Below are 72089 nucleotides of genomic sequence, written 5' to 3' on the forward strand. Positions count from 1 at the left end.
TAACCTGCCAAGTTTTATAAAAAAATTTTTAATATCAAAATATCTCTATTTCAAATCTTAATTTGTTTATTACATTTTGCCCACTAATATCTTTCGAAGAGTTAATATGACAAAATAAAACGAGAAAATTGTTTAGAAACGGAAACGGGTCGAATTTGTTAGAAGAGGAATCGAAGTTTATATCCTCTGATGAGGATATAAACTTCGATAGTGACCCAGATCTAGTAGGCATGGAACAAATCACTGATGTAGTTAAAGAACTACGAGTCTTTTCAGGCGAGGCTGGAGAATACGGCTCTTGGAAAAAGAGCGTAGAGGGTGTTCTCAGCATTTACGAGAATTTAAAAAGGAAACCAAAATTTTATGGCATCATTAACGCCATACGAAACAAAATCACGGGAAGCGCGGACGTAGCGCTCGAGCCGTAAGTTACATATTCAGTTATACAACCGAATAAAGTTGTAATTCTACCCGTTACTTCCACTTAATTTAAACAAACAATTTTTTTTCCTTTTAAAATATTTTTTTTTATTCTTTCTACTAAATTAAATTCAAATTCTAAAATAAATAATCACATCAGCATTTTTACCTGTTATACTTTTGCGCGTGTAAAAATCATGCTATGTAAAAATGCTTAATTAACAAATTTCATTTAAACTACCTTACTATGTGATGTTTCTTATAATTATTAAGCTTTAATCAGTCGTTAGCCGTAAAAGTAAAAACATCAGTTATTTTATATATTATAGTAATTGTCATATATTACCTGTAAAAGAAAGAAAAGCTATCTTTGTAAGAAAATTAAATCGAATTAAATTGCCATATAAATTTTAAATTAAAAATAATAAATCATAAGAAAATCAAATTGAATAAAATTGTCATATAAGAAAATTGTGAATTATAAATAACAAATAATAAATTTAAATTGTTAAAATTAAAAATAATAAATCATAAGAAAATCAAATTGAATAAAATTGTCATATAAGAAAATTGTGAATTATAAATAATAAATAATAAATTTAAATTGTGAGAATTTAATTGTGAGAATTTTAAATAAAAAAAGATAAGAATAAAAATTCAAATAAATAAAATAAAGTTGTTTTAAATTCATAAACAAAATATAACTCTTTATTTATATTTCCTTTAAAAAAAGAAAAGAAAATATAAAACACAAAACTGGCGCAGTCGGTAGGATTGCCCAGCTAGTGCAAATTAATATTAATTATTAAAATAAAAAGAAAAATAACTAGTTTCAAGACTGTAACAGTTATCAAGGAATTTTAGTGCAAATTAGTGCTTAACACAAATTTCAAAACAGTGACAGTTATCAAGAAAACATTTTTCTGAAACATTAGCTTTCTTTTTAAAGAATTAATGGGTGAACCTAGAATAAAATAAATAAAAAAAAAAAAAAATTTTTTTTTATATATATAATAAAGGAAAAATATATTTTGTGCGAATAACAAAATAACAAAAATTTTAACAACAAATTTCAATTTTATTTTTAACAATATCACATAAAATCCTTAACAATAAATTATAAGTAAAATAAAAACAAAAAACAAAAAAAAAAGAAAGGTAATTATGGCAAATACAATTACTATTCGCGATCTCATAACCGAAGCTAGATCGTTACCCAACTTCAAAGGTAACAGGGACTACGATCTCAGCTCATTTATAAGAGATGCAGAAACGTTTATAAACCTAGCACCGGATCAAGGATCAAAAGAATACATCATATCAATCATCACCAACAAGTTACAAGGACCGGCGGCTGATTCAATCAGAAAAATTAATACCACCACGGATTGGGATAGCATAAAACGGCAACTAAAAAGGACGTTTGGAGTCCAGGAAAGTTATTTAAAGCTTAAAGAAATGGCAGATTTAATCAAATATAACAATGTAAGTCAATTTTATATAGATCTAAATGAAATATTAAATAAACTAAATTTTAAATATAACCTTGATGATGATAAACCAATAGAATTTAGCCCGAGTAACAATGAGGCTAGTATTTTAGAAAAATTTTTAAATAAGTTACCACGTTCAGATAGTATGTTTTTGCGAGCGAAAAACGTCACCACTTTAGATGACGCTTTTCATGAAATTTTACAAACTTTAGGTCCCAATCATTCCGGCTATTACAGCCAAAATAACAATAACTCTAAAAGACAAAATAATCCTTCGAATAATAATCGTAACAATAACTATAACAACAATAACAACAACAGATCACATAATTTTAATAATAACAACAACTCGCGTAATTTTAATAATAATAACAACCCGCGTAATTTTAACAATAATAATAACAATCCGCGTAATTTTTATAATAATAATAATAATAATAACAGAAATTTTTCAAATTTTAACAGAAATAGTGGAAATTTTAGAAATTATAATGATAATTATAGTGCAAGGAATAGAAATTATAATAACAATAATACATCAAATAATCGTCCTTCCGAACCAATGGAAGTTGACGTAAACCACAACGAGGATAACCAAGAAAATTTTCGGTTAGGGCCTCGCAATCAAATAATTTACCAATAGTAGAATTTACTATTGATAACACTAAAATTAATTGCTTAATAGATACGGGATCTACTACCTCTATAATTAATAAAAATATATTGCCTCATATTAAACCTAATAAATTAGAAAAACCAATTAAAATTAACACCTTATTTGGGAACAATAATATTTTGTTTGAAAAACTCACAAATGTTCCAATGGAATTTAACCATAGTGCGAAAATTCTTTGGAAAATTGTAAACATTAATAATAGGAACTTCGACGCTATCTTAGGGCAAAACATATTAAATGCAGTTGGTGCAAAAATAGACTTAGAGAATCAGGAAATAGAGATTAGGGGCAAAGTTACAAAATTTAAAAATGCTTGCCCATTTAGAGAAGCACACGAACTATATTCAACAAATTTGAGTCCGAGTGAAATCTATAATCATATCAAGGACAAAAATTTGAATATAGAAGAGTGTAAAAACTTAAAAAATATTATATATGAAAATAGGGATTTGTTTTATCAGGAAGGTCAACAATTAACCTGTGTTGACTCTGTGAAGCATTCAATAATAACTAAACACTCCCGGCCGATATATTCCAAAATATATCGATTTCCAAAAATTCATGAATTTGAAGTAGAAAAGCAAATAGCAGAAATGTTAGACCAAAATATTATAAAACATAGTAATTCACCTTATAACTCCCCAATTTGGGTAGTTCCCAAAAAAATTGATAGTTCAGGTAAAAGAAAATGGCGAATAGTCGTGGATTATAGAAAACTTAACGAAATCACTATCGACGATAAGTTCCCAATCCCTAACATCGATTCTCTTTTTGATAAACTTGGTCGAGCCCAATATTTTAGCACAATAGATCTTGCAAAGGGATTTCATCAAATACTCGTTGATGAAAATGACCAAGCAAAAACCGCGTTTTCGACCCCACAAGGTCACTACGAATTCATCAGGATGCCATTCGGGTTAAAGAATGCTCCTGCAACTTTTCAACGCATGATGAATCATGTGTTACGCGAATTCATTAATATATGTTGTGTCGTATATCTAGACGACATATTAATCTTTAGCACGTCCTTGCAGGAACATGTTGAAGCTATTTCAAAAATTTTCAATAAATTACGGGAACATAATTTAAAAATTCAAATCGATAAGTGTAAATTTTTTTCAAAAGAATCAGAATATCTTGGCCATTTGCTAACCGATAAAGGCATTAAACCGAATCCTTCCAAAATTAATGTAATAAAAAATTTGAAACTTCCAACCACGCGAAAAGCAATAAAAAGTTTCCTGGGAATTACGGGATATTACCGTAAATTCATTAAAGACTATGCCAAAATAGCACAACCGTTAACCCATTGCCTTAAGAAAAATAATAAAATAGATACCAATAATTTAAAATATATAGAAGCGTTTAACAAACTTAAGGACATAATTAGTAAGGACCCAATTTTAAAATATCCAAATTTCAACCAAAAATTTGTACTAACTACTGACGCGAGCCAATATGCAATTGGAGCTGTTTTATCACAAAATGGCCACCCAATTTCTTATGCCAGTAGAACGCTCAACGAACATGAGATAAGATATAGTACAATTGAAAAGGAATTGTTGGCAATAATTTGGTCAACTAAATATTTTCGACCATATCTTTATGGCATAAAATTTACTATTAGAACAGACCACAAACCTTTGGTCTGGTTACACTCTTTACAAGAGCCTAATTCCAAACTTCAGCGTTGGAAAATTAAACTCAACGAATTCAATTTTGACATCGAATATGTTAAAGGTAGAGATAATAAGGTAGCAGATTTTTTAAGTAGATTAGATAATGAAAAAAATGAAATAAATGCTATGGAAATCGATAATAATAAAAATTTGGATAGAGAAAGTGAAATGGCTACAATTCATAGTGGCATCGAAAATTTGGATGACCACATTCCGATTGTAGACAACATTATTAATAAATATCTAACACAAATACATTTAGTAAAAAATAAAACAAAAGAAATTGAGATTAAATATAATAGATATAGGAGGATTTTCATAAGTGAAAAAGATTTATCAGATCAAAATTATTTAAATAATGTATTAAGGCGTTATATCAAAACAGGCGTTACAGCCATATTTTCGGAATTAGAAGAAAGTAAATATGCAAAATTGCAAGAAAAATTGATAGAATTATTTAGTAACTGTAGAAAAATTAAATTTGTTAAATGCACCAAATTTGCCAAGGAAATTGATAGCGAAGAAGAAATCATTGAAATTATTAAGCAGGGCCACGAAGATACAAACCATCGTGGCATATTAGAAAATTTTAACGAATTAAAAGATAAATACTATATTCCGAAACTTAAAGATTTTATATACAAATATATAAATAACTGTGATGCTTGCAATTTAGCCAAGTATGACAGAAATCCAATTCAGTATAAATTCGAAATATCCGAAAGTCCGTCTGAACCTAACGAGATCGTCCATGTTGATACCTTTTATATAAAAAAGGAAGTATTTCTAACAGCTATAGACAAAATGTCAAAACACCTTTCTATGATAAAGTTACCTGATCGAAACAGCGTAACAATAGTTCAAACACTAAAATTACGGAACTCACTATTCGGTAAACCCAAGAAATTCGTATTTGATAACGAATTTAACAGTATCAATTTAAAAGATTTCTGTAGAGTTGAAAATATCGCAATTCACTTCACTTCTCCAAGAAGTCATACCGGGAACTCAGATATCGAACGGGCTCACGGTACCATAACCGAACATATTAGAATTCTAAATTTAACGGAACCTGATCTCGACACAGAAAGTAAAGTTCTTAAAGCCGTAGAAGCTTATAATAAAACAATCCATTCTGCAACTCAAAGAAAACCCATCGATTTTGTTAACGGGAAAGTAACCGATTTCGAAAAAATAAAAAATAAGATTCAAAATAATAAAGAAAAAATAATTAATATAGTAAACAAAAAGCAAACCATTTTAAAATAATTCCAATACCTAACTCAAAGTTTGAAAAAGTTTCAATAGATATAACTGACGTCATAGTCTTTCGTAATAAAACATATTATCTGAATGAGGAAAAATACATTAATAAATTAAAACCAACATCAAATTGTTTAGCAAATCTTATTCATAATTCATATAAAAATTGTTTTAAAATTCAGGAAAGTAAACTAAAAATAATAGAAATTGAAGTTGGTATGGTACTAGTTACTAATGCAAATAATATAAAGTTGACTCATGATTGTAATAAAATAAATTATTTTCTAAATAAAAATCATATTATATTTTTTAATAATTGTACTATCGAAATTAATAATTCAAAATTTTCAAATAAAATCAGTGAATATAACCAAAACATTATAATACCCAATTATTCAATATTAAATAATTTAAATTTTTCCATTAATTTAGAAGCTATTCACTTGAAACAAATAGAAAACATAGAAAAAATTGAACAAATTTCCTATGAAAAAAATAAAAACAAAGTAATAGTTTATTTCAATACAACTTTTATTTCAATCTTTTTAATAATTACGATAAGCATATTTTTGTATATCAAGAAAGATCACATAGAATGTTTTAAAAAGAGTAAAGATAAATATGTTGTCCAGGAGAACAACAATCTTAAGGAGGGGGAAGTTACATATTCAGTTATACAACCGAATAAAGTTGTAATTCTACCCGTTACTTCCACTTAATTTAAACAAACAATTTTTTTTCCTTTTAAAATATTTTTTTTTATTCTTTCTACTAAATTAAATTCAAATTCTAAAATAAATAATCACATCAGCATTTTTACCTGTTATACTTTTGCGCGTGTAAAAATCATGCTATGTAAAAATGCTTAATTAACAAATTTCATTTAAACTACCTTACTATGTGATGTTTCTTATAATTATTAAGCTTTAATCAGTCGTTAGCCGTAAAAGTAAAAACATCAGTTATTTTATATATTATAGTAATTGTCATATATTACCTGTAAAAGAAAGAAAAGCTATCTTTGTAAGAAAATTAAATCGAATTAAATTGCCATATAAATTTTAAATTAAAAATAATAAATCATAAGAAAATCAAATTGAATAAAATTGTCATATAAGAAAATTGTGAATTATAAATAACAAATAATAAATTTAAATTGTTAAAATTAAAAATAATAAATCATAAGAAAATCAAATTGAATAAAATTGTCATATAAGAAAATTGTGAATTATAAATAATAAATAATAAATTTAAATTGTGAGAATTTAATTGTGAGAATTTTAAATAAAAAAAGATAAGAATAAAAATTCAAATAAATAAAATAAAGTTGTTTTAAATTCATAAACAAAATATAACTCTTTATTTATATTTCCTTTAAAAAAAGAAAAGAAAATATAAAACACAAAACTCGTACAGTACTCCACTCAATTGGGTGAGCATAGTGAAGTGTCTCGCCTTGCACTATGCGGATAAAAGGGACATCGGCACGCTGGAACAGCAGATGTCCACAAAATTACAAAGAAGCTCTTCGGTGGAAGATTTCTATAAATCTACCGCCACTTATCCCTAATTTTGAAAGAACTTTCCGCCATGGATCTCACACCTGATTCTCGATTAACTATGACTCAATTTTACAGAGAAAAAGCACTTGATGCTTTCATCAGGGGCCTAAATGGGGATCTTCCACGCTTCCTAAGCATGAGGGAGCCGAAAGATCTTCCACAGGCTCTCCACTTATGTCAAAAATTTGAGAGTGTGAATCAACCCAAGTCAAGAGGAAATACGGGTTTTCTCCTCATTTTTCACAAAAGAATAATCAGGGAAGAACCAGCCATACATTTTACAATAACAACACTTTCCGTAATAATTTACGCAACACTTTCCGTTCGCAATCACATTCAAGACCTCACCTTAACGGGAGCAATTTCCAAAATAAAGGATGGCGGCCACGCAATCCTAACTTTCAAAATAATACCTATAATAATCACTTCCAACGCCCTAAATTAGCAATAACCCACACAAATAGATATCAAAAATCAGAACCAGCGGGCTCGTCATTTTCAAACAACAACCATTACAAAAGAAATAATACTTACCAGTCCTTTCAACGCAATAAATTGCAAAAAATCAATCACACTAACACACAAGTAAAGGGAAAGTCGAACGAAGAAACCAATAAAACAACCTGTCCAAATTGTTCTTCTTGCTTATCCAACACAGAAAATCCTTTTTTAGACTAGAGGACTCTTCTATTTCATACATTGAACATGTGATGGGAAACGGAGAGACTCTAAAATTTATCATCGATACCGGCAGTAATAAAAATTATATCAACCCTAAATTTATAAGAAACCCCAAAATCAATAATCGAAAATTTCAAGCAAATTCTATTGGTGGTGAAGTTACTGTAACCCATCATGCAGAAATTGACTTATTTAAAAATAAACTCCCAAAACTTAAATTCTTCTTATTACCAAATTTAAATTCTTTCGAAGGTATTATAGGAAACGATACGTTAAAAGAACTAAGGGCAAAAATTGATATGGAAAAAAACAGAGTAATCTTTAACGATTGCCTGGAAATACCTATTAGACAATATGTTACCGAATCCGTTAACAAAAAAGAAATTAGAACTGATCACCTAAACGAAACCCAAGAAAGAAAACTTAAATCCCTACTTAAACAACATTCTAATCCAAACGAACGCTTAATGTATTCCACAGTGGTAAAGGCCGAAATAAGAACAGCCACTGAGAAACCAGTCTTTTTCAAATCATATCCTTATCCAATAGCCCTGAAAGCAGAAATTGATAAACAAATAAGTCAACTACTGGACGATGGTATTATCCGACCCTCCAGGTCGCCATACAATTCTCCGGTATGGACAGTACCAAAGAAAGAAGACGCGTCCGGTGAAGAAAAGTTTCGAATGGTGATCGATTATAGGAAAATCAATAAAATCACGATTCCCGACAAATACCCTATACCTGAGATTAGCGAAGTTTTGGCAAATCTCGGTCAAAATAAATTTTTTTCTATAGTCGATCTGAAAAGCGGATTTCAATACGGGAAATTTCAAATACGGGAAAGGGATATTGAAAAAACTGCTTTTTCAGTTAACAACGGGAACTACGAATTCACGCGCCTCCCGTTTCGACTGAAAAATGCACCTTCCATATTTCAGAGGGCTTTGGATGATATTTTACGGGACCATATAGGGGTGCGCTGCTACGTTTATATTGGCGATATAATCATATTCGGGAAAACGGAGTTGGAACACTTCAAAAATCTAAGAAACATTTTCCATACTCTTGAAATGGCTAATATGAAAATTCAGCTCGATAAGAGCGAGTTTCTTAAAGATCAAATCGAATTTCTAGGATTCTTAGTGAGTTCGAATGGTATTAAAACCAACCCTAAAAAGGTTCAGGACATTTGCGACCTGCCTATCCCAAAAACATTAAAGGACCTGAGATCATTTCTCGGGATGTCAGGGTATTACAGACGGTTCATCCGCGACTATGCCAAAATCGCTAAACCCTTGACATCCCTTCTCAGGGGGGAAGGAGGACGCGTCTCAAAGAATCAATCAAGAAAAACTAATATAATTCTAGACAGAAACGCCATAGAAGCTTTTAATACCTTGAAATATTCACTAATGTCAAAAGAGATTTTACTTGTTCATCCTGACTTTCATAAAGACTTTGAATTAGCAACCGATGCGTCGAATTATGCAATCGGAGCAGTACTCTCCCAAGACCACAGACCGGTAACGTTCCTCTCAAGAACGTTAACAAAGACGGAGGAAAACTATGCAACCAACGAAAAAGAACTTTTAGCCATTGTATGGGCATTAACTTCACTACGAAACTTCCTTTACGGATCAAGACGCGTCATTATTTTCACCGAACATCAGTCTCTTACTTATGCTCTAAGTAATAAAAATAGCAATAGTAAGATGAAAAGATGGAAGGCTATAATTGAGGAATATAATTATGAACTCAAATACCAACCAGGTACAAGTAATGTGGTTGCAGACGCTTTATCTCGGCTTGTCCCGACTTCGTTAAACACACTAACCGTAACACCAAAAAGTTCCTCTCACAATAATATCCTTCTGGTCAACGCTCCCCTCAATGTCTTTAAAAATCAAATCATCCTGAAAATAGGTCAGGATGAACATTCCGAAAAGGAAACTATCTTTCCAAAATATAATTACAAAAGACATACAATTAGAAAAAAAGAATATCCTGAAAAGGACTTGGTAAAAATTTTACTTGAAATGCTAAATCCGAACGTAGTAAACGGAATTATGACAGAAGAGAAGATCATGCGTCAAATTCAAAGAATTTATCTTGACCATCTTAGGAAATACAAAATTAAATTTTCTAGCAGAATAATAACGAATATAACTAACGAACGCGAACAAAGGGAAATAATACTTGCTACACATAAAAGAGAACATAGGAACGCAAAAGAGAACCAGGCGCAAATCATCGAAAATTATTATTTCCCAGGTATGACAAGGGAAATATCAAATATAGTAGGGGCCTGTACAATATGCAAAGAGAGCAAATATGTTCCGGTAACTATTCAGGTTATGGCGGAATGTACCAAATGTAGAACTAAAATTAGAGGTGAGACAGGAATAAGATGTGCTGGTGTCTGTGGCAAAATTTACCATAGTGCTATCAAATGCTCAGATTTAGAACAAGCAGCGAGCAATCTTCTAGGTTCTAATAGGTGCATCAAATTCATTTGTGGTGAATGCGTTTTATACATTCAAAATGTGGATATAGTATTACAGAACATTGATTGTGCGGTCAAGAAGAACAATGATTATTTAAACGAATACAAACAAGAGTTCGAAAGTGCTATAAAAAAGAATGAACAGGAAGTAATTGAGTTGCTAAGAGCTATTGAAGACAGATATTTTGAACGTCTTGAAGGAATTAAGGAAGCACAGAAAAAAGAATTTGAAAAAGTATCAAAAATAACGGAGGTATTCAAAACTGATTCAGAAAAACTGAACAGTATAGTGAGTTCAAGTCTGTTAAAGACCGATGAACTTCGTAAAGAAATTAAAAATTTAATTCAAAGTTTTTCGTTTGTTGACATAGTAAAAAATGCTGAAGTAAGCAAAAAAATTCCGAAAACTAAAAAGCAACTGCCGCTAGTAATCAAGCCAGTTACTAAACAAAAGTACAATGTAACAAGAGCTGATTTAAGTAAGAAGGTCGACCCTAAGCTTTCAAAATTAAAAATATAGAAAACAGAAGAAATGGGGTTATTATTGTTGAAACTGATGACTGCCAAGAAAGAAAGAAAATTAAATCAGCGCTTGAAAACAATCTGGATGAAAAATATGAAGTAAAAATACCATCGGAGATAAAACCAAAAATTGAAGTTATCCATATTAGTGCAAAATATTCTGAAGCTGAGTTGATAAACAAGTTGAAAGCTCAAAACCTTCATCTTGAAAAAAGTGAGTTAAAAATTGTGAAGATGTATAAAGTTCAAAAACAGAGTGGGGATAAGTACAACGCTATAATTGAAATAGACAAGGAATCTTTTCCTAGAGTTCTACAAAATGAGAAGGTTTCAATTGGATGGGAACATTGTAAGGTGTTTGACGCTTTGCGTGTTCTTCGTTGTTACAAATGTAATGGGTTTAATCACAAAGCGGCTGAATGTAAAAACGAGGAAAATTGTTTGAACTGCCTAGGTAAACATAAAAGCAGAGATTGCAAAAAGGAAAAAGTTATTAAGTGCATTAATTGTTTAGTTGCTAATGATAAATTAAAACTTAACCTTGATGTTGGTCATGAAACTTTAAGTAAAGAATGTCCAGTTTACATAAACAAACAAAGCATGCTAAGGAAGAAAATTGGTTACTAGCAATTACAGTTTAACGAGAAAGATTTATCACAAAATAATATGCTCAAAACTTTGGAACCTACCTATATTTGTGAATTAAAAACTCAAATATCGAATGACACGTTAACAAATGAAAACAACGAAGTGACGAAACCTTTATCAAATTCTACCCCAAATAATGTGAAACCTGCAAAATTATTTTCGCCTGCTGGAAGTTCTTTCACAATTTTTAATAAAAAAGTGCTGAATAGATACTTTTCAAAAATAAAGCGTAAATGTATGAATACAAATAATAATAACAACAATGATAATAATAATGTTAACAACAATAAAAATATAAATAATAATAATAACAATAATAATACTGTTAAAAGTAATTATAATATTAATGTAAATAGTGATGATGCTAATGATGCTAGTACTGGAAATTTCAACGCTTTGAATGCTGACTCGATGAATAATACTGAAAAATCAAAAAAGTATTCCAACTGGGTACAAGGCGAAACACTTAACTCATGCAGTGATACAAAAGAAACAAGCTTTATTAGTCCAATGCTCCCACCAATTGTTAAATTAACTCAAAAATCTATCTATAAATTATATGTTCTTTCACGTCTATGAGATCATAGAATTTATAATAATGTAAGACTTTACCTAGCATACCTTTTTGATAATAATGATGTATGTGTCGATGGAATAACTCATGTTAATATTAAAGTTATGATAAATCAAAAAGGTCTTCCAACTGACTTGGTAAAACTACGAAATATCTATAGTAGTTAGGATAGGGGGATTCTGGATATATGAAAAATGATGTTTTTGTGGTTCCAATTGTGGTACCGTTTTTTGGTGGTACCGTTTTTTGGTGCTCGTAAAAAATTGTAATATGTGTGTGTTATAAGTGTGTGTATTAAAACGAAAGTTTTGAGATAAGAGATGTTGAAATTTTATTTATGTTTTTTCAATTCCTTCATTCTCTCATTAAATATGTATGTATATAGCTTTACTAAAAATTTGTATAATAATTTAAAAAAAGAAAAAAATTGCTGATAAGGTTGTTGAAGAAGTATGCTTAAAAATTTTAATACGTATGTTAGAAGTGTGGCTATCCCAAGCAGCATTTTTGTGGACTGGAACGTAAACTGTCACTAAGTTTGGAACGATAAAGTAATTGCGATATGTTATTGCTACTCAGCGGGTACTCAGCAGCTACGTGCCTGGTACCAAAATGGGGAACAAATATTGAGTGCCTTTCTGCTACAAAATAACGTGCCCGTACTCATAACATAAACGTTCCTGTTTAGTCTTTGTGTGGTTTTCGGCACTTTACACACACATGTAAATTTTTTCTGTAAAACTATAAGTATTGAAAGAGAAAGATATTTATTACACAAATTTATTTTAATTTTTTGAAAAAGCTACTCTTTTCTCTTATGATGTATAATTAAAAATATAAAGTGTCAGAAAAAGTTATGTCTACCTAATATTTTTTTTTGTAAAATAAATATTATAGGTTTTTAGAAATTAATTCTTCGGCTATTTTTCAATATTTTTGTACTGCGAACAAAATTTTATTGATAAATATGACCATAAAACTTCCAAAAAACAAGCGCCATCCGGAAATAATTATATTTAACAAAGAAATATTAAACATTTTTTTGATATAAAAGGTTGCCGTTCGCTCAGTATAAAAAAAAGTTTAATCTTATAATTGGTAGTATCAAAGTTTTTTATAAGCTAGAATTTTTACATAGTTTACTCGTATATTTATTAATAATATATGTACTGTTATTTATTTATAAATTTGCTTAAAAAATTTAGTTTTAAAAAATACAAATTTGTAGTTTTTTTATGAGTTTATTTTGTGTACAAATTTATACCTGCAAAGTATAAATTTCTTAAAAAAAATGTACACTCAAATAAATTTTTAAATTATATTTAAAATATTTAATTGTACATTTAAATATTGTAAATAAGTTTATAGAGCAAAGGAAATCATTTCAGTAATTTTTGAATAAATGAATATATATACATATGTATATTGAAATAATTAAATTACGTTTCAAAAATTTTTCAATAAAACGTTGTGTCTAATAATGAATTCATGTATGTATTCATAAACACTCCATTTCATTTTGATTTTGTTTTAATCAATTTTAGTTTACGCATAAGCTTTTTCGTATTACGTTAAGTTAGAACACAAACCAAAATTTAATTTTCTTATAATGATATACGTATTACAAAGTATAAACGCACACGGAAATTATTTTATTTATCTTATAAACCACAAATAATTTGATTCTAGCTACAAAAGTCCAGTGATTTTTGACGTTTGTAGCCTGTGTTCTTACCGTCCATTAGCTAAATTGATTTTCAGAAAAATATAAAGTTATACTTTTAGGTTTCAGCTTTTTCAATTACATTTTACACCTCAACATATAACCTTTATCATAATTTACCTTACATATATGTATGTATTTACGATTTCGTAAAATTTCTAATTCATATTAGCGTTTATAAGCTCGAGCTTAAAAAAGTCAGTTATTTAAGCCAACTTAAATTTGTTGGTGTTTATCCAAAGCTATAGATGTCAAAAAATTTAACTCAAGCTCAAGTAGCTGCAGATAAAACGTAATAATGATGCTAAAAAATGCTTTGAAAAATTGATATTTTTGTTTAATCTAATTATAATTATAATGAACGAATCTAAGTTTTTTTTAATTTAAATATTTTTGATTACTGTTTAAACATTCAATTATAATAAATTCATACAATATGCACATAAAATTTTGAAAAAAGTTTTTTGTCATTATTTTATTTCTGTAGCATAAATTTATAAAGTAATTTCATATGACTTCCTTATTAAAATGCTATTATGTTATTTATAAAATATTTCAGTTCTCTATAATAATTGCTAATAAAGTAAAATGGTAACCCTTGTGTATATTGAATTTTGTATATATAAAAAGTAAAATGTCTACTTCAACCTTTTGCAACTTTATGGTAACCAAAACCAGCTTTTGGTACCACAACGTGACAAAGTGGATAAAGAAAGTCCCTGCAACGTAACTTTGAGTCACAATGTGTGATATGTCACTAAAAAGTTTTTAGTACCACATAGACCCACTTCGCCACCTAAAGTTTAAAAAGGAAAACATACTTGGAGTGAGCGGGAGAACTCATATTGCCATATTGATAATTTTGATTGACACTTAAAAATTATTGTTTATGTTTTCATTTTGTAAAAGCTTAAAAGCGCATTAAATTCAATCTATATTATATTTTACAAGATTTTTCCAGTTCATGAACAGGTATACATACAATCTAATAAATAACAAAAACAAAAAAATGAAAATAGCAAAAGAGAATACTGGGTAGAAACATTACTCAATTGATTATACATACTGTAAAACAAAAACAAAAAATGAAAAGCGAAAAGCGAAAGAGAATAAAAAAAGAGTAGTAATATTTTTTTTGTTTTTTTGCTTTACTACCATAAACAAAAATAAAAAGCAAAAGGAAGCGAAATATTTTAAATGAGTTAAGTAAGAGTAAAATAATTTTTTGTTGTTGTATTTAACATGGAATGGAATTAAACAAAATAAAACTAAAAATTGTGAGAGATATAAGAACACGAATAACGTTACGTTACGTACTTATTTAGATAACGTTGTTCATAAGGAAATTTTTCGTTCTTAATTGTTAACTAATTCTTAATTTGAATTTTAATCATATCTATGTAATTAACAGTGACACATATTACATCTTAAAATTTATTAAATTAAAAATATTTCCATTACTTTTATTTATCATTAGTATTCAAACCAATATGATATTTATGCATATACAAGTATATACCTGCATATGTATGCCATAATATGTACAAATTTTTCTAAACTTAATTTAAAATTAATTGCCACAATCCTGTTTTTACAACAGATAATGCTGCTTATAAGCAAACCACAGGGGCCCCTAGTCTACTTTTATTTCTGTTGGTATAATGTCGGGAACATACAAAATAGTATCCACCAAGGAAAATGGTGATACTTATTTCACGGCAATTCCAAGCAAATGGGAAAGAAATGGAATTTTATATTGGCCAACGAATATTTCAGCACTTAAAAGAGAAAACCTGAGAAGTAAAGCTTTATCAGATTTTGATTCAAACTGGGATACTTATGAATGCGTAGTAAAATTTTGTAACATTTCATCATTCTCAGAAGCACTTAAAATTGAAGACAATCTTGCAAATTGTACGGATACGGAAAGTGAACAAGTGTAAGGACATATTGTTTTATTTTTTTTTTTGAAATCTCACTAAAGCTAAATTTCATTTTTAGATTATCCTCAAATTTCAAGGAAAAAAGGCATATAAAAAAAGTTTCTTTAAAAAATTGCTCTCTGACTGCACCAGATCGAAACAAAATGATCGAAGAAGTTTTGGAAAATGATCTTTCAACAATAAACTCTTTGATTCAATAAAAGTAACTACTAATAATATTATAGTTACAAGTCAAAATAATACGGGTGCACTTGAAGAAAATATACCGACTTTACAGGATTTAAGTGACATCATTTTGCAAAATTAAAAAGACAATTCGACTCTAAGCTTGTTCAGAACAAAAATTTTACTTTGTAATCCATAAATTCACAAAGAAATGTTAAGTTAACTTTTCAAAATTCTACACATGATGTGTATACGATCTTGGTATTTAAATATTCAGGTAACAAATAAAATAAAGCAATAATCAATAATTTTCTTTTCATATAAAAAAAGAAACCCTCTTTTTATAGAATAAATTATTCAATAAATTTTAATTTTTTTATTTTTAAACAGTAATAATTTCAAATTTTTTATTTAACAATTATATGATTTTTCTAATTTGATTATTCATGATTTTTATAAAATTTTATATTTTTTACAAATTACATTTATTTAAATTTTACAATATAAAAGATTGAATATAATATTTAATTGACGGTTTACTGATGAATGTTTATTTTCTTGCTAAACAAAAAAAATTGCTGATCAATTAGACATGGAAGAGTTAGTTAAAGATTTTGTCGAATTGAAAGCAAGGAAGATCCACTTTTAATTATGATTTGTATGAGTTGTGTATTATTTTTGGTATAAATTGAATTTTGTTATTTTTATTTTGGTTTTTCTATAATTTTTCTAATAACATAAATATATATATATATATATATATATTAGTTTTTAGTTTTTTTCTATTTTTCTTCAATTTAAATATACATAATTCCCTTTTTTTTTTTTGGGCGGCAAATTCACATCTCGCCTACACATATAAAAGCTCTAGAACCGGCACTGCATATTAGATATAATTGATAAATTTGCGTTTTTTTTCTTTTAAGTGTTCTTTGCGTATAGGCTTACAAATAGTATAAAAGGGATAGAAAATAAAAAATATTATTTAAAATTGTAAGAAGAATAGAGGAAAATGGACGCATTCATAAAATCATTTAATAATCGTTTCTGTCCTACTCAGATTATAAAATTAGAGCAGATGACGGTTAATAAGCAATACAATATTGTGTGGTCGAAGAAAGAGTTCAAACAATATGGAGAACGAGTGGTGTTGGGGCTGACGGGTCAGCGGGAGGTATTTTTACCTCCTAGATATTCATATCTGAGAGATGGAGATGTGGACGAACTCAACACAGGGTTCTATAGTATAATCAATTTGGGGAGAAACTCTAACAAGAGTTTCTGCCTCAAATTATTACATTTTATAGAGACAGAAGCGGCCTCCGACGAAGATTGGGATGAAGAGTTAGAGGTGGAAGCCGCAGATTATAGAAGAATTAATATATAAATAAAAAAAATTAAACCAAATAGATTGTATTTTTATTTTTATAGAACATTATTGTTTCAGAGTTTTTTGTGTTTTTATAGAGTCTTATTGCTTCAGAGTTTTTATAGGACCTTACTGTTTCAGAGTTTTTTTGCGTTTTTATAAGACTTTATTGTTTCAGGGTTTTTTCAAGTTATGGTTTTATGTTTTGAACTAACATTAAAATTATTGACTACAGTTGTATTATATGAATACACTATAGTATACACATGATCGGTTAGTTAAATATTAGCCATTGAGTGGAGAAGTCAATAAAATTTAACTTAACATCTGCTAGTGTCAAACAACAAAATCAACTCATTCCATATCAAGTCTTGTTGTATATTTGAAATATCTTCATTTTGTTTCAAATATTATTTTATGACTGAATCACATTGTATAGCACATTTTATACATTATATAGAAATTAAATACATTATAGTTGATATTCAAGGCTTTAGAGACAATGATAACAAATTTATCTTAAAAGAAATTGCTATACTTTCATCAAATGATGAATTTCACCATTTCATAATAAGACCTCCATATAGTTATCACTTTTTGATATCAAAAACCAAATATACAAATAACTGGCTCACAAGAAATTATCATGGTTTTGAATGGAGTGACGGTGAAAGGTCTTTTAATAATGTCATCAATTTTTTAAAAAAAATTCGTAAACAATAAAAAATGTAAACAAATATGTATATGAGCGAAAAAAAACAATGGATTTCTAATATCTTAAAATGTTACAATATACTAGATTTAGATGAACAAGATTCAACAAGTTTGAAAGTACTACGAAAGAATCAACAACATAAAATCAAATTTTCAAAAAGATGTTTGTTTAATCATATTGGAAGTTGTGCGCTTGAAAATACTTTTTTATTAAAAATGCTGATACAGCAAAATAGTTCTGTAAAAACTTTCGATATTGAAAATTTAAATTAATTAGTATATACGCTTTAAAGAATTCACATTGAATAAAAGAAATGGATAAACCGAAAGATGGATCCAAACCTATTTCAATATGGGGTAATATCAGAAGAGAAGTAAATAATACAATTTTCAAAATGCGATTAGAACACATTAAGAAGAACGATAATAAGAAGGAAAAATCATCATCAAAATAATGAAATTTGTAATAAATTTGTAACAAAAATTTTGTAATAAAATATAATAAATGCTAAATTAATTTGTTATTTTTCAATTGCTAAATAGTGTAGTAATACTGTATTTCTAGGTCACCCTTCATATGTTAATTATTTATGAGTAGGTACTTTTGCTTCAGAATTTTCAGCCATTTGATTTTTTAAATTTTAGCTCAAAACTTAATAATCTGGGATAAAGTTTTTCTGATAAATTTGTTAGTTAATTTCGCTGATAATTTCAAAATTTCGATAACATTTTTATGTCCGTCTATAAATATAAATTTTTCAAGATATGCAATCCAGAAAAATAATATTTCTCTTGAGACCTATTGTAGAAAAAAAAATTTCAAATATCCTGACTTTAAGAAAACCTTTGTTTTAGTTACCGACGCTTCGAATTATGCGATAGGGGCTGTGTTACAGCAAGAGGGCCATCCTATTTCTTACGCGAGTAGGACATTAAATGACCATGAAGTGAAATACTCCACTATTGAGAAAGAACTCCTTTCAACTCCTTGGCAACCAAATATTTTAGACCGTATTTGTATGAAGTGAAATTTACCATTCAAACGGGCCATCGTCCTTTAGTGTGGCTCAGCTCACTTAAACAGCCTAATTTACAACTTCAACGACGGAAAATTAAACTAAACGAATATGGCTTCGAGGTAAAATATCTCAAAGGAAAAGAAAATAGGGTCGCAGGCTTCGTAAGTCGTATTAACACCGAAACTTGCGAAATTAACCTTTTAGATAAAAATGATTCTGAGATAGCAACAATTCACAGTGGCATCGAAGATTTGGGTGGCCAATTTCCTACCACAGAAAGTATTATAAATAAATATATCAGTGAGATCCATTTAGTTAAAGAAAAAACACAAGACTTAATTATTAAATACAAAACTTTCCATCAAATTTATATATCAGAAAATGAATTAAATAACGATAAGCACCTCAATAATATTTTACGTAAATATGTGAGGAGAGGTACGACTGGGATTTATTCAGATATGATTTATTTTATATAACATACTGCAAAACAAATTAATCGAACTTTTTTCAAGTAACAAAAAACTTAAAGTTTTAAAATGCTCTAACAAAGCCATCGATCTCGAAAGCGAAAACGAAGCAATAAAAATAATCGAACAGACCCATATGAAAACTAACCATAGGGGTATAATAGAAAATTATGGCGAAATTAAAAATATCTATTTCTTCCCTAAACTTAAAGAGCTAATACAAAAATATATAAATAACTGTGATATTTGCAACATGGCTAAGTACGATAGAAAGCCAAACAAATATAAATTCGAAATTACAGACCTACGGAGCCAAACGACATTTTGCACGCAGATTTATTTTTCTCTTATAAGAAAGTTTTTCTCACCATAGTAGATAAATTTACAAAACATCTCTTGGCTCAGATATTAAACGATCGTAATACAATAACTATTATTCACGCGTTAAAGAATAGATTTGCAATATTCGGGAAACCAAGGAAAATGGATTTTGATAACGAATTTAACAGCCTAGACTTAAAAAATTTCATGAGGGAATCAAATATTGAAGTACACTTTACTTCTCCACGTTCCTATACTGGATAAATAATTATATCAAATAACTCACCAATTGAACGAGTTCATAGAACTCTGAACGAACATTTGCGTATATTAGACGCCCAAAAATCAAAATTAACTTCCCTCGAAAAAATTTTGTTCGCGACCGAGAAATACAACAGTAGCATTCAGTCGGTAACGCTGGTAAGACCAATTGACTTTTTAAAAAATAATGTCCCAAATTTATCTGTTATCAAAAAACGATTAGCAAATTGTAAATCAAAAATAGTTAATAAGGCAAATCAAAATCGAAAAGAATTTATACCTGAAGATTCTTCTGAAATTTTAATAGAAAATCCCGAAGCAGTTCGTTATACAAAAAAAAATATATTAAAAAAAATATAAAATTTTAATATATTACAAACACAAATATATTAAAATTAAAACTAAGCTCGAACAAAATAGATTAAAAGATCCTAGAAATAGAAACATTCATCCAATCCGAATTAAAAGAAATTTTAAATTTACAGGTAATAAAAATAATAAAAATAATTCTAACGTTAATACTAATAACAACCCCGGGCCGAGCAACAATAATAAATGTTAATAATTTAGAAACCGAAGCCGGATTCACCATAACACAACATGAAAACGTTGAAATTATCGAAAGCTATAACCAAATAATTCATATAATTAATTTAACTGAAATTCAAACATTAGTAAATATAATAGAAAGTCAAATAAATAATTTATCGTTCGTTAATAATAATTTAAATAAAAACTTTTATAATATACTAAAAAATAAAATAAATAAAACTAACCATTCATTTAAAACTATTTTACCTCTAAGATCTAAAAGAGCTTTAATTAATATTGGAGGATCCTTTCTTAAATGGATCTTCGGAACAATGGACCAAGAAGACAAAAATGAGCTAGAAAATCATTTAAGAGTTATGGAACAAAATAATAACAATGTAATTACAAATACTAATAACCAAATTAAAATTAATTCGATATTTCAGGAAAATATCAACTCACTTAAAGAGAATATAAAACAAAATCAAATAATAATAGAAAGAATTTCAAATTATATTTCAACCGACCACAGAAATATCGTTAATCAATTACAATACCTTCAAATTTTAACAAACATAAATCTTCTAAACAAAGAAATCGAAAAGATTCAGGAAAATATTATGTTTGCAAAATATCAAACTATAATAAGATCGCTATTAAGTCCTGAATCTAAGGACTTATCCTACAAATTCCTAAGTTTAGCAAAGATACAGCAAATCATTTCAAAATAATTCCAGTTCCTAATTCAAAATTCGAAAAAATTTCCATAGAAATAACTGACGTCATAGTCTTCCATAATAAAACCTACTATCTGAATGAGGAAAAATATGTAAATAAGCTAAAACCAGCATCGAATTGCTTACAAAATTTAATTAATAATTCACATGAAAATTGTTTTAAAATTCAAGAAAATAAATTAAAAATAACAGAAATTGAAGTTAGTATGGTTTTGGTCGGTAATGCAAATAATACAAAATTATAAATTAATAACTCAAAACTTTAATTACATTAATAACTCAAAATTTTCAAATAATTTTATTTGAAAATTTTACTGAAATTAACCCAAAAATTGTAATACCCAATTATGTATTCAGTATTAGAAAACTTAAATTTTACCATTAATCTAGAAACAATTCATGTAAAACAAATAGAAAATAATGAAAAAATTAAACAAATTTCCTTTGAAAAAAATAAAAACAATGTAATAATCTATTTCAATACAACATTTATTTTTATCTTTTCAATAATTACAATACATAATCATATTTTTATATCACAAGAAAGATCACATAGAATATTTTAAAAAAAATAAAGATAAGTATGTTTAGGAGAACAACAGTCTTAAGGAGGGGGAGGTCATATATTCGGTTATCCAACCTAATAAAATTGTAATCCAACCCGTCACTTTCACCTTAGCTTAAAATAAATAACTTAAATTTTTTTTTATTCTTTAAAGTCTTGCGAAACTTTTAAACAAAATTTTCAAATCAGCATTTTTACCTTTTTATAATTTTTCACGTGTAAAAATCATACGACGTAAAAATGCTCGATTAACAAATTTCAATGAGAAACCTTTACTATGTGATGTTTCTTTATAATTCTTTATAGTCAGTCTTGTTAGTTCCTTAAGAGTGAAATGAAGTAATAGTTAATATAAGTAAATAAACTCAGTTATTACCTTTTAGAGTAATAAGTTGTGATGTTAAACAAAGGTTTAAACTCTTTGAAATTTAAAACTAAAAGAGGAGCAAAGAAGATAAATAAATTTGAAATTAAAAGAACCTAAAAATAAAATATTAAAAGAATAAGAAAAACAAAATTTAAATGAATAAGAAAATTAAAAATTGAAAGAATAAATAAAAATTTCAAATTTAATAAATTATTGTGTTTTGATTTTTATTTTTTTTTCATTTTTTTTCGGTAGTTGAAAAACATATAAACACTAGGGGCCCCTGTGGTTTGCTTATAAGCAGCAAGTAATGGAAATATTTTTAATTTAATAAATTTTAAGATGTAATATGTGTCACTGTTAATTACATAGATATGATTAAAATTCAATTTAAGAATTAGTTAACATTTAAGAACGAAAAATTTCCTTATAAACAACGTTATCTGTTAAAATATTTCCATCATTTGTTTGTTATCCATTTTTTAAAAAGAAAAGAATCCGCAATTGGAAATAGTACCTTTCACGTTAAACTTTAAAACCAAAGTGAATGTGAATTAATAAAAAATCAATGCCTCTTTTCTTTATACAGACCTGGCTTGGCTACTTACTCAATTGAAATTTCGCAAGCACACGAAGAATAATTGCCTTAGTACGTAACGTAACGTTATTCGTGTTCATATATCTCTCACAATTTTTAGTTTTATTTTTTTTAATTCCATTCCATGTTAAATACAACAACAAAAAATTATTTTACTCTTACTTAACTCATTTAAAATATTTCGCTTCCTTTTGCTTTTTATTTTTGTTTATGGTAGTAAAGCAAAAAAACAAAAAAAATATTACTACTCTTTTTTTATTCTCTTTCGCTTTTCGCTTTTCATTTTTTGTTTTTGTTTTACAGTATGTATAATCAATTGAGTAATGTATCTACCCAGTATTCTCTTTTGCTATTTTCATTTTTTTGTTTTTGTTATTTATTAGATTATATGTATACCTGTTCATGAACTGGAAAAATCTTGTAAAATATAATATAGATAAAACTTGCATACCGTTACTAACACCAACAAAAGCGACACTACTAGTACGATACATTAACTACCAAAATGGATTTTCCATAATAAATATGGATAAAACAGACATAGCAACAGAGTCTACTATAATTTTACATATTATTGACCCGACCGAAATATTAAAAATAATAAGATACATGACAGGACGTATCTAAATGGTTATTCGGTACAATGAACGACGAAGACAGAATTACATTAGAAAAATATTTAAGAACTCTAGACTTAAATAATAGGGAACTGATATCAAGTTCGAATGAACAAATTATTATAAACGATAATTTTAATAGAACTCTTATCCAATTAAGGGATATCATTTTAAAAGACAGAGACTTGATTAATCAAAAAATAAACATAATAAGTAAACAAAGTTAAACAAAGTTAATATATACTTTTTGACCAATTTTTACATATACAATTAATAAAAGAAAAGGTGAATCGCATTCAAGATAATTTGGCATCGGCAAAACATGGTATATTGCACCCAAATATTCTGACAAACGAAAAAACAGAAAAATACGAAATAGCCTTCTATAAATTAAAATACATAAAATTAGGAGTTACTCATTTTAAAGAAAATTTAATCATATTCGCAGTTAAAATCCCAAAAGTATCAATAATAGACATTACAAATATAAAGAAACAGAAACAATTAATGAACTAGAAATTTCCAAACATTGTATCTATAAAAACAATTGTAAACTAATAAAAAATAATTCAATAGAAATACAATCGTTAGAAGAACAAACCATAATAATAAAAAATGCCAAAAATATAACTCTAAAACTAACTCTAATAATATAACTCTAATAATATTTTAATACATTTTAATAACTGTACTTTATATATTCTTAAACAAGTATTTTCAAATATATTAGAAAAAACAAAAAAAAAAGATTTTATTACCCTAGCAATATAATAAATAGCTTTACAGATAAAACAACCTTTGAAGATTTCTTTTTAAAATATAAAAATAATTTAGAAGAAATAACAGAAAAACAGGCTAAATCCTATGACAAAACAGAGTCAATAACAATAAATGTAATCTTGATAATATTAAGTAAATTCATAACAATATTTTTAACATTCATAGTAATAAGAATTTGCATAAAGAAAAAATGTACAAATTTCAAAAATTCAGAAGATACTTCTGATAACTTAAATAATACAATAAAATTAAAAGTACTCCCGCCTTCATTTAATAAACTCCTCTATTATGAACATCGGTATCGGCCGATATATTATCGGCAGTTCTTATCGGTTTTAGGTTTCTTCTGTATTATGAACCGATACCGATAAAAATATTTCAACCGATTAAAAGAAGCCTTTTCATACAAATTTTTTTTTGTAAATTGGAGAAAAAGTTTTTTTTTCTAATGACATTTGTTTTCTTTCAAAAGTTATTGTCAAAAAATTTTTAAAATTATTTTGAATTTGGTTTTGATGTGCTAAAAAGTTGTTGTAAGCAAATTATTTTCTGTTAAATTTGTAAAATAAAAATATACATATATCGGGAAAATGTCGCGTGAATTATATTTTGAAAGTGAAGAAACGATAGTAAGTGAAGAAACGCAAGCTATTCAAAGACGACATATAAGAGATTCAACTAATCCATTGGATTTAGACAACAAAATGTATGTTTATGTACCTATTTTATTTTATTATTTATATAATATGTACACATTTTTTAGGTTTATCCAGAATTTCAGATTATCGAAGGAAGCTTTTCGAGATTTATTGAATGAAATAGAAGACCAACTTAAAATAACAAAAACTGAACGCGCTGTACCTAATATCATAAAGCTGGCATGTGCTTTAAAATTTTGTGCACAAGGAAGCTATCAACTGAGCTTAGGCAACGATTTTAATTTAGGTTCAGCTCAACCTACTGTATCAGTTTGTTTAAAAGAGGTGTTCAACGCAGTTGAAAAGCGTTCATGTCCGAAGTGGATTAAATTTGAGTACAGTAAAGAGGAAGAACGACGTGCCAAAATTTATTTTTACGAAAAAACGGGCTTCCCAAATATTGTGGGTTGCATAGATGGAAGTTACATAAAAATAATAAGTCCAAAAGAAGAAGTAAAACATTTATACTACAACAGAAAAGGATTTTGTAGTTTAAATGCATTGATAGTAAGTTACTTTAATAATCACCTAAATTAAATTAATAATAAAAAATAATTTTAGGTATGTGACCACGTAATGAACATACGTTATGTGAATGCCAAATACAAAGGAAGTTATCACGATTCGCATATTTGGAACGTGTCAGCTTTAAAAGCTAAAATTGAGAGTGATTATCGTAGTGGACGAAATGATTTTAAATTTCTGAGTGAGTGATTAATATGTGTATACATATTCTGCAAAAATAAAAAAATAACAAATGAAATGTTTGATTGTAGGAGATTCAGAATATCCCTTGGCACCATATATGCTAACACCTTTCAGAAATACTGAGGAGGCGTCTTTGGAAGCTCGTTTCAACAAAAAGCATGCACAAGGGCGGAATATCATAGAGAGAACGATTGGTTTACTAAAAAGTAGATTTCGTTGCCTGCTAGGTGCAAGGGAGCTACATTATACGCCTCAGAAGGCAACGCAAATAGTCAATGTTTGTGTTGCACTCCACAACATTTGTTTGAAATATAACATTGCATTAGATGATGAAATGGACCATACAGTAATTGGTTATGAAGGAAGTAACGAAATTCCGGAAGAAGAATAAAATAGACTGAATGAAGGAAGACGAATGAGGGACAATATATTACGGTTACTGTAAAAAATTGGTGATCAATAAAAAATATTTTTTAAATAGTAGTTCCATAATTCATTAAATTTATTTCAATAAAGAAAATCAACGGAAATAAAAATATTTTTTGAAAAGTAATTCATCATTCAATATTCTTTATCTAAGAAAACAAAATAAGCAAAAATAATTTACACACGCATAGCACTACGGTTTTCTTTTTCTAATTCTAAAATTTGAGTTTTTAGTTGCAGTTTCAGTTTCCTATCTTTATCTTTACTTTCTTGATGCTTCTTAAACAACACAAATTTTTCTTTCTTAAGTTGTAATTTTTTTTCTTTTAGTTCTAGTAACTTTTTCGAATAACTCTCAATTTTTTCTATGCTTCTCCTTAATTTTTTCATTTCATCTAGTTGTTTTTCGAAAAAATTTGTTTGTGCATCAACTTCAGTTTGTAATAATTTGGTTTTTGTTAATTCTATATTTTCTTTTTTTTGTTTTTGTGGTGTTTTTCTGCTTTTTGATTTTTCTGTAGAATGGTCCAGATTACCTTCGATCATCAGATCAGTATCGTCCAGCGATTTTTCTTGAGCTTCTACTACAGGCCCTGACACATTTTCCATATCAAAATAAAATTCTTCTAAACCGAAAGCTGAACCGCTATAGTTTTCTGAAGGATCCAATTTTATTATTTTTAGAACAGCTTCTTCGACGTCAGTAAAATTATGCAATTTATTTGGTCCTCCTCCGGTTGCCAAAATTTCAGACTTATTTGCAACGACCTTTTTGCGAATTTTGTATTTTAGGTCACTCCAAACCTGCAGGTATAATTTATTTTTACTTAAAAATCATAGTTTTGAAAAAAAAAATGGTTTACTCGCTGCCATTTATCAAAATCACGATTTGGTCCTAAGCTGTTAAGTTCTAATGCTATAGCTTGCCACTTCGCCACACTTATAGCTTTAGAACAAACATTCCTTGCCAGATTTAAGTCCTCTTCCATTTTTTCTACTAACCGCGCAATTTGTTTTTTGTTGCTTACGATTTTACTCCTAAATAAAATATATGAATAACATTTTGAAAGAAAATAATTTAGAAAAAATGCTTACATTTTAAAAAAGTAATCAATTACACCAGTTTCCTTGATAAAATGAAGATTTTACAAAAAAAAAAATCTGTCGTCTAAAAATTTGTACCAGCTTTTAAATCGGGGAAAACCCGACAATTTATCGTTTTCATAATACCAGCTAATACGTTTTCTATACAGGGAAAAAAAGCTTTCCCGACTCCGATAAAATTTACCGATAAACAATGTTGGTAATACAAACACAAAATTTTGCCGATAAATTATCGTTTATCGGCCGATACCGATATACATAATAGAGGGGAAAGTTAAATATTAAACAAAAATTCAGGAGAATTTTAATTATAGGGAGGGAGAAGTTATATAAAATAATAACAAAGAGAACAAAGAAAAATGTAAAATCTACCTCTCTAACATAAAACAAGAATCGACATGTTTGCATAAAAGATAACTGTGAAAGAAACATGTCTATTCTCTGTTATTTACAATTAGATAAAGATTAATATTTTGTACAGTCTTTGTCTAATTACATTTTAATGATTAAGAATAAATATTTGTAAAAAGATAAATAAAAATAAAGATTAGTATAAAGAAAGAAAAGTATAAAAATGTGAGTTTAGAATAAGCATTAGCTTAGTTCAGTTATAATATGCAAAAGACGCGGAATCGCTGTTCAATAAATGTCAATAGTGTTAAGGTTGAATCAATAAGGTTGGAATATTGTAATAATAATTTTAAATTAATAATAAAGAAAAAAAATAATAAATAATTTTTTTTATATTAAATTGGGAACTATACATAAAAGTCGCTCATCAATTAATTCAAATATAAAATACAAATTGTCAAGCTTAGCAAAAATTCATTATAAATAATTTAGAATTTATATTGCAAAATTAGTTTTAAGTAAAACCTATGTGAGATTAAATTGTGAAATAAAATTATTTTTTTACACTTATGTAAAACGTTTACGTTAATTTCAATAACAATACGAACAATAATAACAACAATAATTACAGTAATAATAATAGTGATATTGCATGCAATATGGTTGTGAATGGTAGTAGCATTGGAAATTTCAATGTTTCAAATTCTGATCTAATAACTAATACTATAAGTACGTCACCTAATAATAATTTGGAAAAGCATTCCAATTGGATACAAGGTGAAACACTTAATCCATGCATTCAAACTAAACCAAGTGTTACTACAAATGATAATAAAAAATTCAGCTATATCAGTCCATTATTCACACCAATTGCAAAATTAATCCAAAAAGCGCTTGAGCAAGATGATAGCATGTACATATGTGCTTTAGCGTCTGAGAGATCATAGAATATATAATAATGTAAGACTTTATTTAGCATAACTATTTGATCAAAATGATGTATGTGTCGATGGTATAACTCAAATGAATATTAAATTTTTAATCAACCAAGAAGGTTTACCAACAGACTTAGCAAAGCTACATCATAAGCAAGTACAGAGAGCATCTGCAAAGGACAAGACTGGCTTTACATAATTATATGAAATCTCTAGGTAAATGATAATTCAACAAAATAACTTAGATTTAGATTTTGATAATAGTTATAGTAGTAATTGTGACTTAAATTGTAGTAGTGTTTTTGAATTTTCCTCTAACACTAATTTGTTTTTTTATAATACATCAAAACATAAGAAGCCTAAGACAAAACTTTGATTTGTTGCTAGTACATTTAGAAACATTTATTAAGAAGCCGGACTTTATTTTTGTCTCTGAAATTTGGGTTTTTGAGAACGAATTAGTGAAGTACAATATTCAAAATTATACATTTTTTGCTAATACTAACTATACTAACGATACATTTTTTGCTAATACTAATAAATGACTAATAATAGTCATTTAGATGAAAACATGAAGCAAAATTTAACTAAATTAATTGAAAAATATGGAAATCTGTTTGGTCCCCTAGACAACAAGGATACAGTTAATACAACGGTTCGAGCTGAAATTAAAACAACTACCGAAGACCCAGTATACACCAAATCGTACCCACACCCGGAAAATATGCGATCCGAAGTTGAAAATCAAATAAAAAAGCTTTTAGAAGATTGCATCATCAGACCATCGAAGAGCCCCTACAATTCACCGGTGTGGATTGTGGAAAAGAAAATGGACGCATCAGGAGTAAAAAAGTACCGTATGGTGATTGATTTTAAGAAATTAAAGGAAATAACAACGTCAGATACATATCCAATACCGGATATCTCAAACACAATAGCCAGTCTCGGAGGTTCTAAATATTCCACTATCATAGACTTGACGTCCGGATTTCACCAAATTAGAATAAAAGCAGCCGACATCCCCAAAACGGCGTTTTCAACAATGAACGGAAAATATGAATTCAACAGGCTCCCGTTTGGACTCAAAAACGCACCGGCCATCTTTCAAAGGATGATTGACGATGTTCTAGGGTGATATAAGGAATATATAGGCAAAATTTGCTATGTATACATTGATGACATCATCATATTTGGAGGAAAAACCACGGAGCAACACACTTTATCAAAGCTGATTTTCTTCTAATTAAGACAACAAACAATAAAAATCGAAATCTATTAAAATTAATTGTAATAATTGCGATAAATTTTACATAGGACAAACGAAGAGACCCGTTACAACAAGACTTAAGGAACATTTAAGTGAAATAAAACGTGCAAGGAGAGTAGGATTTAACCGGATTTTCGATTCTATGGTTGCAAAACACATTTATGAAACGGATCACACAATCACGGAAGATAACTTAAAGGTATTAAAAGAGATAAAAGGAAAACACAGGAGAGAAGTTCATGAAAGCATGCAGATATACAAATCAAACAAGGACTGCCCACTAAACACGGACGAAGGTAACGCGGCTACTTGGCTCTTTAAATTAATTATTTGACCAGTTTTAAGGTTTAAAACAGGTATAAATTTAGTTTGTAAATAATTACAAAAAAAAAAAATAAATAAATAATCAAATTCTAGATTAAGTCAGGTAGATTATATTAAGTCAGGTATAATATTCCTAATTTTAATAGATTTCGATTTTTATTGTTTGTTGTCTTAATTAGAAGAAAATCAGCTTTGATAAAGTGCGTATGTAGCGCACGAAATATATTAGCGAAAAATAAAAGTATTTTATTCCGAATAAAAGGAAGTTTTCTTTTCACACCAATAATAAAAAATTATATTTCGGAAAAATTATCAACCATTGAGAAAAATAAAAAATTTTTTTGAATACGGAGCAACACCTGGAGAATGTTGAAAAAATATTTGCAAAACTGAAGGAAGCGAAGTTAAAAGTTAATCTGGATAAAACAGAATTCCTAAAGGAAGAAACGGAGTTTTTAGGTTATGTTATCACCAGCAATGGCATTAAGCCAGATCCGAAGAAAATCGTCGCAATTAAAAACATCAAAGCACCTGAAAATCTGAAAGATCTTAAAGGATTCTTAGGCCTTGCTTCATATTACAGACGATTTATAAAAGATTTTGCGAAGGTGGCAAAACCATTAACAAACCTTACAAGAGGTGAAAAAAGCCAGATAAAACCGAATCAGTCAAAAAAAGTTAAAATTTCCCCGAACAAAGAACAACTTCAACATTTAAAAATTTGAAGGATTTATTATCCTCATCAGAAATGCTAGCATATCCAGATTTCGAAAAGCCTTTCGTACTGACAACGGACGCATCTAATCAAGCTATAGGAGCCGTCCTATCGCAAGGCGAAATAGGAAAAGATCGTCCAATTGCTTACGTATCCAGATCATTGAATAAAACGGAAGAAAACTATGCTACCAATGAAAAGGAGATGCTGGCAATAATATGCGCACTGGACAACCTCAGAAATTATTTGTACGGTGCGAAAAAAGTTAAAATTCTTACAGATCACCAGCCGCTGACCTTTAGCCTAAGCAACAGAAACAATAATGCCAAATTAAAAAGGTGGAAGGCGAGAATTGAAGAATTTAACTATGAGCTCATTTATAAGCCAGGATGCACAAATAAAGTAGCAGATTCCCTGTCAAGATTGCAACAGGAAGCCAACGTCCTAACAACATCATTAACAGACACGGCCCATAGTGCACAAGAGGACGGTATGGATTTAATACCACAGTGTGAAGCACCCTTGAATGTATTTAGAAATCAGATTATTATTAAAGAAGGGAAAGAATTCATCGCTACAGAAGAACCGTTTCAGTCATACAGACGACACTTCATATCCTTGCCGGAAGTAAATAAAGAATCGTTAACCAGAATTTTAAAATTAAGACTAAATCCAGCAGCCACTAACGGCATTAAAATTCCGGAACAAAATATTCAAATGCTTAACGAAATATACCAAGATTCGCATTACACAAAGATTGGTAGAGGATATACTAGAAGAAGAAAATAAATTCAGAATTATCCAAGAAGAACATCGTAGGGCACATCGCAACTGCAGTGAGAACAAAGATCAAATTCTCGAGAAATACTACTTCCCGCAAATGGCAGCACTAATAAGGAAATACACCAAAACCTGCGAAATCTGCAACACCAATAAATATGACAGGCACCCTCATAAACCAGAACTGCAAAAAACACCGATTCCAACATATCCCACGGAAATATTGCATATGGACATCACTGAAGTCACAAACGAAAAATTCATCACATGTGTGGACAAATTCTCTAAATTTGCAAAATTTTTTCATATAGAGAACAAATCAGTCCTAGTGGTAAGAGATAAAATAATCGAAATCCTTCATTACTTTACATCACCCAAAACATTTGTTATGGATAACGAGAAAAGTTTTATTAGTCCTATAATTACGGATTATTTGAAAACACTTGACTTCGAAATCTATTTAACGCCATCGCAAAGAAGTGAAGTAAATGGGACTGCGGAACGAGTTCATTCAAGAATTATGGAAATCGTTAGATGCCTGAAGAACGAATATGAGGACCTTGAAATGAAAGAACTAATATACATAGCTGTAGATCGTTACAACAATACGGTGCACTCAGTAACTTAGAAAAAACCAAGTGACATTTTTTTGGCAGAATACAGCGTATTAACTATCAAAATTTGACGGACTTCAAGGAAAAAGTTAGCGAAGATCTTGTGGAGCGTATAAAAAGAAATCAAAAAAGCAAAGTTACTAGAGAAAATCTTAAAAGACTCAAACCTAAAGAACATGAAACAGGAGATACAATTTACACGTCAGTCAAGCAAATTCAGGGCAAGAATAAACCGAAATTTAAAAAAGAAATAGTTGCAAAGAATAATAGGGTCACTGTAACAACAGCTTCAGGATGCCGAATTCTTAAGGCGCATATAAAAAACATACCAAATAATTAATCCTTTTATTTTTATTCCTTAGTTTAGAAATCTGTACGCTGGCATTGGCACTCAATATATACGAATACAACACTCCCATGGTATCAATCAAAAAAGGAAGTGGCCGCATCATCAATGGCACGTTCAAAATTGTACATGTAATTAACTTGGCAACCTATGTGGACATATTGGAAAAAACAACACTGGACATCCGAAAGTTAGACCCAGGCAATCCCATTAAAGACCACCTAATTTATAACAGCAACCAAACTAAAAGGCTAATAGCAGAACTTATAGAAGCTGCACCAAGAGTTAAACGGTCAATAAACTGGATAGGGTCATGGAAGTGGATCGCAGGAAACCCAGATGCAGAAGATTGGGACAAAATATTGACAAGCCAAAATAACATCATTGAAAACAACAACCAACAATATAAAGTAAACGAAGTATTAATGAAGACAAATCATCAAATCCTGAAAGAATATAACAAAATAAGAGAATATAGCGAAAAATTAGATGGCACACAAGTAACCTACAACGGAGTAAATCTAATAAAGGAAGAAGTGAAAGAAATTGTACGGGCAGTACAATTTGCTAAAAATGGGATAATCAACACAAATTTGTTAGACACAGCAGAAATTACACAGTTGATAGCAGAGCTAGAAACCCTTCCATACTTCAATATAATAGAAGCAATGGAATATGCACAGCCAGCGATAATGGTGAAGAATTCAACACTGTGCAAAATGTGAGTACGAACTCAATACCAAAGAAGTCATCGAACAACTGAGCGAAAACGTTATCTTTTTGACTAATTTCAATGGAAGTATCATATGTAACAATTCAACAAGGAAGTTTTCTACCAGGATATCATAATGAATCTCTACAAATTAAGGACAAACTGTTCAGTAACAAAGAAGTCAAAATGTCACAAATCTTACCACCAATTTTGCGATCGAACATTACTGAGAAGGGAATCAAACTCAACTTGAGATACTTGCACGATCTACATCTCACAAATGTCATGAAGCTTCAAAAACTTTTCACGAATTCACAAGGCTTTATTGTCACCAACATCATCGGTTGGCCGATTATCATCATTATACTTTTGGTCATCCTACTCAAGAATCATCGCAATCTTCGCAGGAAATGGGTCTTGCCTCCAATAAATTACACAAGCGAAACAGGCCAAACTGGATTACAACCTATCACCTTGAATTTCCAATCCACGAGACGCGGATCTTTAAAGGGGGAGGAGTTAACATAACAGCTAACAGCCAACATAACAGCTAATATGCTAAGTCAGCACTTTTACACTTATGGGAATAAAGCTTCAACTAAATTCTCACAAAGCTTTAGATGCGCATCTGCTTTATGGTTTTTAAAGTAATTTTCCCACATTATGAAATGTTAATTATGCTTATTTTGTAAAATCAATTATTTTAAATATCAAATATAAAATTGTTAACCTAAACTAAAAATTATTATAAAATAATTTGGAATTAATATTGTAAAACTAGTCTTAAGTGAAACCTATGTCGGTTTAAGTTGAAAAATAAAATTATTTTTTTAATCTTATATAAATCGATTTCGTTAATTTGTATAGATGTTACAAAGAAAATATTTTAAGCCAAAATCGTACTAATTTTCTCTATCTATGTACAGAACTATTTTTCTCAACGAATTTAATTTATCTTTTCATTTTCCAAAAGAAGACCGATGTGATTTGTGTGAGGAAATTAAAACTTTGGAAAACAATAATATAGTACTATCTGAGAAAATTAAACTAAAATATGATACTCATGTCACAGAAAAAGAGTCTGCACGTAAAAAAAGAGATCTAGATCGATAAAGCAATTTGGCTGTGCTAAGTTTCGATCTGCAAAATGTAATTACCTGCCCGAAAGCAGAAATAAGCTCATTTTTTTATACTACAAAATTAAACGTTTATAATTTAACAGCCCATTTGTCAACTACTAGTAGAGCTTATTGTGCTGTATGGAACGAAACGCAAATGGGTCGTAGTGGAAACGACATTGCTAGTGCTTTAATAAAAATATTAAATGCAGTTTACAATGACAACCCAGATATTACGGAATTAATTTTGTGGAGCGATTCGTGTGTTCCACAAAATAGGAACTCGATAATGTCATTTGCGTTAATCGACTTTTTAAAAAATAATAATTTAATTTCTACTGTAAAAATGAAATATTCTACACCTGGACATTCATATATACAGGAAATCGACTCGTTCATAGCGTAATTGAACGTAAATTACGAAAAAAAAAAGAATTTTTTTCACCCTTAAGTTTGTTACGTTTATTATTAAAAATAAAATATAATAAGGAACCATTTCAGGTGTTGCAAATGCATGAAAATGACTTTAAAAATTATCAGTATTGTGCTGGTACATTAAATTTTAAAGAAATTACGTTTACCAAAGTAGTGGAGTTGAACTTTAGTCAGAATTTAACAACAATAAGTTATTCAACAAGTCATTCCACTAATGAATGAAAACTGGGAATTTGAAAAACACAAGATCACTCAAAAGAAAATGTAAGCTAAGTTGTGGTGAAATATTTTTTGAACTCGCAACACCAAGGAATATGGTACTTAAAACTGAATTAAACGCATCAAAAGTAAAATCATTCAGCTCAATGTTAAAATTTATGCCGCTTGGTGATAAGGAATATTTTGAAAATATTTTAAAACGAAGTGAAAACACAAGTACATAAAACTTAAAAAACAGAATTTTTTACTTTTTCAATTACATACTATTGTTTTCTAAAATTTAAAAAAAAAAAGGATCTCAGACCGTATAATTTTTAAATATTATTATTATTAAATATAAACGAAAAAGAATTTAATTTTATGTTTGTATGATGAAGACGAAGATGTTTTTGTTTTTCCGTATATAAAATTTATAAATTTGTTAAATAAATAATAATTTGGATAAACATTGATTTTTATTTAAAATGTTAGTATAATTTTCTCGTATACTAACTGCGTATAAGCAATTAATATAAAAAAGTTCTATGTTCCACATAGAACCTTTTATGTAAAAAGATAACGACTTTTTTCACTTTCATGATTCTATGTTAAAATTAAATTTTAAATAATAAGAAAAAAAGAAATTCCCAGAGCGTAAAACATGTTTATTTGGCCTTAAATTACCAAAAAGATTAAATTGATAACATAAATTTTTTATTACGTTGACACATTAAAAAAATCTGAGATAGCAAATCTTTAAAGCTCAATTACTCAAAACGATAGTTGGTCACTATAGAACCTTATAATTCTAAGCAAGCGTTTCCTTTCTTTCTTTTTTTTTCAGCAATCATTCTTTTATTACTATTGTTATATCAAACTCCAGTTTTATTAAAGTCATCTATTGAAATTACGGAATTGGTATCCGGTAATGGATACATCTTGTTCTTGTTTCAAGAACAAAAACTAAAAATTATCTACAACTACAGCAAAATTTTGCATATAATAGATTTATCAAAGTATGAAGAAAGTATAGCTAAAATAGAACTGAACATAAACGAATTACATAGTAAAACTCTGTAGAGATTTGGTAAATTTGGTTGGAAATGGTCTTCGATTTCTTACTGGAGTCATGGATAATGACGAACGTGAAGAAATAGAAGAAGATTTTAGAGTCATAGACAGTAACAATATAAATGCTATAGAAAACTTAAACGCTCAAATATCAATCAACAAAGAAATTTCAGATCAAGTCGAAACATGTTAATTTAGTTAAAAAAACATTAGTGAAACCATCAATAATTTTAGTAATCGCATAGCAGAAATTGAAACAAAACTTGAACTTTTTATAATAAAAAATGAAATTAGTGAAAATATAAAGATTTTATTGGAACAAATTGGAAACATTAAAGAAATCATATTTTTAAGTAGGTTGAAATTTTACCAAAAGATGTTCTTACATACAAAGAAATCAGTAACACAAGAAGTTTTTCAACGGACACTGTAGATGAAAACAACGAACCTCAGGACTCTTCATCGACGGATACGGCTCATAGTGCCGAAGAAGATAGCTCAGATCTAATATCTCACAGCGAAGGGCCTATAAGTTCATTCAGAAATCAAATAATAATTAGCGTAGGAAATGGAACCACAATGGAATCATGAAGAACCGAATCCGAATTTCAGCAGACATTACGTAAGCTTCTCAACAATCACCAAACCCGATCTTATTAGGACATTGAAGGAAAAATTACTACCATTTGTGACCAATGGAATAAGAATTCCAGATATCTATATACAAATGTTGCAAGAAGTATACTGGGAGCATTTACAGTTTTACAAAGTAAGGATTACTCAAAGAATTGTAGAGGACATTCGTCTAGAAGAAAACAAGCTTAAAATAATGGAAGATGTACATAGGAGGGCCCATCGTAGTTGGAAGGAAAACAACGAACAAATACTAGAAAAATACTATTTTACAGGCATGGCAAGTCTAGTAAAAAAATACACCGACAAGTGCGAAGTCTGCCACACTAACAAATATGATAGAAACCCGAACAAACCTAAACTCAAACAGACACCCATTCCAACATATCCAGCAGAAATTGTACACATTGATTTGATACAAAGATCCTTCACTATTATACAGTACCAAAAATAATAGTTATGGACAACGAGCCAAGTTTTACCAGTCCAATCATCAAAGACTATCTAAGAACTTTGGGAATTGAGATACAATTGATTCCAACTCAAAAAAGTGAAGTTAATGGGGCCATAGAAAGAGTATATTCAAACATCGAGGAAATGGCAAGGTGTTTGAAACAAGAATACAGAGAACTATCGTTGAAAGAAATCATAAACATATCAGACGACAGATATAACATTCTGTTGCTATGAAAAAAAACAGCGGATATCTTTTTTGGAAGAACACAACGTTTCAACTATCAAAACCTACACGATTTCCAAAGAAAAGTGCATGAGGGTATTATAGCCAATATTCAAACAAATCAAAAAAAGATAAAAACAAACCAGTATTCAAAAAAGAGCTAGTCGGAAGAAATAATAGGATTATCACCGAATCGGGGAAATGAATTCACAAAATTCACATAAAAAATTCACCCGGAACTACCTAACCAAATTTTTTCTTTTCAGCTTTTGGCTCTGGTTATGAGCACCAACAAAAGGAAGGACCGATAGCAACCATAAAGGAAGGAATAGCACAAATTCTAGATTGTAGCAAACTGATTCATAAAATAAACCTCAGCATGTACGAAGAAGTATTGGAAAGAACCAGACAAGAAATTAAAACACTCAACCCAAGAGACCGCTTCAAGACAAAACTAAATTTTCAAGTTGAAGAAATCGAAAACCTAATTCAGGAACTAACTCAACATCAAAGATACAAACGCTCAATCAACTGGATCGGAAGCGCATGGAAATGGATTGCAGGAAATCCGGACGCCTTCGATTGGAATCAAGTACTACGAAGTCAAAATAAAATTATAGAAAACAATAACGAGCAATATAGAATAAACTCAATCCTGATAAATACCACAAAAGGAAACCTTCAAGAATACAATAAAATCGCATTTCGTATCAATAAAGTTGCCGGCAAAGGTAACCAACAAACAATTTTTAACCAATTAAGTTTAATGAAGGAAGAAGTAAAGGAAATAGTTAGGGCAATCTAATTAGCAAAGGCAAACATGATCAACACAAATTTACTTAACAGGAAAAAAATTCACCAGATTCTTGTTGAAAGTGAAAATCTACCCTATTCCAATATGATAGAATTAGTCGAATATGCAACACCGTCAATAGTAACAAAAAACTCAACAATGTTTTATATCGTGTCAATACCAAAAACAGGCACTATTGAGTACAAGTACATCAAGATAAGAGCACCTATAAAAAATAACAGGCAATTGTCTCTAAGTCACTCCGAACTATTAATAAATCACGATCAAATATTCGGCATCATCAATCAATGTCACAAATATGAGAATATCATAATTTGTCAGAAAAACCAAGTACAAGAACTCCAGACTAATCACTGTATCACACAGCTTATAAAATGAACAAACAACAATTGTGAATCCCAGTTCAACAATAATGAGGAGGTTGAGCTCATCAATGACGAAACATTCTTCCTAAACAATTTCAGGGGAAGTCTAATATTCAATGGAACACAAAAACATTTAGCCGGGATTTTTTTAATATAATCAAATAACGAAATGTCCAAATAAAAAACTGAACATTCGCGAACAAGGAGGTTCAAGGATCGTAAGTTCTACCAACAGCCATACAAAATAATTATACTAATGGGAAAATTAAACTAATTCACGAGTATCTACACGAGCCGAATTTAAACAACACCAAGGAGCTAAAAACACTTTTAACAAACAACGTAGTGAATACAGCAACAGATGTGACAATAATCCTGTTAATAATTGGATTACTAGCCATCTTCCTGAGAAGACATAACCACAGAAAACTAATCATAACACGAAATAACATAATTGATGAAAATCTAGCCAAACTTCAACAAAATCTTCAATAAGTAAATTTAAACATATAATTCACGAGCCGTGAATCATTTAAAGAGGGAAGAGTTAAGATACTACAGAACGTGCATTAATTAAATAAACCAGACGCTGATGACAGCAGTTTTTTCCATTTCATAAATTCACAATCGTAGATCTTTTATTTTTTAAAAAAAAGTAATTCGAAACTTTTGTTTTTAATTTAAAATGTTAATTATAATTTTTCACGGTGAATTTTAGCCTAATCAGCAATCAAATTGTATAAATACCGTTAGAATTAAGTTTAATACACAGTTTAATTTTGTAATTAAATTGATTATAATGAAGTGGACTTCCAGTCCTTTCATTAGAAATAAAATTTTTTTATAACGAATTGCCGTAAATTCGTTAATTTACATATGCTATATCTACTCAGACATGCATAGCATAATATTTTTCTAATTCATAATTACATTAACATAATTCAAGGGAATCTCTTGACGAAATTTTTTAAGCTTAACCATTGCATATTATAATAATATTATCTCTTCCATAATATTTCATTTTGCTTTTTTGAATTCTTTCTACAAAACCACATAAATTGTAAAAAAAACCCACACAAAAATATTTTAAAATTTCTTATCGCAAACATTTATATATTATTTAAGTAGAATGTATATAACAATTATAGGATGCATTTTTAAATATAATAACTAACGTTATTATATTTAAATTATAGTTGCGTACACTCCACTATATAAACTCATATGTAATATAACTTTCTTACACTATTAGGATATATTACAAATTTTCTATACTATAACCAATCATATTAAATCATATTACAATTATTTTCCCAGACTATGTATTTTAACAGCCAATTAAAGTCACATTTTCTAAACATAGGTATTTAAAATACATAATTATGTTCTCATAAATATTTTAAGTTATATATCGTATAACATTATTGTTTCTCACAGATTTTTGTCAATTCTTAATATTCAAATTACATACTGTTACCTAACTTTTATAATTTCTTTCTTAAACTAAAATTGCTGAACTAACATAAAATATGATAAATACTGTAGAAATAAAACGAATAGAATCAGAATAAATCTTAAGTTAAGTGAATTAATCAAAATTTTTATTTATAAATAAATAAAGTGTATTTTTGATAATGTAAATTCGCATTTTTTTCCTACCTGCGTTAATACGATACGTAATTGGCGCAGTCGGTAGGTTCGGTAAAAGTTAGATTCGCATTGAATAAGTTTGCAACGGTTTATTGTATAATTTATTTAATTCGGTTCGCGGTAACAATTTAAAGCTTGAAAAATAAATTACTTAGAAAACATAAAAATCACAAATTAAATCTATACAAATTGAAAACTTTGAACTTATACAGTGAATGTTTTTTTAAAAGTGTGATACAAATTTAAAAAATTTATTTTAAAGTGTGTTGTGTGTTGTGCTACAAATCAACTACATTATTGATTAGTGAACTACAGTGTCAAGTGTAGATTGGTGCTGGTTCTGGTAACAACCCTGCGGATTGCGGACTTCAACTTGGATTTCAATTCTTCATATAACGATCTAATGGACCTATCGAGTTAATGTAAGTGAATTTATTATCATTGATACAATTTTACACAAATTTTTATACAAAATTTTACACAAAATTAAAGAAAAAAATATAAAATATGTAAATTTTTAAATAAAAACTAGAAATATATTTTTAATTAAAATAAAAAGTAAAATCAATATTAAAAAAAATATATAAAAATAAAATTTAAATCTTATAAAAAAAATCAATTATATGTATTGTAATTTTATATATGTACATATAATTTTTCAAATTAAATTAAAATTAAATTCATACAAAAATTGTAAAATTAAATGAAAAAAAAAAGAATCTTCCCTGCACCTTATCCAAGAATTAAATCCAGAAATCTTGAAACTAATAGCGAAAATTACAGCTTAACATTAGATTTAACAGATTTATTTGGAAAAAAGACTTTTGATATGGCTAAAAAAGCTTCTGCAACTACCACCACCTCAGATATTTTTAACTCTTTACGAGTTACAATTCCAAGGCAATTCCAAACTTTTTCTTGACTTTATTAACAATCTAGAAGAAATTCTTCAATTAATTTCGTGTACACAGGGTACACCATACTTCAAACTTTTACTCAGAGCAATTAGAAATAAAATAATTGGTCCAACCAATAAAGTTTTAAATATGTATGGAACATCTCTAGATTGGGAAAGTATAAAAGCGAATCTTATACTACATTACTCCGATAAATGAAATGAAAATTACCTCATTCGAGATCTGCGTAGCTTAAAACAGGGAAACAGGACAGTTGAGAATTTTTATAGAGAAATAACGGCGCATGTACAAATACATGAGAACGATTCAAATGTTATCAAATCGAAAAAGGATCTTTATACAGAAATGTGTCAAAACACATTCTTGGCGGGACTAAGAGAACCATTTGGGTCCAAGTGAGAGCCATGATACCTGAAAACTTGGCAGTACCTTTTTCATACTGCATTCGGGAACAAAATATTTCGTGTAGTCAACTGGAAGCACATCATCCTAGACCAACTTCCACACATAAACCCACACTCCCATACAGAAGTTTAATACACCCACAAATGACTGAAATAATTTTCAGAAATATCATTCGTCAAACAGTGAAAATTTTAACAATAGAAATTTCAGTAACAATCAATTTAATCGAAACCATAATTTCCACAATAATCAATCTAATAACTAAATTAATCAATTCTCTAAACCAATTAATAAATTTCCTAAACCCGAACCAATGGACACTTCCTCTGGTAATACAAATTTCCGCAAACTTCTGCAAAGCAATTTCTTCAGGCAAACAAACCGACCTATACACTTACAAGTAGGGAACTTTTAAGGTATCCTCACCTCGCTACCAAAATTTGAACCAATATTACAACCAATACTATCACAACTTCGAGCAATATAATTACCAGAATTGTCAGAATTTGGAACCTGAAATTGACGACAGAAAATTTTTGTCCTACAGCCTCGAATGTTAATATAAACTCCATATGTTAATATAAATTTTTGGAAGACGTTTAACATTCCTTATAGACACAGGTTCATCTTCATCTTTCATAAATCCTGAGTTTATAACCCAGAAGACCTCCAAAAAACAAACCCTAAAATAACCAAAACTATTTTAAATTCTCATAAATTAGATAAACAAGTTACATTACCAAATTTTATCGAATTCAACCAACCAGGCAACAAAACCTTCCTAATATTCAAATTTCACAATTATTTTGATGGCCTACTTGGCCTAGATGCATTGACAGCCTTGGGAGCCACTGTAGATCTTTCAAGTAAAATATTAAACACGAGGAGTTCAAAATTACAACTATTATTTAAGCCTAATTTCATGTCAAATAAATATATCATAGAGCCAAACTCAAAATTAGTAACTAAGTTACCGGTAGATGTGGAAAATGGAAACATTTTCATAAATAAAACAAAAATAGGACCAGGGTTATACGTCCTTGAGGGTATTTATAATTGTCGGGATTGGTATAGTTGTGTCAAAGTTATAAACTCTTCGAATAAAAATCAAACCATCTTCTTGGAACAACCACTAAAAGTGGCTCCGTAATAATCTAGTGAGTTCATCGAAATTAACAATTTTAATGTTGAATGCCCTTCCACTTCCTTTTCTGCTGTTATAAGTAATTCAATTAGGACTTCTCACTTTTATAGGGAAGAAAAAAATCTACTGATAAGTATCTGTAAGCAATACGACGATTTTACAACGAAAACGAAACTCTAACTTTTACTTACCGAGTTAAACACAAGTTAACGACAAAAGACGACGTTCCCATTTATACAAAATTATGCAGGTACCCATTCATACACAAGGAAGAAGTTAGACGATAAATTAATGACATGTTTAGCCAACAAATGATTCGACCTAGTTATTCTCCTTGGAGTTCTTCGGTTTGGATCATACCCAAGAAAAGGTACGCATCGGGAGAGCAAAAATGGCGTTTGGTAATAGATTACCACAAGTTTAATAAGAAGACCATTAATGATAGATATCCGTTGCCAAATATAACGGAAATTTTGGATAAGCTTGGTAAAAGTATGTATTTTACAACTTTGGACCTTGCGAGTGGATTCCATCAAATAGAAATGGATCCAAGTGATATACAAAAAACGGCCTTAACAGTAGAAGGTGGGCATTTCGAATATATTAGAATACCATTTTGGCTGAAAAAAGTCCCTTCAACTTTTCAACGCGTAATAGATAATGTTCTCCAAGATCTTCAACGCAAAATATGCCTAGTCTACTGGGATGATATAATCATCTACTCAACCTCCTTACAGGACCAAGAAGAAAGTTTAAAAAAGGTTTTCGACAGACATCAGCAGTTCAATTTAAAGGTTCAGCTCGATAAATCCGAATTTTTACATAAGGAAGTCGCTTTCTTAGGACATATTGTTTCTACCGATGGTGTAAAACCAAATCCAGAAAAAGTTAAGGCTATAAAAATTTACCCAGTTCCAAAAACCCAAAAAAAAAAATCAAGAGTTTCTTTGGACTATTGGGGTACTATCGTAAATTCATAAAGGATTTTGCTAAAATAACTAAACCATTAACGGAATGTTTGAAAAAAGGAACAAAAATAAGTTTTAGTGATAATTATCCTGACTTTTCATTCTACCTACAAAACCTTTCATTCTACCTACAGACGCTAGTAATTTCGCAATACGTACTGTCCTGTCACAAGGCCTAATTGGAAGTGACCTACCTGTCTGTTTTGCAAGCAGAACACTTACAAACTCTGAAACAAATTACTCCACAATAGAAAAAGAGCTGTTAGCTATAGTTTTGGGAGACCAAATATTTTAGGCCATATCTCTATGGGCGACAATTTAAAATCGTTACAGATCACAAACCACTAACTTGGCTGATGAGCTTGAAGGATCCTAACTCAAAACTAGTTCGTTGGTGACTCAGACTTGAGAAGTTTGACTACCAAATAGTGTAGAAGAAGGGAACACAAAATGCTAACGCTGAATGCTGAAGAAAAAATTTAAGTCAAAAACTCTGAAACCACTAACGCTTCCTCTTCGGAGCCAGAAAACGTTTCTGCTATTCACTCTGCTCAGGAAAACCATAATGACGGTATTCCTATTTTGGTAAGACCATTAAACGAATTTAATCTTCAAATCATATTAGACAAAACTGATAAAAAACCATTCATATCCCTAGAAATTCCCATTCGAAATAAATTACGTAAAACATTCAGAATTTTGAACCCAACAATAGATAACATAACAAAAATCTTCAAAGAACACTTAGCACCTAACAAACTTTCCGCAATATTTACAGACGATGAAACATTTAATATAGTCCAGTCAGTCTATTCTCAACATTTTTCAAACAGTAAAACATTTAAATTAATTCGTTGTACTGAAATTTTAACAGACATTAAAGAAGATGATGAAGAGGATAGAATAATATTAGACTATCACACAAAAAACAATCATAGAGGTATTAACGAAATTTTAGCACACTTAAAAAGACAATTTTATTTCGCATTTATGAAACAAAAAATAATTAAAACTATAAATAATTTCAAAATTCGTCGCAGCTTTACCCTCCCAATTCTCGAAATAGTTTGGTTAATATGGTTAAATCGATTAAATATTTTATAAGCCTACACGGCGCCCCATCAAAAATTGTATGTGGACAAGGTACAGAATTTACCGCAAATATATTTAAAGACTTTTGTAATCAATATAATATAAAATTGCATTATACATCCTTTCAACAATGTAGTAGTAATTCCCCAGTAGAAAGATTTCACTTTAGCTTAACTGAAATCTATAAGATAATTCTCTACAAGTTCAAATATGCAAAAATGGAACATAGTCTTGAAGACATTTTAACCGAAGCAATTATAACTTATAACAATGCCATTCATAGTTCCACAAAATTGACTCCATATGAAGTTTTCTATGGTAGAACTTCTAAATTTAACGATAGTGTTCAGTTTAGTAATGAACACGATTATTTAGAAAAACTAAATGCATTTCAGAAAGAATTTTACCCGTCTATAAAAGCTCACCTAGACTACAACTCTACTAAAAATATAGAAAAAATAAATGCAAACAGGGAAGATCCAATTGACAATATTGAAAACGAAATAGTATTTAGAAAGGAAAATAGAATAAATAAAACTACCCCAAGGTTTAAGAAACGTAAAGTTAAGAAAAATAATAAAGTAAATATAATCACTTACAATAACCAAAAAATTCATAAATCTAAATTAAAAAGGAAACTTCAATTTCAGAATACTACCACTAATAATAACCTAGAGAATAGAAATTCTTAACCTGTCAACGGTATACTCCCACTGCAGTTAGGTTCAGCTAGAATAATTTAAAATCACATAAATTTCTTACTCATAATAAAATTAGATCAATATCAACGGAACATAATTAAATTACAAGAATCTCTAAAATTGTAACAAATTCATTCAAGTTTAATCATTACTTTCTTTCTTTTTATTTTCTTTTCTTTTCTTTTAATATTTTTTTTGCATCATATTTCCAAACAAAATTTATACATTAGCATGAACGAACGACCCACTTAAAATCGTTTATTTTGCATTTCATTTTCTCTTATTATTGTTTTTACATTGTGTTTAAACCTAATGTGACGCCTAATGTAATGACTAATTATTAACATTTGGTTTGCATATTGAGAAGTATTTTTAAATATTTTACAATTATTATAAGTGTTATTTTAAAGAGAAGCAAAATTAACAATGATTTTGTAATGCGTTCTAAATTAAAAAAGTATTTTTGTTTTGTATAATTTTTGAAATTTTAAGAACGTTTTAAATTTTTGTAAAAACAATAAAGTTCAGTTTAAAGCGATCAGTCGATCGAGTTAAAATTAAAAGAAAACCGTTTGTTTTTTATTCAATTTTATTATTTTTTTTCTGTGCTGTTTCTAATAAGTTTTATTTTGTATAATTTTTAAATTTAATTTTTAAGTCAAAAATTTGTTCTGTTTAAAAAATATGTATCTGCATTCTTTAATTTTAAGTTATGTAAAATGTTTGAGCTAAACATAAATAAATAAATAAATATAGACGAACATTTTTATACTTCTAGTTTTCCTAAAAATAGTCCTTATAACATACCTTTAAAAAATAAAAAGGTTCTCGGTATGATGAAAGATGAATGCGATGGTAATTGAATTAAAGAATTTGTAGGACTTTTGTTATAATCTTATTTTTTACAATATCAATAGAAAATGTATCCTATTGATATTGTAAAAAATAAGACTATAACAAAAGCGAAAGGAGTAAAAACATGTGTTGTTAAAAATTAGGATTAATAGATATTAGAAATTATTTATTAAATAAGAAAATTTCATTTGCAAAAATGTTATTTTTTAGAAGTAAGCATCGTACTTTATACACTCAAGCTGTAAATAAAATCACATTAAGCTATTTAGATGATAAGAGATTTATAAAAAACAACAATATTGAAATTTTAGCTTGGGGTCGCTTTTTCATACAATAATCTAAAATCTAAAATATTATAAATGTGATAATAAATAAATAACTAAACAAGTAAAATTGCATTTTTCGTCTTTATTGTAACATAATTTATAGTTTTGTCACCCTCATCTCAATTACCAATATTGAATCATCCTGTACCGCTTTCGTAAATTTTATTTCTCACACTACATTCTTTTTAAATTCCATAAGTTATTATAACTAATTTTTTTTTTCTTTCCTAGAATTTTTAATATTTGTTCTCACAAATATCAAGCATTACTAGAATGCTACATTCTAGTTTCTTTCCCTTTTATTTTTTTTACCTAAAAACGCCGAATATGCAAAAATGCATAATTACGTACATAAGTTTTATTATAAACATGAGTAACTTTTTTCAACTGATATTGTTACAGTAAAAAGCACATGTTAGAATATTTTAAAGATTTACTTTTTTTTAGTCTTATTTCGGAGTCATTACAGTAAAGTTTGTTAAATAATATTAAGGAGTATAAAAGTTGTCAATAAGAATAATAATAAAAATAATAATAATAAAAAGAAAAAGAACATTAATAAGTGGAACCTATTTATAAGAAAATAATAATAATAATAGGAATTTAATTTAATAATATTAAAATTTGCTAAATAAAATCAAGAAAGTTAACGACATTGAAAAATTTTTGTTGTTTTAATTACAACCAAAAGAAAAGCGCATAACTGAATAATAAAAAATTTAGTTTTGAAAAACAAAAAATTAAATTTGAAGTAATAAAAAATTAAATTGGCGCAGATCCGGTTAGGATTCGACTGTGAAAAGTAAAGCGCTTAATAATAAAAGTGGATAACTTTAAAGACTTGGTGAACATAGGAAAAAGATACCAAAACATTTTAAACAAAAAGAGACAACAAGGAAGGCATAGCATAATAATGACAAGTAACGAGCAAGTTTCTATCTCAGAACAAAACACCGCAAGTGCTACAAATGCACCCTTAGTGCTGCAGATAAACCCACTAAAGTACATCGATGGAATTCCAGAGTACAATGGAAAAGGTACTCTGGAATCTATATAAATTTATATAATTTATATAGATCCTCTTCCTTATAATTTATCTATATAAATTATAAGGAAGAGGACCTATATAAATTTATTGAACTGGTAGAAAACGTGATCCCGTTAACTCTTCAGTATGACGTAAGTAGTCAAACCATATTATTAAGTAGGATTAAATCTAGATTTAATGGTAGAGCTAGAGAAATGATTGAAATAAATTCGCATTTAAATACTTGGTCGGGTATTAAAGAAGCATTAGTAAATTATTTCGGGAGAAAAAAAAATGCATTAGAAATTTTTGACGAGTTGCGAGGTGTAAAATTCACTAGTAACAGTGTGGAATTTTACAATGACATTAAAAGTATTCTGAGGAGACTCAGCAATAAAATTAAAGATGTACCAAACGCACACGCGTTAATTCAAGCAACCACGCAAACAGGATTGAGAGTGTTCAAGGAAAAAATTCCTGAACCAATGAAATCAATTCTTTTTAGTAGAAACCCAACTAGTTTAGAAAATGCCATTAACATCCCATCCACTCCGCTAATGACAATAGTATTGACTATATCCCAATTTCAGAATCTCCACTAAATTTATATAAGACACAAATCATAATAAAAATAGACAAAAACGAAAAAATTAAGGTACAAAAAATTTATAATAGAACTAGAAAAATTTTTACACATCCTAATCCCAACGAACAATTCTTTATAAAACTATTAAAAGATCATATTCCATCCAAGGGAATAGTTGGAGTAATGTTTGATGACCTTGAAGTGTATAACATATTCCAAAATACCTACGTAAAACATTTCTCCAAAAACAAACTGTTAAAATTATATAAATGCACCTTTGTACTGGACGATATAATAGACCGCTATGAAATACACGAAATTATTCTCGACCAACATATAAAAACGAATCATAGATGCATTGATAGTGTATATCAAAGTCTCCAAAATAAATACTATTTTCCCAAATTCAAGTTAGAAATTCAAAAAATTTTAAATAATTGTCATGTATGTAATTCGGCTAAGTACGAGAGATACCCTCCTAAATTACCTTTTAAAATTACTCAAACACCAGATAAACCGCTAGAATCTGTACATTTGGACATATGGTTCCCCAGTAAGGGAAACCCATTTTTAACTTTTATCGACAAATTTTCTAAATATGCTCAAATTTTGCCCTTGAAATCTAGAAACTGACTAGATATCAAAAATTCTTTTATGCAATACATAGCCTCTTTTGGTAAGCCTAAGTTCATAATTACAGATCGTGAAAAGAGTTTCAATAGTGTAAACTTTATAAATTTCCTCAAAAATGAAAACATTGACATACACTTCACTACACCCAATAACCATAGTAGCAATGCCGACATAAAACGGTTTCACAGCACGCTAAATGAACATATGAGAATATTAAATGTAGTTGAAAAAGAACAGGCTACCCCTTCTGACGAAGATCCAATTTTAAAAAGTTTAAAGATTTATAACCAGGCAATACACTCTGCAACAGGTAAAAGAACTATTGACTTTATTAACGAAGGGTAGGCAAAGACCATTTGAAAATTAATAATGAAAATTTACCGCGATATAACAGTCAGTTCAAAAAACAATATAAATTCGAAAGTAGGTAATTAGATATAATTAACTTTACTCGTTGGAATTACACTTCTTCTTCTAATATTATCACTGGGTTACGTAACAACACAATTAATAGAAATAGATGAAATAAATACTGGTAATGGTTATACTTTAATCAGAGAAAAGCAATTACAGGTAATCGAACAATACAAACGAATTTTCCACATAGTAAGTCTAATTCAGTATGAAGAATGTATAAGTAAAATAGAACTAAACATTGAAGAAATTTCACATAGAACAGAAGCGCCCATGATTGTCAGTTACAATATAAGAAAACTGAAAGAAGAATTCAACAGCATAATTCCTCATCACGTAAGTAAAAGAGGTTTGTTTAATATAGTAGGTCATGGTTTAAAATTCTTAACTGATACTATGGATGACTCTGATAGAAGAGAAATCCAGCAACACTTTGTAACAATAGAACAAAACGAAAACAATATTATTGAAAATTTAAATAAACAAGCTTCGATTAACCAAGAAATATCAGACCAAGTAAAAAATATAACAAACCATATCAATTTAATTCAAGATCAAATTAATGAAAAAAAAAAATTTGGAAAGTAATATTATTAAAGTCAGTAATGACTTAAAATTTCTGTATATTATGTATGAAATAAACGAAAATATGAAAATTTTACTAAAAGAAATTTCAAACATTAAAGAGATAGTTTTAAGTAGCAAGCTAGAAATTTTGTCAAAAAATATTCTAACAGAGAAAGAAATATTAGAGAATAATGTAACAATAGACGTATTGCCATATATAAAGAGTTGTGTTTTATTTAAGGAAAATTCAATAGTCTTCGTGATTTCAATTCCTCAATTCACTGAAAATAAATTTGAAAGAATTCTTCTAGAAAAAATTCCAAATAAAAATGGGAGTTTAGAACTCGACACAGATGTTAATAAAATAATTATTTCACAACAAGAAGTTTTTGTAGATTCCGACAAGAAATACATTATGAAAAAAGACTTAATTCAATTTAAAGACTCATGCATTTCCAACTTAATTAACGCAGGAAAAATGCACTGCAATTACCACAAAAATACTACTGAAGAAGTCAAACTAATTTCAACCGATATTATTGTAACAAAAAATTTAAGAGAAACCACACTTTTTAACAATTGCGGACATCAGCAAATAATAAGAATAAGAGCCAATAGCATAATTAAGTTCAATAATTGTAAAATTTTACCAAATATTACCAAATATCGAACGTAATATAACAGTTCAAGAAGTAATAAATACCTTTCATTTAAACCATCTTTTCCTCCAAAACATAAATAATACTGAACGTATTAAAATGATGACAAATAGTAGCACGTGGAGATGGCACACAAGTATAACCTCCGATGTGATAATTATTATCATCATCATAATTTTAAGTTTCTTCCTCTTCTTGTCAATAAAAAAAAAGAAATCGAATACGAATATACTTCAATCGGTGCAAGTAAGAGAGTATCGTGCGGACCCGATACTTGAGGAGGAAGGAGTTATGTCACTCTCATCTCAATTACCAATATTGAATCATCCTGTACCGCTTTCGTAAATTTTATTTCTCACACTACATTCTTTTTAAATTCCATAAGTTATTATAACTAATTTTTTTTTTCTTTCCTAGAATTTTTAATATTTGTTCTCACAAATATCAAGCATTACTAGAATGCTACATTCTAGTTTCTTTCCCTTTTATTTTTTTTACCTAAAAACGCCGAATATGCAAAAATGCATAATTACCTACATAAGTTTTATTATAAACATGAGTAACTTTTTTCAACTGATATTGTTACAGTAAAAATAAAGCACATGTTAGAATATTTTAAAGATTTACTTTTTTTTAGTCTTATTTCGGAGTCATTACAGTAAAGTTTGTTAAATAAAATTAAGGAGTACAAAAGCTCTGGCAACAGCACAAGAACTGCAAGCCAATCATATACAATACAATTTCGCCAAAACATTTGCTGCCGGTTATTACAAAAATAATAACTTTAAAATACAAACCGCAAGACCGAATAATTATGATTCCAATCAAATCACGCCAATGGACGTAGATCCGGGAAGCTCTCAATTTAGAAGAACAACCCAATTAAGAGCTACAGCTCCACAAAACCAAATTGATTTTAATCAGCCCAATTTTAATCAATCTAACCCTAATCAACCAAATTTAAGGTACCCTATAAACACTAAACGTCCCCGCGATCATTATAATTCAGATAAATCCCCATTACAAAAATTTCAAAAACTAAACTATATGCCGGTTTCCGACAAAGAAGATGATAATGAATCTGTAAAAGATGATAACATTACTGAAGATGTTCATTTTTTAGGATAAACTCGCTCTTGCCGTTTATTACCAAAACCAACAAAAAAGGTCAAGAGCTACGCATTTTGATAGATACGGGAACATCAAAAAACTATATCAAAAATCATGCCTTCCTGAACAATGGTTCACCAGTGACAAACCCTTTGTAGTCAAATCAATTAATGTTAGTAACTTAATCACAAGAAAATGCAAAATTAATATTTTGGGTAAAAACTCATCATCCTTCATACTCCAAGCTTTGAAAAGCTTTGATGGCATAATCGGATATGATCTTCTTAAAAAGGTTAATGCTTTAATCGACTTTCAAAAAGAAATATTATTCCATAATACAGGCCAAGAAAAACTGCAATACGTTTCATCTGAACAAGCTGACTTAGTAACAATAGATAATGATTCAGTTCCAGCAATTATCAAAAATGAATTTGACAACCTTATAAAAAGGAATATAAATGTTTTCGCGGAAGCCAATGAAAGCTTACCGTATAATACTCAAGTAAAGGCAACAATCAGAACTTCAACTAATGAACCAATTTACACCAAAGGATACCCTTATCCAATCTCTGCAACTGATTTCGTCAACAAAGAAATAGCAACACTACTGAAAAACAATATCATTAGAGAGTCTAACTCTCCCTATATATCACCCGTTCATATTGTTAATAAAAAAGGCGTTGATGAAAACGGAAAACCCAAATTACGTATAGTAATTGACTTCAGAAAAATTAACGAAAAAACCATACCTGACCGATACCCTATACCGGACACTTCGGCCATTTTAGCTAATTTAGGAAAATCTAAATTCTTTACTACCTTAGATTTAAAATCCGGTTTCCACCAGATTATTTTATCCGAAAAAGACAGACAAAAACAGCATTTAATATAAATAACGGCAAATATGAGTTCTGCAGATTGCCATTTGGTTTGAAAAATGCTCCTAGCATTTTCCAAAGAGCCATAGATGACGTTTTGAGGAATTATATCGGGAAATCCTATCATGTTTATATCGATGACATTATAATCTTTTCACCAGACGAAAAAACCCATTTAGAAGATGTTGAAAAAATTTTAAAAACGTTATATGGTGCAGGTATGCGTGTTTCAGCAGAAATATCTAAACTTTTTAAAACTGAAGTAGAGTTTTTAGGTTTTCAGTCTCACAAAATGAAATAAACAACTGCCCGGATAAAGTGAAAGACATTATTAATTACGAAACTCCAAAACAATTAAATACCCAGTAAACCAATTCAAGTCTCAACTAATTCTCTCTCAATCTCCATATAACAGTAAAACCACTAAAATCATTTTCCAAAAAAACATTAGACACACTATTAATTTTAAAACCTTGAAAGATCTCTTGAAATGTCTCCAATTTTGTATAAGCCCCGATGTCACTAATGCGATACACTGTGACTTGACAATCTTAGCCCAAATTCAAAATGTAATTTCGATTGATTTTCCTGGTGTTAGATTTATTCACACCGACAAATTTGTAACAGATTTAATAAATATAGACGATCAGATAGAGGTGTTGACTACAGAGCATAATAGAGCGCATAGGTCTATGCAGGAAAACCTCAAGCAGATTGAAAATGAATATTACTTTCCGAATATGAGGAAATCGTTAAAATCTTTAACTAACAATTGCAAAATTTGTATGGAAAATAAATACCAACGCAAACCCGTGAAACCGGAAATTGGAAAAACACCCATTCCGAACTTTCCAGGACAAATCCTGCATATAGATATTTTAATTACAAACAAACAACATTTTCTAACATGTATTGATAAACTTTCGAAATTTGCTATTGTTAAACCTATAACATCAAGGTCCACACTAGATATTAAAGAAACACTTATCCAAATTTTACCCATATTTAAAAATACTAAAACCATAGTTTCAGATAACGAAAGGGCATTTAATGCTAATTCCATAAAAACATTCCTAAGAGACCACTTTGAAATAGACCAATTTTTTTATTCCAACACTTCACAGCGGAAACAAAGGTCAAGTTGAGAAATTTCACGCGACACTACTTGAAATCGCTCGCTGTATCAAAGAGCAACAAAATATCATTGAAACTACTGATTTAATACTATTAGCCACATACAAATACAATAGTTCCATTCATTCTGTTTTAAATGAGAAACCAATCAATATACTTCATCAACACTCCACGGAACAACTCGAAAATTTAAAAAGAAAACTTAGACATTCCCAAGGAAAAACTGTCACGCAGATTAAATTCGAACTCTAACACAAAAACATACAAACCGGGTGACAAAGTTTTTTTGCGCATCAACAAAAAAAAAAAATTAAATTAAAATAAATAAATTAAATTTATAAATTTAAGTTATAAATTTAAAAAAAAAAAATAAATTAAATAAATTTATTTAATTTATTTAATAAAATTAAATAAATTAAATAAATTCTCTAAAATTTTTGAAAAAAAACTGTAGAAAAAGATTTAGGGACAACAGTATTGATAAATGGTAGAAAAATCCATAAAAGAAACCGCCGTTACTTTCAGATTATTTTTCGTCGTCATCCTTCAGCTGACCTTAGCTAAATTAATAGACTACTCTTCAGCACACTTTATTGCCATAACGCAAGGAAAAGTGGCAATTTATGAAGAATAATTCTATATTTCCCACACAACGAATCTTACGGACTATCAAGAAATTATTACAGAAAATCGGAAATACCTTGAACAATTGAATCATGAAATCGATATTCATAGTAATCGGACGTGTTAATTACTCTCGGAAAAAATTTTATTAATAATTAACGTTTATTGTATTGAGTTTAAATAGTTTCTCCTGTTCATCTTGGGATTCCATCAGCTGTAATGGCTGAATGTAACAAATTTCGGACCAGGATCAGAGGCGAGATCGGTATAAGGAGTGCCGGGTAATGTGGTGAAATATATCATAGCGCTATAAAATGCAGTGGTTTAGATCAAGCAACAAGCAACGCTTTGGACGCAAATAAATCTGTTAGATTCATTTGCGACGATTGTGTAGTATATGTTGAAAATGTTGATATGATTTTACAAAATATATATTGTGCGGTAAAAAAAACCACGATTATTTGAATGAATACAAACAAGAATTCGAGAATGCGATAAAAAAAAATGAAGTTGAAATTATTGGCTTATTAAAAGCCGTTGAAGATAGGTACTTGGAGCGCTTGGAAAGTATAAAAGGTGCTCAACAGAAAGAATTTGATAAAGTATCGAGATTAGCCGAATTATTCAAAACGGACACTGAAAAATTGAATACTAAATATAAATTGTAAAGAAAAGTTTATTGAAGTCAGATGAACTTTGTAGTGAACTTAAAAAACTAAAAGCAAATGAGGTGAAATTAAATATAGGTGAAAATATTTCATTCTCGGATATTGTAAAAAATGCTGATGCAAATAAAAAATTTCCGCAAATTAAAAAACAACTACCTTTGATTATCAAACCTTTAGCAAAACAAAGATGTAATGTCACAAGAGCAGATTTAAATAAGAAGGTAGATCCAAAAGAGTTTAAAATAAAAAATATTGAGAATAGAAAGAACGGTGTGATTGTTGTTGAAACTGATGATAATCTAGAGAGGAAAAAAATTAAATCTGTACTTGAAGGTAACCTGGATAAGAATTATGTAGTCAAAATTCCTTCTGAAATAAAACCTAAAATTGAAATAGTGCACACTGGTACACAGTACTCAGAAGTTGAGTTAATAACCAAATTGAAAGCGCAAAACCATCATCTTGAAGCGTGTGAAATGAAAATAATTAAGATATATAAAGTTGGATATTAGCAATTACTGCTAATTGAAGTTGATCCAACTAGCTATGCTGTACTTAAAACTTGTCAACATACCCACCTATTTGAATCAGTGAAAAAAATAAAAACATCCGTATCAAGTGTCACAATTTCCAAAAACGACTGCTTATTAGATAATCGGTTAATGACAACAAACTTAAAAAACAAAACAGCTGGAAATGTTAGTTCATTAGCCAGAAGTTCACTTTTTATGTTCAACAAAAAAGTGCTGAATACATGCTTTTCGAAAATAAAGCGTAAATGTATGCATATGAATAACAATAATAATAACAAAAAAATTAATGGTAATAATAATAATAACAATAAAAATAATAATATCGTCAATAACAATACGAACAATAATAACAACAATAATTACAGTAATAATAATAGTGATACTGCATGCAATATGGTTGTGAATGGTAGTAGTATGGGGAATTTCAATGTTTCAAATTCTGATCCTATAACTAATACTATAATTACGTCAGCTAATAACTTGAATGACTTGAAGACTTATAGAAGACACATGATAAGCAAGTACAGTGAGTATCTGCAAAGGACAAGACTGGCTTTACATAATTATATGAAATCCCTAGGTAAATGATAATTCAACGAAATAACTTAGATTTAGATTTTGATATTAGTTATAGTGGTAATTGTGGCTTAAATTGTAGTAGTGTTTTTGAATTTTCCTCTAACACTAATTTTTTTTTTATAATACATCAAAACATAAAAAGCCTAAGACAAAACTTTGATTTATTAACAAGCCGGACCTTCGTGTGAAAACGGAGTTTTTAATTTTGAAATTACAAATCATTGTATGACTGGACTTCTTGTTAAATCGTTAATAGTTGGAAAAAAAAGAAAATACTCCTGATACAATTTCAAAAATAGATTATAATAGACTGAACAATATGCTAATTTTTGAATTTTGGGATGATGTTTATAATGAACAAAATGCTAGTGCAGCATATAATAAATTCATTGGAACTTTAAGCAGTGATATTTCCCAATGTAGTTTTAGTTATAGTCCTAGTGCGAAAAATAAAAAGTTAAAACCGTGGATGAATGATATTTTGTTGAGAAAAGTAAAATTAAAGAACAAATTATATATCAAATTATATAAACATCCATCTAATTCTAGGTTAAAAAGTCGTTACAAGTTCCTACGATTTCGAAAATTTTCGAAAAGGCAATGAAAGCTAGAACATTGAAGTATTTAAATGAATTGGAATTTTATAATTCGAAACAATTTGACTTCAAAAAAGGCGTATCAACTGAAGATGCTTTATTAAATTTTTGTTAAATTGTGCAGGTCTATTTGTTGATGTTACTAAAGCTTTTGACATGGTGAATCATAAAATTCTTTTGAATAAATTATTTGCGCTAGGTTTTCGTGGTTTTATATTGGATTGGTTTAAATCTTACTTAGAATGCAGGACTCAAAGAGTTAAAATTGGTAGCAAATTCAGTAGTGTTCAGTATGTTAGTTTGGGAGTTCCCCAGGGATCTGTTTTGAGACCAATATTATTTCTTATATATATAAATTCACTTTTTGATTTGGAATTTCAAGGTAATTTAACAGCCTTTGCTGTCAATCTCACATGTGCAATCAATAAAGATCTTAGCTTATTAAGATATTGGTTCTTCCGACATAAGCTAATTGTTAGTGATAAAACAAAACTAATGTTTTTTAATCTTATGCAAAAGGAACTTTTTGATATTAATCTTGTTTTTCATTCTTCTGGCTGTAAAAGTGTTTTTATGGATAGTGATAATAACCATAATGTTAACATTGTACATCCTGGCTGCTGTAATTCCTTTTGCTATATAGTAGAAGAAGTCAATCAGTTCAAATACTTAGGTGTGTTTATTGATAGTATGTTGAATTGGTCAGCGCACACAAATGCCATTAAGTCTTATTTGCGCTCTACTTTGCGTTATTTTTATCGCTTAAACAAAATTTGTTCGCAGAAAACCCTCTTGATGTTTTATTATGGCATTTTTCATTCTAAGTTACAATATGGCATAAGTTGTTGGGGTGGTACTTTTAAGAATAAAATTTATCCCTTTCTGATCTTACAAAAATGTGTAATTAGAAAAATTTGCAATAGGCATCGTTTATTTCATAGTATGGATTTATTTAGAAGTTTGAAAATTCTTCCTGTTATACAACTTTATTATTATAGGGTTTTAAAGGTTTTTTACATAAGAGGAGGTTACTTAAACAGTAGGGCTTTAAATCGCTTTGGTTTGCGCATTAATCAGAGATTCTTAGTTAATGTTCCAGTTTTTAGAACAACAAATTAACGAAACTTTTTTGATATAATAATTTAAATAAGTTTGTCAAAAGTATAAAAGAATGGCTTTTATGTTTAGAGCATAGCGAAGTAGATAATTTTTTAAGTAGTCTAATTTAATATTTTTAATTTTTTTTATTGGGTATTAAATTTTATATCTTAAATTAAAATCTATATTTTTGGTAAATTACAAATTAAGTATGTATAAGTATACAATTTAAGTAAAAGGTAGAATTGTAATTTTTTATTATATTGTACCGTTAACTAGTATTTTTGCAGATTGAAATTAATAATTGTAATAATTTAATATTTTTTCTATAGAGTATTTGTATTATTATGCAAATGTTGATTTAAATAATAATTTTTAACAACATAATTAGGCATTTACACTATTTTTCTTTAAATAATAATGCCGTTTTCTTATTCTCTTAGTTTAATAAATAAATAAAAAAATAAAAAATACACAATAAATTTTTCCGAAATCAAAAAAAAAATCAAAAAATTACAAAACGCAACATGGCATCGTAGTATTTTAAATCAACAAATAGAAGAAATCTCACATGCAATGCATACCCTAGAAATTCCAAAGCGTATAGATCAATCAACTTCCTTGGCAGTGCATTAAAATTTATAGCAGAAACACCTGATCATGACGATTACGAACTTTTATCAATAAAAAATAATATACTGATTGAAAACAACAATCGACAAGCAAATACAAATTCAATTTTACAAGACAGAATAAACGATCTTACGAAACAGATTAATATCCTAACTGAACATAATAAGAAACATGTCAACCTCCCACAACAGAAACTTGAACTTTTGGCCGAATTTCTAATAAACCGAAATAATCATATTATTAACCATTTAAAGAGCATTTCGTTGTCAAAAGTACTGGCAAGAAATAATATTATAAACCCACTTATTTTGGACGATATTGAAATAAAAAACATAATCAATCTTGACAATTTTCCCATTTGCATTAGTAGTTTGTTGACTGTGTCCAAAATTAAAATTTTACAAGACAACAATTTAATTTATTATATCTTAAAAATACCACAAATTAAAAATTTTTGTAATTTTTTAATTGTCTGCCCGGTGATTCAAAAAGCCACTGTAATCAAATTTGAGATTAATAAAACAGCAAACTGCGAAAATGATTTACAACCATTAGCTGAATGCCAAAATACAACTACAATCACCATATGTCGGCCATCGCATTCTAAATGCCTCACACAATTACTAAATAATAATGAAGCTTCGTGCCCAACAGAAACTCCACTGCAAATGCAATTCGTTCAAGTGGTTGCAGATGGAATACTACTTCTTAATGATGTACCGCCTACCAAAATATTCGACCAATAACAAATAGCAATCAACGGTACTTTTTCGAATGAATTTAAAGACGTAATCCGAATAAATGATACGATGTACAGAAACAACCACACAAAAGTACCAAGTATTTACACCGAAGTACATCCACCAAAATTACTTACTGTAGCGCAGCTTAATCACGACATTAAACTTTCGCTACCTTACCTAAATAAACTCAACATTGACAATATCAATCACATCAGCACATTATATGAGGAATTAGCAAATCAAAATATTTTCAAATATTCAATCATTACATTATCCACTGCACTTATACTTCTTGTTTGCTTAATCAAATTTATCAACAAAATCAACACGAAAAAGGTTCAAATTTCACAAACAAGTTAACGAAATTATCGAAAACATCAAACAACCAAACGAGGACGTTTGAAACTTAACAAGGGGAGAAGTTAACACATGCACCTATAGTATTCAATAATATTTCATATTCCAAATTTGATTGGGTTGCAATATTTTTGTTAATCAATTAAGCATACGATAAATTTGTTATTAAAATTGATTTTTTATGTTAAACGCACACGATATTTGAAATTGCTTAATATGCATTATTTTTATTATAAAAAGCTTGTAATTATTAAAGAAAAAACAGAATAAAGATAACATTAAACCTTAAACGTTCTTTCTTATTCAAACACTGTGAACCAAGTCATTATAATTTCTAAGGTGAGGCTGCCTTAGACACAGTGCAATTTTGAATAAGAACTTAAAGGAACTATTAACTTATATTTTCAGCAATAAAGTGCTAGTTTTTAAATTTTTTTCCTAAAATATTTTTAATGATGTGGTAAAGTTTGTTAAAAATTCACATTTGCACAGAACTTTAAATTGAAATTTTGAAACAAACGTCAAAGTATGAGTTAACAACGTTAGCTAAAACTTATGTTCCCATAAATATTTGAGAATATTCATATTACAAAATTATTCCCAGACAAATATTCAAAATAAAAATCTCATATTGCACTTTGCTTAATTTTAAAGTTAAGTTAAATAAAATTATTTTTCCCATGTAAAATGTGCTGATTGCACATTTTATAAAATTATAAATATTGTTAGCTTTTAAGTAAATCTGATTAGTATTTTATTAGAAATAAATAAACAAGCACCGGCGTGTAAGCCCGTGCGGGAAATTAAAAAAATTGTTTTTTTTTATAAACATATAAGGAAAAACATTAACTGGCGCCCGAGCAGGGACGGCCAGACTGTGTCAAAGTGAAAAGTGTAGTAAAACCTGAAAAATCAAAATAAAAAGAATTGAAATAATAAAAATAATAATAATAAAAATCATAATAAAAATTAAAATAAAAATAATATGTTATAAATAAAAATTTCTTGGACACAAACAATTTATGCAGTGTGCTAAATCTAAGAAAAGTTAAGTGATATAACTATAATAATTACAAAAGTTAAGTAACTAATTACAAAAGTTAAGTAACAGAAATATTATAAAATCTAATTACAAATAAAAATGAAATAATAATTACAAAATTACATAAATTTGTAATTACAAATAAAAATTAACGAAATTAATAAAATTAAAAACAAAAAAATTAATTAATAAAAGTGTTCAAAGCAAATTGAAAAAAAAGTAAGGTTAAAGAGAATAAAAACATTGTTCTCTACACTTATTCTCTACAAAAGGCACATCATCAGGAAAGCCTGAGTAAAGAGGAAATAGGCCCCGAAGTAGTTCAACCGAACAAAACGGAGTTCATTGTATAAGGACAGCCAACCTTCCAACTTTCTGAAGTAATAAATTGGTCATCCCGGAAATGCTAATCCACTTACTGATTATGTAAGTTAATTTAAGTTAATTTTTGTGAAAAAAAAAAGAAAGAAGAAAAAGAAAAAAACAGATAAATTCATTTGAATCAAAATAAGAAAAAATTAATAATAATAGCTAATTCTTCTGAAAATTTTTGTCAATAGGATTTTCAGTAAGAATTTTAATTGCAAAAAAAAGAAAGAAGAAAAACAAGGAATAATAAATTTTTTTTTTGTAAATTTATTTAAAATTTAAAATTTATTTTCAATAAATAAAATTCAAATTCAAAATAATCAATTAAAATATAAGAAATAATTTAAAAAAAAAAAATAGATAAATAAAAAGATAAAATATAATTTATTGCTTTATAAATTTGAAATAAAAATAAAAGTAAATAATTAAAATTGTAAAAAAATAAAATTAAAATTTAAAGAAAAAAGGAGAAATAAAAATTCATATAAATTAAAAATTCAAATTTTTAAAATTTTTTGAAAATTCAAAAAAAGGGCAAAAAAATTTTAGTCATATTTGAAATAAATAATTTTTACATATTATATTTTTTTAACATATAAAACAAAATATAAAATTTTAAATTTCATAAACCAGATATTGCTTCCTTGAAATTGATAATATTGCTATTTCCATTATTTTCAATTTTAAATAAAAGCAAAGTATATTAAAAGTATAGTAAAAAGCCATTGATATGGAAGGAAAAGACAAAATAATTAACCCCTACAAATTAAACCAAGAGAATGTTGCGGGACCTTCTAAACCCACAACAAACTCGAATCAAATCACTATGAACGATCTAATGAAACACATTCAAACCTTAATAGAAAGCTCTATTGTGGCACAAGTCCCAGATATAGTGCAAAGGTGCTTAAATCCAAACTCGGATGAAAGCAATAAGGTAGACCAAACAATAGACCGGAACGTAGACAGTGCACTTGCAGACATGGACCGCATTCCTGACGTAGTCAAAAGTCTCTGGGAATTCTCTGAACAACCAGACGAATTCAGCTCTTGGAAGAAGAGCGTAGACAGAATCTTGACCATATACGATCACCTACGCGGGACCCCAAAGTATTACGGAATCCTTAGCGTGATTCGGAATAAAATTATCGGACAGGCGGACATAATCCTTGAATCTTATAACACTCCACTAAATTGGCCACGTATAGCGAAGTGCTTGACATTGCACTACGCGGACAAAAGAGATCTGCTTACTTTGGAGTACCAAATGACGACTCTAGTGCAGGGAACGAAAACGATCCCGGAATTTTATCAAATGGTTTACCTAGCCTAACTTCGTTTGACGGTATAATCGGGAACGATACCCTCAAACAACTGGGAGCAATCATTCGTACGGACAAAGATTATATCACCACTAGGCAGGGGGATATAGTTCCAATAAAGCAGCTTGCTACAACCTCAGTTAATTCTATCAATGTAAGGACAGAACATCTTAATCAGGCTCAAAAATTTAAACTGAACAACATCATAAATCTCCACAGAAATCTCTTTTCCGACCCGGGCGAAAAATTGACATCCACAACCAAAGTCAAAGGAGAAATCCTGCTCTCCAGCGACAAACCAGTCTATTCGAGGCCGTACCCCTATCCGATGTGCCTAAAAGGAGAAATCGAGAAACGGGTACAGGATCTGCTTCGTGATGGTATCATCAGGCCATCCAGATCGCCATACAATTCCCCTGTATGGATTGTGCCGAAAAAGGCCGATCCCTCGGGAGAAAAAGAATATCGTATGGTTATTGATTTCAGGAAACTCAATGCAATCTCTATTGCGGACAAGTATCCAATACCTGAAATTAACGAAGTCCTTGCAAATCTCGGAAAGAACACATTTTTCTCGGCAATAGATCTAAAAAGTGGTTTCCACCAGATCCCATTAAGAGAACGCGATATGGAAAAAACAGCATTCTCAATAAATAATGGTAAAAACAAATTCACCCGACTTCCCTTGAATTCCTTGATTGAAGAACGCGCCTTCAATTTTTCAACGCGCGAGTTATATCCTTAACCAACGATGAGATAAAAGAAATAATAAATGAAGGAAGTAGGTAAATAATGATAACGGATATAAAAGAGCAAAGAAAAACATGTTTTTACAACTATTACACTTATCAGGTAAATAGCAGATGTTAATGTACAAAAACATGTCTTGACAAGAAAATAATAAAATAAATGATAATAATTATATCTGTTAACAAACATTAAATAGTTTAAAAGACGAGACAAAGAAATTACTTTTTTTTTGTCCTAATAATTAAATAAACATTAAGAATACTTTAAAGTATAAATACATGTAATAATAATTTGAATCTTGAGTCTAAGTTTAACTGTAAAACAAATCGTTTGTAATCCGTTCCGACCGCCAATAAATAAAATTATTGTTAGAATAAAAAATTGTTTTTTTTTTTCTTGTTAATAAAATAAAAGTACATAATTCGCGCCTGACGACATACTACGTCAGCATATCGGTGAAAGATGTCACGTATACATTGACGATATAATCGTCTTCGGAAGAACAGAATTAGAACTTATTCAAAATTTAAACGACATCTTTGAAACGTTAGAGAAGGTTAACATGAAAATTCAGCTGGACAAGTGCGAATTCTTGAAGCACGAAGTTGAATTTTTGGGATTTATAGCCTCTAAAGACGGGACTAAAACTAACCCGAAAAAGGTTGAGGCCATAGTAGATTTCCCAGTCCCAAAAACCTTGAAAGACTTGAGATATTTTCTGGGTCTGTTAGGTTATTGTCGCCGCTTTGTCAGAGATTACGCCAAACCTGCGAAACCCCTGACAGCCGTCTTAAGGGGGAAGATGAACGTATGTCCAAAACGGCATCTAAAAATAAAATCATACATTTAGACGGGTCTGCAATCGAAGCTTTTAACAAACTAAAAAACTCCCTCGTTTCTAAAGAAGTCATACTTTATCATCCGGACTTTAATAAAGAATTTGAGCTTACGACCGATGCCTCAGAACATGCCATATGCGCATGTATCAAAAAAACTCAAAATCAACAGTAATTACTTTCACATAAAAAAAATTGTTTTCAAATAAAAATTAAAATATCAAATTATATACAAAAATAAAATTAACACACTTAAAGTAATTACTGCTGACTAAATAGTTTTATGCTTCCAAGTACTTTAGGTTAATAAATTCATTTTATATCAATAATTATTATTAAGTTTGCTTTCAAAAAGAAAAGTTCAGTTTTACTGTTAATCCTAAGATTAAAGTAAATTGAAATAAATAAATTAACTACCTTAGTCCTAAGATTAAAGTAAAGTTAAATAAATAAGTAAAACAAAAATTTAAATTTTTGGTGTTTTTATTTTATTTTTTTTATTTTAGTACAGAAAAATAAAATAAATATAATTCGCACTCTTAGTAAAACCGAAGAATCGTACACGGCCAACGAAAAGGAAATGTTGGCAATAATTTTGTCCTTGGGATCACTTAGGAACTACCTTTACGGTTCAAGAAAAGTGAAGATATACACAGATCACCAACCTCTGATATACGAAAATAAAAACTCTCGGAAATAAAAACACCAACGCTAAAATGAAGCGTTGGAAATCGATCCTGGAGGAGCACAATTATGAACTAAAGTACAAGCCAGGAAGATCCAATGTGGTGGCAGACGCGTTGTCTAGATACCCCACTATTAGTGCGCTTACATCAACGATGCACAGTGATGAGAGCTCTTCACATAACATAATACCCTCTGTGGAAAGTCCCATTAATGTTTTTCATAACCAACTAATTTTGAAAATCGGCGATGAAGACAGTTACCAATTGCAAAACCCTTTTCCCAAATATAATAGGCATACGGTAACTAAAAACCAATATACAGAGACGGACATTGTAAATATTTTCAAGGGATATTTAAACCCAAACATAATAAATGGCTTGTTAACGGATGAGCCGACGGTGGGGATCATTCAAACTATATATTCCTTACATTTCTTAAATTATAGAATCCGATTTACGCAAAAATTAGTCAAGGACGTAACAAGTGAGAACGAAGAAAATGAAATTATATGGTATACCCACAAAAGGGCACATCGCAGTTCAAAAGAAAACGTTTTACAAATACTTCCCAATTTACAAATACTTCCCAAAAAATTTTGCTTCCCAAAAATGCACAACAAAATTAAGAGCAAAGTAAAACAGTGCGAAATATGCAAACTCAGTAAATATGAAAGACATCCTAATAAACCGGTTTTTAATCCTACACCTATATCTGCCTATCCAGGACATACAGTTAACATTGACATTTTCAATACGGAAGGACATTTAGTCCTGACAGCTTTAGACAAATTTACTAAACTGGCACAGGCAAGATTTATCAAGTCTCGTGCAATTGAAGACATTAGAGGACCCCTACGCGAATTACTGTTCTTTTTCAGTGTACCGGAAAATGTGGTTCTCGATAACGAGAAATTCTTTAATTCGGATTCCTTAATCTCTATGATGACGGACGAAATGAAAATTAACATATTCACTGTCCCACCATACAAGAGCGAAGTTAATGGACAAGTCGAACACTTCCATTCTACGCTCTCAGAGATAATGAGGTGTCTTAGGGCGGAAAATCTTGCTCGCAATTTCCAAGATTTGCTAGAGCGTTCCGTTAACGAATATAACCACACATTTCACACTACCATTGGTAAGAAACCTGTAGAACTATTCTATGGTCGAATTCCCAATATTACACCTGCCGAGTTCGAAAGAACGAGGTTCACTAACATTGAGAAAATTAAACAAAAACAAGACAAAGACTTGAATTATCACAATAAGAAACGACAACCTATCAAAACTTACAGACCAGGACAAGTTATATTTGTAAAGATCAATAAACGAATAGGGTCAAAATTAACGCCTAGGTTTTCTCGGGAAGTAGTCTTAGAAGATAAGCATACTACTGTTATAACAGAAACAGGAAAGACTATTCACCAGAGTAATATAAGAAATTAAATTCTCATTCCAGGTGCTTCCTCTATTTAACAGGGGGGGAAATCCAAATATTGGACTTTTCAAAATCATATGTTATCCCTATACGGACTGGTTTCGCCAAAATACAGAAAGGCAATTTTAAACTTATACATTCTATTGACATAAAAAAATACGAAGACTGCATAGCCCAAATCATCCCAGTACTAGAATCAGACAAAAACCATTCTATTTCACAGTACTTATTTCACGAAGTACAAGAAATTCAAAATTTAATTCAGAATCTAAAACCCGTTCGACAAAAACCCGTTCCATAATTCAACTTCAGTTCTCAAGCGAAACGGTTGAATTTTTTAAATACGGGAAAATACTTAAAAATTTTTTACTACAGATTGCGTAAGTTTGTTTTCCGTCGTAGATACAGTCAACTGTAGGATGGCGGACTGCGAAACGTGCAAAGGAAGAATTAGTGGTGATAACGGCATTCGGTGTGCCGGTGTGTGCAACAAAATATACCACATATCGGTGAAATGTGCCGGGTTGGACAAATTTCAAAGTAATATTCTTGATACTAACAAAAATTTGCGATATATGTGTGATGAATGTATTATGTACATTCAAAACGTGGACATGGTACTTCAAAAAATGAATTGTACGGTAGAAAGAAATAGTGAATATATAAAAGATATTCACTATTCACTAAAAGAATATAAGAGTGGTTTTGAAAACGCATTAACCAAAAATTAAAATGAAGTTATGGGTTTACTTAGAACAATTGAAGAACGGTATATGGATCGGTTAAACGAATTTAAAAACGAACAAAAAAAAGAAATCGAAAAAATGGTAAAAACAATGGAAGTGCTTAAAGTGGAAAGTGAAAAACTTAATGCGGTGTTAAATAAACAAACAGAAAAACTTAATAATGTTATTGAGCATTCAATAAAAAAAAATAATGAGTTATGCACTAATATTAATAATGCAAAAATAAACAATGTAGGTCAATCAGTGTCATTCGCTGATATAATAAAAAACAATAAAGAAAATAAAAATACTGTGCCGGTAATGAAAAAAAATTTACCTCTAATTGTTAAACCAAAAAATAAGCAAAAGAGTGATAAAACAAAAAGCGATTTAAATACTAAGGTAGACCCAAAAAATTTTAAAATAAGAAATGTTGAAAGTAAAAATAATGGTATTATATTAATAGAGACTGATTCGCAAGAAAATCGGGAAAAAATAAAAACGGAGTTAGAAAAAAAAATGAAAAGTGGTTATGACATTAAAATTCCAAAGGAAATTAAACCAAAAATAGAGTTAGTACATATGAACAATAAGTTTAATGAGAGTGAATTAATAGAAAAACTGAAAAAACAAAATGAGGTGTTAAGTATGAGTGAAATGAAAATAATAAATTTGCGGACGGTAAAAAAATATAATAGAGAAATGCAAAATGCGATTATCGAAGTAGATAAGGAATCTTTTCCTAAAATATTAAACATGGAAAAATTGTGTATTGGTTGGGAAAGATGCAAGGTGTTCGACGCCATTTCGGTACAAAGATGTTTTAAATGTAATGGCTTTAACCACAAATCGACGGAGTGTAAAAATGAAGAAATATGTTTAAAATGCACTAAAAATCATAAAACAAGTGTATGCAGTGAGCCACCAATTAATATTTGTGTAAACTGCAAAAAAGTTAACGATAAATTTAAATTGGGCTTGGATATAAAACACAGCTCACTAAGCAAACAGTGTGAAGTGTATAAAAAAAAATTGAATGAACTTAAACAAAAAATAGGGTACTAGCAATTAAAGAATCTTGATGGGAATGCTTACTCTGGATTCATTTCAATCGATAATCATCATGTTAAAAGTAAAAATTTTAATAGTACTAAAGAAAATGATTTAAAAAGAAATAATAATAATAAGATTAAGTATAATACTAGTATTAAGGATGATAGGGGAAGTGTTCAAAATAATGATAATAGCAATAATAATGATAACAATAATAATAATACTAATAATAATAATAATAATAATAACAATAATAAAAATAATAATAATAATGATAATAATAATGATAATAATAATAATAAAAAAAACAAAAATTTGGAAAACCAAGAGAATAATATTATTAATATCAATGATAATGATAAAAATTTTAAAACTAATACTAATAACGAGACTAAAAACAGTCAGTGCAGTACAATGATAAAAGAAAATAAAAAAAGTATTTTAAAAATTATTCCTAAGTTGTGGTTTAAAACAAATAACACGAACACAAAAGTTTATACCATTAAAAATTGCAATAGTAATGAAGTGTCAGAAAACAATAAAGTAAATAATAGCAAAATAGATAAAAACCAGATTTCTAGCAAAACTCAAATTGAAGATAATAATAGCAATAACATAATAGATAACAAAAAGAGCCAGCAAAATACTGTAATCAATTATGCAAATTGGGTTAAAGGTGATACATTTAATCCAACTATGGAGAAAAAAGATATAAAAGGAAGCAAGAGCAGTTTCATTGATCCAATGAATCCGCCTATTGTAAAGCTTACAAGAAAAGCTTATGAAAATGGCGATGAAGTTTACGTTTTATCTAGATTAAGAGATCACAGAATATATAGCAATGTAAGATTGTATTTATCGTATTTTTATGATCAGGATGATATCTGCCACGATGGAATGACGCAAACAAGTCTTAAAGTATTAATTGATCAGGAGGGTCTTCCAACAAATCATCAAGAATTGCGAAAAATATACTATACATATCATGCTAACATAGGGATTTCAAAAGACGATATTGATAAAGATCTCAAATCGTACAGAAGTCACGTTGATAATAAATATAGGGAACACCTTGTCCGAGTAAGGGAGAATTGGAAAAAATATTTCACATGAAAACCATAATGAGTACATCAAAAGAAGTAGTACATACTGGTAACCTGAATATTTTATACATGAATATTTGCAGTATAAGGAGCAAACTCTTTGAGTTAGAAGCATTAATCACAGAACTAGGTAATATAGATATAGTAGTACTCACAGAAGTGTGGATATACAATAATGAAGTTAACACACATAACATCCGTAACTTCGCAGCGATATATAACTGTAGAGAAGTAAACAGAGGTGGTGGTACCGCGATTTTTGTAAGAAACAATATTAATTTCAATTTGATATGTAAGGAAGATAAGTACAATTTTACAGTAATTGAAATTTCAAATTCCAAGCCAAAATTAAGAATTGGAACCTTCTACAAAGCTCCAGTGGAAAATAGCAATGTATTTACAGAATATTTAGAAAATAAATTAACGGACAACATGAATCATATATTTTTTACAGATACTAACATTAACCTATTTGATAATAACAACATAGTTGTAGGGTATAAAGATATGATAGCCGCTGCAGGTTATTACTTCATCAACAAAACTAAAAGTACAAGAATCACACCGCAATCAAGTAGCTTAATTGACCATATAATTACAAACGTTAATAGTAAATTCAATATTAAATTCACAATAGAAAATAACAATTTATCGGATCATCAATTAGCGTTAGTATCAATAGAAACTGATGTGGACAAGAAAACTCCCATGAAAACAAGGATAACACACAGATTAGACTATGATAAACTACGTCAAATCATAAAAGAGCAAGTGAACGACACAGAGATAACCGAAATTGATGTACTGATTAAAATAATACAAAAAGCTAAACAAGTGTGCACAAAAACTACGCAATTCAGAACGAGAAATAATAGTTGGATAACACCTATTATATTGGAAAAATTAAAACATAGAAAATCTCAGTATGATAAACACAAGAAGGATCCAAATAACGAGGATAAAAAAGCAGAATATATTAAAATTAAAAAGCAAGTGGAAAAATTAGTAAAGGAGGCTAAAAGTAAACATATAATCCAAGGAATTGAAAAAGCAGGAAGCGATTCTAGAAAATTATGGAAAATTTTAAATAACACTGTAAGTAATAGGAATGATGAAACGCTAGAGCATCAAGCTTATGTAATAAATAAAAATGGAGAAAGAACAAGAACAGATCATGACACGGCGGAGACACTAAACATGTTTTTTAATGAAGTAGGTGAAAATATCTTGGAGCAGATCCAGAAAACAAAAGTGGGAAATCAGGATGTCTACAGAATACATAATAATAAAACAATTTTTCTTGCACCAGTTACAGAAGCAGAAATTCAACAAATTGTAATGAATTTAAATGATACTTTCAGCGGAGGAAATCAATGTCGCGACTAACACTTTAGCTAAAGAGCAATTTCCTTTTATATCAACGGAAGAAGCCATGAATTTTGCTGAAGTCAAAATCATGTCAAATTCCACCTTCATTTTATACATTATTAATTTACCTATCACACATAATGCAACGTACGAAAAGCTACTTTTGAAACCAGTAAAAATCAATAACCTAATTTTAAATTTACAATACCATAGCATTTTCAAGTTTAACGAGGCAATATTTGGACAAAAAAGTGAATGTAAAAAGTCTAATTTCTTAGAAATTTGTAAAACCAATAATGTTGTAGATCTGTCAAATTCAAACTGTATAAGAAATTTACTTACAAATGTAAAAGCAAATTGCAATACAAGAATTAATAAGCAAATGTCTCTAGTAGAAGAAGTCTCAGAAGCAATAATTGTACTTAATAACTTTAATGACTCAATTAAAATAAATTCAAGCTATCATAAACTAAGCGGAATTCTTAATAAAATTCCATAACGCAACCTTAGAGATTGCAAATAAAACATTCATTTCAAATGAAATTTCAAAATCCCACATTTTACCTCCAATATACCTTACTACATCAGACAAATATTCAAAATAAAAATCTCCTATTGCACTTTGCTTAATTTTAAAGTTAAGTTAAATAAAATTATTTTTCCCATGTAAAATGTGCTAATTGCACATTTTATAAATTTATAAATATTGTTAGCTTTTAAGTAAATCTGATTAGTATTTTATTAGAAATAAACAAACAAGCACCGGCGTGCAAGCCCGTGCGAGAAATTAAAAAAAATGTTTTTATTTTATAAACATATAAAAACATTAACTTATGTACTAATATTGTGAAAACTGTATTCCGGAATGTATCAAAAGCTGTAGCATCTTTTTACAATGTGAAGGTATTGAAAGCTCTGAGATGGTAGTACAATCATATTAATACTGCAATCAAACTTTTTATAAAGCATTAATGAAATCACGGATTTTTGCATAGAATACATAAGTAAACCTATATACTCGTACATTGTATATTTCCTTTTTACATTTCTTGTTTTTATCCAAAAGATATTTTGTATATACAGCTTAAACTACGCAAACTTCTATTCCGAATTGTATGAGAGTGTCGCTTCAAATGCAATTTAAAATCAACTATAGTAATATTACAATAATTGTTCTAAATGTTTTTTTTTATTTTTAATTAAAGTTTAACCAAATCACAAAGTAAGATAAAACCAAATCACAAACATAAAAATGTTAAGTTTATCATCACTTTTTGATTTTACACAAATGATTAAAAAAGAACGAAAACTATTTTCTCCAAACTGCCAATATTTTATCTCCCAGTTAAATTTACAAAGCTGAAAATTTTTTCTCGAGATGTGTTATAAGATAAATACTAAAATTTAATAAAATTAAATCATCAATCTCAAAATTTCACTCTTTGAACAAAAAACAAAATCATCATTTGAATTTTATTACAAAAATGCCAAAAAATTTTAACAATATGACCGGCAGTTGACATAATTAATTATGTGATATTTTATTTCTGCATTCGATGTTCATGTAGAAATCTGTTGGCAACATTAAAATTTGCAATGCTTCTGTTAACTGAAAAATCATTTAAGATACAAAGAAATTCAGTTTGCATTTTAAATTATCGGGTGCATCTATATTTCTCCTGATATATAAATACATAACGAATTTCTTAGAATTTATTTAAAATATTTTGTATTAAAGAATTAACAGTTACAGATGAATAAAAAATCTTAACTAATATAATTCGACAAGAACAAAAATTACTGTGAAGAAGATAATGAATATTTTAAACAGAATTTGCTGAAAAAAATGGAGGTCACTTTTTTACCAACAATTTCAAATAACATTATTATGCAAATTAACTTTGTTAAAAAATTCAATTTACCTATAAAAGCGTAGAATCACACAACTTGTATATGGACACCGTATTATGAATACAGGAAGTTAAAAAAGAATGTCACAACTT

General features: G+C 28.9%; 2 protein-coding genes across 2 annotated transcripts; both read left to right on the forward strand.

Annotated features, from left to right (window-relative positions):
• Positions 1–19065: 19065 nt before the first annotated feature.
• Positions 19066–25616, forward strand: LOC129605894 (putative nuclease HARBI1). The gene is made up of 3 exons (XM_055515891.1): positions 19066–19076; positions 24968–25409; positions 25464–25616. The coding sequence occupies exons 1-3, from the start codon at positions 19066–19068 to the stop codon at positions 25614–25616; spliced, it is 606 nt and encodes a 201-aa protein (XP_055371866.1).
• A 29-nt stretch (positions 25617–25645) lies between these two features.
• Positions 25646–26012, forward strand: LOC129605914 (putative nuclease HARBI1). Its single transcript, XM_055515935.1, has one exon. The coding sequence runs from the start codon at positions 25660–25662 to the stop codon at positions 25999–26001; it is 342 nt and encodes a 113-aa protein (XP_055371910.1). The 5' UTR covers positions 25646–25659; the 3' UTR covers positions 26002–26012.
• The last annotated feature ends 46077 nt before the right edge of the window (positions 26013–72089 follow it).

Source organism: Condylostylus longicornis, unplaced genomic scaffold (genome assembly GCF_029603195.1).
Source record: "Condylostylus longicornis isolate FDR11 unplaced genomic scaffold, ASM2960319v2 ptg000016l, whole genome shotgun sequence".
Lineage (NCBI taxonomy): Eukaryota > Metazoa > Arthropoda > Insecta > Diptera > Dolichopodidae > Condylostylus > Condylostylus longicornis.

Coding starts and splice junctions, on each gene's coding strand:
- LOC129605914 (XM_055515935.1), top strand. CDS start 25,660: ATGAAATGTTTGATTGTAGGAGATTCAGAATATCCCTTGGCACCATAT.
- LOC129605894 (XM_055515891.1), top strand. Junction 25,410..25,463: donor GTAGTTTAAATGCATTGATA/GTAAGTTACTTT, acceptor AAATAATTTTAG/GTATGTGACCACGTAATGAA.